Here is a 72,089-nt window from a genome sequence, read left to right as displayed (position 1 = left end):
GCTACTTTCTTCTTCTGAAGTGCTATCGGTCCAACCTTCTTCCGTCTCACTTTGAGATGATTCTTCATGGAGCTCCTCTTGGCGTTGCTCCTTCATGTCAAAGACAACCTTCTTATGATTGTCATTCTTGCAAATTAATTTCCCACTCTCCCAATCCTGCAAAGCTCGCATTTTCATTAGCCATGGTCTTCCTAGGATAAATGGATAACCACTTCCCTTGGTCGACATAACATAAAAATCCACCGCTTTCTTAATGCCAAAGGCCTCTACAAAGACATTTTTACAAATGCCTACGCACCTAGCCTTGCTATTGTTTGCCATCTTGACCTTAATTTCAGGTGTCTCATGGATGTGCATGCCTAGTTTTTGCATGAGTCCCTCTGTCATGATGCAAATTTGTGCACCCCCATCCACTAGACCTTTCCTAACCAATCTTCCTTTGATGTAATAGTCTAGCACCGGTGTAATGTCCTCATTCATTTCAGCTTGTGCAATTTTTACAACAGGCACACTCTCTTTTACCTTTCTCCTAGTGCTAACTGCCCTTGTTAAATCCCTCCTTACTTGTGGACATAATGCAAGAAATTGAGGCCATGAAATATCAGGACCCTTACCTCTCATGTCTTCCAACAAGTTGTACGGAGCTATACCATGTCCAAGAGGGAAGTCTTGGAGGTTGATACGACGTCGAGTCCTCTTGGTTTCCTTGGTCTCCTTTGCTTTTTTGCCTTGTCCATGGTCACTCTGTGATGTGACTCCTTCTTTCTCTTTACCTTTCCCTCGGCCACGCTTAATGCCATTGGCTTCCATGTCAACCTCATTTGAATTTGTCACCTCTACCACATGCACATTTGGATCTGGCAAAGGTGGAACTCCTTCTACCCCTTGTGGAGGTGGTCTTGGTCCATTTGGCCTTTGTAGAAGCCTTGGTTGTTGACCAGCTCCTTCTCCTGCATTCATCACTGGGTAATTCAAGTTAGGTCTCCCTGGCTCTCCACGGGGCCAAGGACAATTATACATCCCATGTCCAGACTCTCCGCAATTCCAACATTGCAAGACTCTCCTAGGTCGTGGATCTCGCTCTTCAGACTTCTTTGCTTGTCCCTTTGGACCTACAGCTTGTGCAAGGTGAATTGACAGGCTGCTTAAAGATTCATTTAACTTCTCAATTACTTCCGCCGTTACCTCAGGAAGCTCCCTCGATGTTGATGCTTGTGACTTACCTTTGGGTCTAAGACCTTCTATTGGAACCTCTCCCCTTAAGCACTTGAGTTTCCTATATTTCTCAGCAGCCCTAGTTTCCGCTGCATCAAAAGTAGTAGGTGCACCCGCCTCAACTTTTACCTTAAGGTCAGGAAAGAGTCCGGCTATGAACCTCTCCTTCTTTAAAAATTCTGCACCATCACCAAGGTTAGCAACATTTCGTATCCATAGAGCCCAAAGACGTAGAAACTCTTGCTTGTACAAGTAGTAGTCATCTAAGTCTTTTTGCTTATGAGAAACAATGTCTTGCCATAGTTTTTGAGTGTTTTGGGGATCAAAGAAGTATTTCTTGAAACGATTCAAAACTTCTGTGTAATTCCCCTTAACTTCCTCAGGCAAAGAGTCAAACCAAGTGCTAGCATCTTTCCTAAGGACCACCTCAAACATTTCTACACGTTCTTGATCAGTTATTATCCTCTTGATACGGCAAGATATCTTGAAATTCGCTAAAAATAATTCTGCATCCTCTCCAGGCTCTCCAAAGAAAAGAGGATACCCAGACATTTGGCGTTGGCTTTCCATTGAATTGATTTCAAAGTGACACCCGTTTTTGTTTTTCTTTCTTAAAAAGATTTACACAATAATGTTTTCTAGCTTGCAATCTATTCTACAACAAAATAAAGATATTCACATCAAACAACCTATGATAATCAATAAGAGGTAGGATGATAGGGTTTGGTGATGCGAGAATTTCTCCTACTCTTTGGGCACCAAACATGAACACCATACGTTGTTGAAAATGGATTTTCCTACTAATTGCAATGTTTATTCTAATGTGTGGAGTGAAATGGAAGGGGAAAACCTCTATTCCTGGGCCATTATCCATGGTCTATGCATGACCTAATGCTTAAAACAAAACAAAAATATAGACGTACAAACTAAGGTCGTACCTAATGAGAGGCAAAATAAAAGCATTTACTGAAGCGTTTATCTCGGCCAACCTAAGAGGACTTAAAATTCTACGAATGACACGTTGAAATTGCAACTTAGTACTAACAATTATGTGTACCTTTTGCCTTGCAATGGGAATGAAGGGATCATACAAATTTTCGTGATTCATGCAAACTACTTGACTATGCTAAAGGTTGATTCTACACAAAAATACACAAGCCATCCTCAGTGGGGGCACCAATTTGAGGCGGTCCGAGGCGGGCAACAAGAAGAGCAACCTCTAGACACCCTTCAAGGCTCCCGTGCTGCTCAATGGGGCTGGGGCACAACACAACACAAACCAAAACAACAAACCCACAGCCAAATCCCAACTACACAAGGGGCACCACCTAGTTTAAGAGCGAACTAGGACGCAAAAGAGGAGAATCGTTAGAGCAACCCACAAACAAGCAAGGAATTTACACTAACCCTAACACCAATGGAACACTCTCACACACTAAAACACGAGAGAGAGAGAGAGACTCTCACACACTAAAACATGAGAGAGAGAGAGAGAGAGAGAGAGAGTGAGAGAGAGAGAGAGATAGTGCTCAGGCTGCTTTGAAACGTATCGGCAATGATCAAGCAAACACAACTATATATTTAAGAAAGAGAGAGAAAGGGGGAGGGGGTGCTTGTTGCATTAATACCTTCTTACCAATCTGTCATGACAAATCAAAGTGAAATTAGTATTTGTTCAACATAGCTTGCGTAAATTTCACCATAACACATCACAAGAAAAGCCACCCCAATCACTGTCTTAAAGCCAGGGGAGTCCTCTCCACCCTGTCGCCCTCTTACAGTATGTGGGATTTATGGCTAGATTGATGACAACACCAGAGACAAGCTATCAAGAACTTAACAAAAAACACCAAGACACTTACGCATCATTGTTGTCCATTACTTCACGTTGGAAGGGAGACAAAATATCCAAGCTTAGTCCAAATCCACCCTCCTTGATTCAGCAAATGTTGGGCTTACACTAGTAGGAGAAATGATAGATTTCCTACTCTCAATTGAATGATCACTCTCTCTCTTACAATGGCATAGAGTTCCCTTGCTAATCCCCTATTACAACAAATGCACATGCATAAGACAATGAGCTTCCACTCAAGAGCTCCTTCTAGAGAGGTTGAGCTTGGCTTCTCAAGCTATAGCATAGTGCTCTTGCTTATGGCTCCCCCTTTTGTGCTAGCCACACCCTCCTTTTATAGCAATTTTGAAGGCTAAGGTTACTCCTCTAACCATGGTTGGGTTAGATTTTCAGCCATTTATCTAATTTCTTTTGCTTGGAATTATCAAGAAGTTGGTGGGGAAAGAGAGAGGAGAGAAATGGAGGTGATAGGACTTTTCATAGTGGGTTAGTGTTAGTAGAGTTAGTATTAATTTACAAATGGAATTGGATATTTACAATGGGAGTATCCATGTAGGATACAAATAAGGAAGAAAAACTCTTAAGAGGTAAGAAAAGGTGGATTTCTTACAAGGTTGATGCTCCAAGTGTCTTGAGTAGGGCCAATTTTGACGCTTGTTGACGTTCCACTAGCTTTGACGGTACATTTTTTTCCACTCTTGACCTTCCTTGAGAGACAAGGTAATTGAAGCTGAGTAATCAACCACCATGATGCTGTCTTTTAAGAGAAGAGGCTGAATTTTGTGGTCTTTTTGATAGATATGGGTAATTTGGAGGAGGAAAAATGAGACTAGGTGGTCAATTTTGGAATGGAATTGTGTGTGGGAGGTATGAGTTCACCATGGTTTCTCTTATTCTTCAAGGTTGAGGAGAAGGTGAGTAGGGTGCAGAGAGGAGTGGTGAGAGAGGTGGGGATGATGAGTGGAGAAGTGTGTGTGAAAGAGGAAAATGATAAAGTGGAAGAGAGAGTGTGGCTGCATAGCATGGGAAAAATGGGGTCCACTAATAAAATCATAGCTCACAGCTCGTAGCTCAAAAAAATATGAAAAAATTTGAGGCAAAAGTTCAGCCCACGAGCTACAACTTTTGTTTGTATCACCTTTTCAAATTCGGAGAGCAAGTGAACTTTAAAAATTAAGCAAAACCGACCGTTTTTTTCCACTGCACAAGGTCCTTGTGGGGTCCTTCTTTGGATGATTCTTTTGAATACCTCCAAGAGTGAGCCCTCCATAGTGCATGTATGCATGCCACCTACCCTTGACCTTATTTGGTAGGTCTATAATTGAAGATATTGTTGAGATCATGATATAAGTGAATAGTACAACTAAGAAAATCAAATATTGAGGGGTCTAAAAAATATGTACATGTCAAATATAAATAATATAAGTGGAAAAAATATAAAGGGGTCAAAAGAAATCTCTCTCATTATGAGGCTACCATAAAAAAATAAATATTTTTGGTGTTCTAATTTTTTAGAAAAAAAAACAAAATAGATGTAGGAAGGGAAAAATCACAATAGTGAAAAAATATACACATAAATAAAACTAGTTTTTTTGGATTTTTGTTGGGGTGGAGTTACACCAAATATAAGAGAAGCTTACATGAAAATATTTCTATATGGAATAAAGAGTATGAAAAATGGTAAGAAAAATTGTGGTAATGGTGAGGCAATGTACAGAGCATAAATAACACACACCTAGGTAGAAATATTTAAATAAATACCAAAATAATTATGAAAAAATCTTTTATTTAGGCCCTATATACAAAGAAATATTTACATACGCATGGGCCATAATATACTTATATTTTTTATATTTTTTATTTTTTTGGCTCATTTAGCCCAATGACTAGCTAATTGAGGGTTTTTTATTTCAGTAAGGAGATATGGGAAAAGTCCCCTAACTCACACGCACCTATATACAGTGAAAGGGTGAGGGTAACCACAGTGTTTGAGTGATTTGATAGGGGGGGGATAACTCACTATGGCAATCACAGAGAGCCGAAAAACGGCTATCATTAGCCCTCCCCCAGGATGATGGTATATTCATGTACCATCATAAAGAATCTTTTCCAAAGAGAGTGCTTCAGAGTCCTTGACAAGATCTTCATTGTTTGGCTCCTTGGAATTTTGGTTTGTGTTACACTCATGCTTCATGGAACAATACTTACATGGGATAGTTGCCTTTTGCTCTGGTAGATCCTTTGGTAGAAGGCGACTCAAGTAAGGCTTCAAGCGATAGCCGTTTACCTTCTTGGAGTGCTCTTTCCCATTCAAGTCCATAAGTTGATAGTAACTTGAATTGAAAGCCTTCTTGACTATGTATGGCCCCTGCCATTTTGTTTCAAATTTGGCATCAAAACGATTATCGAGTCGATTGTCATACCTTAGCACAAGATCTCCTTCATTGATGCCTTTGTCCTTCAGTTTCTTGTCGTGCGTTTCTTTCACTTGTGTGGCTTTCCTCTTGTAGCACTCATATGCTGCTTCTCTTTTCCACTCAAGCTCCACTAACGTAAGAAGTCGATCCATCCATACCTCTTGATCATCTTGTGCTCCTTTGCCATGAAGTCGCATTGTTGGAATGTTGAGCTCGATAGGCTACAAAGCCTCTTGACCATAGACCAAGTGAAATGGTGTGAAGTCCGTGGCTTCCCTATATGTGGTTCGATATGCTGCCCACAAGGCACCATCCAAGAAGTCATCCCATAATTTTGTTTTGTTTTGCACCATCTTTCTAATGATTCCTGCAATGACACCATTAGCCTTCTCCACCAAACCATTTGACTGTGGGTAGTAGGGTGTACTGTGACGATGTAGAATGTGAAGTTCTTCACAGACTTCTGTGAGCAATCCCTTTCTAAACCCTGGACCATTATCAGAAACAATCTCCAAAGGTGTACCAAATCTACAACAAATGTGAGTGTAGACGAATTTGCTCACTGTCCTCTCATTTACCTTTGCCACACTTTGTGCTTCCACCCACCTAGTCATATAGTCTACAGCCACTAGAATGTAGAGTTTACCATTTTTTGTCCTAGGCAGAGGACCCATAGCATCAATGCCCCACTTTTCAAACGGTCCATTTGCAAGCACGATTTGCCTTGGACCATAAACCAATCTTCTATTCCCATTTACCTGACAATTGTGACAACTTTTACACCAATGTTGGACATCCACATGCAGACTTGGCCAAACATACCCCGCAAGCAAAATCTTCTTCACAGTTAATTCTTGGGCAAAATGACCACCACATGCTTCTTCATGCAAACCTTTTAGAATGGCTGGAATTTCCTCAATAGTTGGTACTCTTCTGCATACTTGATCCCTCCCTCTTTGATAGAGGGAGCCTTCTAGGAAGAGATATGCGCTTGCCTTCTTCATGAGTCTCCTCTTCTGAGCCTTCGTGAAGTCTTGTGGAAACTCACCCTCCAAAATGTAGCTAATAATGGGAGTCAATGACTCCAATCCCTGGTATCTCGGTTGCTTGACAGTTGCTGCCACCATGATGACCTGCACTTCTTTCTGAACACATGTAACTACTTGCTGTGCAAGTAAATCGGCATCTTCATTCTGTTTCCTAGGAATATGATATAGTTGCACTTCTTCAAATTGATTAAACAATCTACGAATGGCATGAACTTTTGTCCGTAAGCTTTCATTCTTGCATGCCCAAATGCCTAAAATCTGTTTAACAATGAGAAGTGCATCTCCCTTTACCATGAGGCGTTGTATCCCTTGGCCAATGCACATCTTCAAACTATGAATTAGTGTGTCGTATTCTGCTTCATTGTTGCTAGCTGAACTTGGTAGATTGAACTTCTCTTTCATGACCACCTCTCCACTTGGGTTGAGCAACACTAGCCCTCCCCCTGCTTTCCCTGTGGCTCGTCGAAAAGCTCCATCAAAGAATAAGGTAAAAGCATTGGGAATACTTTTTGGTGGTAACAAGTCAAGATCAAGCCTGGGCCATAATGGCTTGGGATATAACAAACAAAGCAAAGTTCTGCTCCCAAGGGGGGCATGGAAAGGAATAGGCATTCTAAACAAATTACTCGCTCCACTTTGGGCAAATGTGAAGCTTGTTGACAACATAGGCGAACTAGTGCAAAAATCTACCAAAGAATCGAGAATAGGAAGAGGTCAACTAGATACTTCAAGAGCTCCATTACCCACTGGTCCCCATGGTTATCAAAGATCAAAGGAGGCTCTCTTAACCCCTTCTAGAGAGAAGTAGCCAAAAGACTTAATAACAAAGGTTTAACTCATCTAGCTCAATTTTGGGACCAAAGCAACCCGAGCTAGAAGGATGCAGATCAGTTGACTACTCAGTACAACCTGAATGGACACAAAGGCCCTTTGGTCAACGGAGTGGTTAATAGTCTGAGATCTTTCTAGCGCCTATGTGTAAATATATAATTTGAATGGAATGTCTAGCACTAGCCCGTTGACATAAATTTCCTTTTGCCACAAACAAGGGGAATATTATCTCCAAAGCAGATTCGTTCTCCCTATTGAACAAAGAGTGGAGACTACAACGACCTAAGTCTAAATGGGTGGCAATTATGCTAAAAATATATGGGATCCTCCGTGGCCTAGCATAATGAAGTTCTTGCTTTTTCAATGGGAGCTAGCTCAGTTGACTGAAGCAATCAACCTATGTGACCTAGGTCATGGGTTTGATTGCGGTTGAGTGATCCCTGAAGGCACACTTTGTAGCTTACAAGAGGAAATGCTTGTATCCTACAAAAAAAAAAAAGTTCTTGCTTTGGAAGGTACTATAGGAGGCAATACCAATTGGGATCAAGAAAAAAGTTAGAGGGATATGCACGGACCTCTGTTTAGGATGCAAAGTGGCTATTGAAGACCCTTGTCATCTTTTCAACGATCGCCTAGCCACAAGAGGTCGGGTGAGTAAAGTATGAAAATGGGTGCAAAAGACTTGAAAGATTTGCTTCTTCAAGAATTACTTGATTCTAGGAGGAAAGGTGTTCAAAAATCAAACCACTTTGGTTTGCACTCATATTGTCTGCTTTTGCTATCTCGAGCAAACCTAGAAGTCAAGAAACTTTGAGTTTTCAAAAGAAATCTTGTAACGGCTGTGAAGATATCATCTGGAAAGCAAGGAATGGATTTTCTCTGTTGGGAAAAACAAGGATTCAAATGGGTGGAAGCAAACACTCGACCTTAGGCACTTAGAATATGCTCGCTATGGGCTTCTAGCTATGAGTTGAAACACACTTTGAACCATAACTAGGTAAATGTTTATGTAAAGGCTTAGGCATGTGGTATCTTTTGGCTGCTCAATGCACGAATTGTGCTTGAGGCTTCTTGCACATTCATTTTTGAGATAATATAACTCTTCCACTCACAATTGTGACTATGGACAAAAAAAAGGCTTGAGTTTTTATGATTAGGCAAATTTGTCTAACCAAATGAAAATGGAAAACAAATTAACAACTAAGAGATCTCAAAAATTTTCTTGACTAAGGATTAGAGAATTTCTTCTAAAACCATATTCTATTGGTCTCATTAGGTCAAACCAAGAGACAAAAATTCGAAAGATAATGTGAAAATAGTGTCTCTACCACATACGTGGCATATGTGATGTGAATGATTGTATGTACTCCTACAAGTTCATACCCGCCATAAGCGCACATCAATGGGCTAAACACAATTAGATAAGCTTGAATCAATGTCATACACTAGAGAAAGCCATACCTGCTTATGTGTTTCATCAATCAGTGATGTGTTTTTAATCCCCTGAGCATATACATAAAGTAGAGAGAGAAAGAAAGAGATGGATAGGGAGTAGAGATCTTCTCACTGTTGTTTGAAAGTGGATTATGGATGTTGAAAGGTGACTCGCATTGTTACAAGAGAGAAAGAGTGAGAGTCAGGTATAGAGAGAGAGAGAGAGAGAGAGAGAGAGAGAGAGAGAGAGAGAGAGAGAGAGAGAGAGAGAGAGAGAGAGAGAGAGAGAGAATAAGCGTGCTTATTATTTCCCACCCTAAAAGTTCAACTTTTGGACATTTTTTCAAAGGGGATTGGGTCTAGAGTAGTAGTAGAGTACTTGAGAGAAGTTTCAAGTAATTTGGACAACATTTGGCTTGCATAATCACTTAAATTGCACTTAAAATCGCCGGACATAGAAACTGTTGGGAGATTGAATCAAATTGGTCCAAAAAGATTGTAAAACCTTAGTCAGGGCGTATCCACTTAACTAATGAGGATCAACAAAAATGAAAAATGATGATTCTTGAATGCGTAGATTATAAGCGTGTTTATTATCTCCTTATAGCCAGAGAGGTCATTTTTGACATTTTTGGTTCACAAGGTTGATAGACACCTCATACAAGAGAGCCTAGAAAGTTTGAAGTCATTTGGATATTGTTTGCTACTTGAAATTGGGTTTTCTGGATTTGAAGGTTGCAGATTGGTCCCTTGGCTACTTTGGCAGATTGAAGGTAAAAATTTTGACCAAGAGTTCTTGTAAATACTTTTTATTAATAGACTAACTTCATTACAATTGATTGTACATGAGTGATCGGGATCTAGCTTGAGCAATAGCCAAATTGGATTTAAGACAAACTGAACAAGTTGATATTGGTACTAAATGCTAGGTATTCATTTTCATTGAGTATTTTGAGTTTTTATGTACCGTAGGTCCGACTATGTCATAGAAAATCAGGGATATAATCAAGAAAGTGAGAGTAGAGTATATACCCGGGGCGGTCACTTTTTAGAATGTGTATGATATCACGTGAGTTAACCGGAGAGGATTATTAAAAGACCAAAATGTATAAAAATGTATACATACAGAGGGGGGTGGGGGTTTTTTAGATAGGCTCACAGTGTAAGTATAGCATGTATATTGTGGTATTATTAATTACCTCTTGAACGCATGTGATATATGGGTCTTTTGATAAGTGACTGCCCCGGGAGTATATACAAAGGAGAGCGTGATAAACCAAGGGGTACCTTTAGAGATTATAGTTGAGGAAGTACCTGACCCTTACTTTGACTCAAATCTCAGGATGTCTTCCTTTTTGAGTCATTCAAGATTTGGAACCTCTCTTAGGTTCAAACACATTTTGACCTTCTACAAGACCAACAAACATGGAGCTCAACTTTATCTGGATCTCAAGAGTATGTGGTGACGGTCGATGACCACACGATTGAATTTGAAGAGGAGGTTAGAGATAACAAACAAGACACCTCCTATATGGATCAAAACGAAGTGCAATACCTGAAAATTGGGAATATTGACATTGTCGACTGATGGGGATTGGAAGTCGATACATTGATTCCAAACATGATAACTAAGGAGGGACCATCGGTGTTATAGTTATAAGAGTATGACCAAATAGATGTCAAACCTCTGAAATGCATACCTATCAATAACCTAGGACTTGGGGTTTACTGTTGGGGGACAATACTATCACAGATTTGATATGGATAATTCTAAACTAGGGCAATTGCCACCCTTGAAAAGCATGTATTCTTTCAAGATTAGGGAGAAAGGCCTAACGGACCTTCTTATACACCTCTTTAGGGATTTTTATAGCAATGAATTTGTTATGATGACTCTGGAGGAGTTTGAACAGACTAAGTATTAGGGATACTCAATTTAAGAAATGATCATGGGTATGAGACCTGAGATAGAACAAAACATGGGATCGATTGAGAGATTATGAGATTTGTTGCTTGTTAGAAAATGGAAATCAAGCACGATATGGTAGCACAAATCTATAGCTTTAAAAAACAAGGAGAGATTGTAAGAGACTGTGTGAGTCAAATGAGGCAATGCATTGACACATGTGCGAAGTTGGAAAATTCCCCAAAAAGGACTAGTCTCATTATTTCTAAAAGGTTTACTCAATAAAGACTTGCACATGATGAGAAACATGCTAAGGATGCCAATGTGAGGGCCAAGACAGGGTCCACCACAAGGGCAACCTATGGAACAAGCGAGACCATCTAAGTGGTGTGTCATTGAGGATAAATGGACAAACCATGAGACAAATGAGTGCTATTACAAGCCTAACTACAATGTAAATGTCCAATATGTCCCAATGAGACAACAAAGGCAACCTATGTATAGGTATCCACCTAACATGGGGCAAGTTTAGAGACCACTTATGGCTATGGAGAGACCATAGCTAGTACTATGGAGAAAGCATAGCTAGTACTAGGTCAACAACCACCTCTATCAGGATATAATGTTTTTTCATTCAAATACATGCTTCTTGAAGGACAAGTGGAAGATCAGACACTAGTACCAATCACGCCATACAATGAAGCTAGTTCATCAACCATGGTAGTAGACGACAAATTGGTATACTCAGTCAACTCCTACCATGGTAGAACTAGTTTATCAGGCATCTCCAGAGGCAGCAATCGTTTACTTCATGGAAAACCAAGGAGCTAGACCACCCATGGTGAAAGAAATGCCTCAAGAATGGGGAATTTTCATAACTGTGGTTTGGATGATCATTGAAAAAAGGATTGTCCAAAGCCGCACAAGAATGCTAGACCAATTGAGGCTTATTGCATGCAATGCAATAGAAAAGGTTGGAATTTTCCTAAAGATTATCCTAGGAACCCTACAAACAAAGGAAAAATGGCCATAAACATAGAGCAAGTCATGCCAAGTAAATCCTCAGACATTGAACCCACAATTTGAATCAAGGTAGTTACCAGGGCACATGCCAAGAAGAACAAGAAAAACAGTGTGAGCAAGTCTGATACTAGTAAGAAGTCTTTGAAAGACTACAAGAAAGAGGGATGTCGATGTTATGGGTTTAGAAGATGACAACAACAAAGGAAAGTTGAAGAGAAGGCCCAGACAATGGTAGAGGAAATAGCTTAGTCAATACCAAAATTGGAAATCATAAAAAATCCAACAAAAAACAAAACAAAACTAGAACTTGTGGAAATTGGAGATATTAAAGAATCGAAAGGATTAGTTGAAATTGACAAACATGAATTGATAGTTCTAGACGATGAAGACGGGCTAGAAGGAATCCCCTTAGTTGAAGAAGATTGGCCGAATCATTTGTTGGAACGAGTTAGAGAACCAAATGACTGGAGCCTAACTCTAAAGTCTGCTCCAATTGTAGAAGTTTGGCTAGACTAACCACCCATGGAGCTAGATGGACAATCTTGGGGGTCAAATCAGTCAAGAGTTTCAAAAGCCCAAACATTCAAAGCAAACCTTGGATGTGGAGAACCTATAGTCAATCATGTCGAGACATATTCAATATACTATAACATTGGGAGAGTTTTTGAAGATAAAACCGCATCTATTGAAAGATCAAAGAGAACATCAAAGAGTTGCACAAAGTATAATCTTGAGGAAAATTTGTTAAATATGTACCTACAAACAAGGTGGGAGATTACTGCAAAGGGAACAAAGGAAACATAGCTTTTTTGATGTAGTATAACTAACTAAAAACCATGGTTGTTCTCGGGATGGGAATGGAGGGAGCCTTGGAGAGAGCTTTTGGAAAGAGCCTTGGAGGGAGCTTTTTCCAAATTGTGCTCAACTAACCAATTTTGTAAAAAACGCTATCTTCGCTCCAAAAGCAGTTTTTGGAGCGAGCTTTTTAAAAAAACCCTCTCTCTCTACCTATCGTGTTCTCTCTCTTTCATCTATATATATATATATATGTGTGTGTGTGTGTGTGTGTGTGTGTGTGTGTGTTTATATATGAAACTAAAGACTATGCCGAGCTTGATTTCCATCAATTTGAGCAAGTTACGATATGATATTGCAATCTATAGAAACTAACAACTAGGCTGAGCTAGATACAATTTCCCTCGGCATTGTATTTGTTGCATGAGACGACTTCACATGCTCTTGCAACATTAAGTGGTTTTCTGCATCAAGAACGTTTGTAGGGCCATTGTAAGAGGTGCTACTATTAATGTTTAAGCTTTTGTATGCTACATCTACACCACCATCCTAGAACTTCCTCTCACTAGTGTAATTTTGGTGAGAGTGTGTGTATTTCCTTTGGTTTTTCTCACTGTCCTCTTTCCCTACAACTCCCTCTTTGTATTTGAACCATCTCATTTGATCTCTGAGCTTCTCATACCAGCTTTGATTTTATGCTCATTATGACACCATATTTCTCCTTTGCAATTTTTGTAAAAGGGTGGCCAGAAACTTCATGATCAAGCATAGACTTTTCTAATGCTCCATGTGCGAGACTGCCCCCATTGTGCCCATGGTGATCAGCCTGACTTGTTAAGGCTACCACATCCCTTTCTTTGCTTGTGCATTTCTTGGAGCAATCCCACTCTTTATGCATTGACTCAACTTTCACTGTACTATGAACACAAGACAAGTGGCTGTGCTGAGCGTTTCCATCCCACCAAGGCTTTGCAAATCCTTTAATTCCCTCTAATCACTCCTTGAAAAATTTTCACATGTGTACAAAATCCTTCATGCACAAAAATAGTCACTGCTCTCTCTCTCTCTCTCTCTCTCTCTCTCTCTCTCTCTCTCTCTCTCTCTCTCTCTCTCTCAGGGCTTAGAAAAAACCCGAGTCCAGTGTATTTTGATTGGATGAAATTGACAAATCTTGCTTGGATATTTTGAGCTTGCATTTGAGAAAACTGAGAAATTTACACAAGTTTTATTGTAACTACCGACAAAGGCTTCCAATTTTGACCTAAAAACTAAGAGAATTTCAAGTTTTCCCTTATTCTCACGGGTTAGGGAAAATGTGTTTTTCTAGCCCTGCTTAGTAGGTGCCAAGTGCCCACTTGCATGGAGAGGGACGAGGAGAGAGAGAGAGAGAGAGAGAGAGAGAGAGAGAGAGAGAGAGAGAGAGAGAGAGAGAGAGAGAGAGAGAGAGAGAGAGAGAGAGAGAGAGAGAGAGAGAGAGACCATACATGCTTGCATGTTGAGTGGTAATTTTCATGAATATCCATAAAGCAAAAAAGGCTCAAATGTTTTTGAGTGATTGATCCAATAATCATGGGCGAGTTCTTTTCCCCCAAAGCCAAAGAGTGTTTCAAATGCCGAGATAGCCAAGCAGAGGCTTAAAATAATTTTAATTTATGATAGATGCGTAATCAATGAAAAAGCAAAGCAAAGAATTGTGGATAATGTGGCAACACTCACATATTTTGTAGAAATAGAATCGTAGGAGAAAGTCCAAGTGAATGTGTCAGATCTTGAAACTGTCTATTTAGTGAACGTGCGAATGCACCATCATGTAAGGTTGAAAATCAAGCTTATGATCACAATCTAAGAGATATGAAGAGAGAGAGAGAGAGAGAGAGAGAGAGAGAGAGAGAGAGAGGGATTTAAAAAAAAGCTCGCTCCAAAATGCTTGCTCCAAAAACTCATTTTGGAGCAAAGAGAGTTTTTTTTTTTTAATTGGTTAGTTGAGCAAAAAATTGGAAAAAGCTCCCTCCATTGAAACCTCAATTTGGTTGTTCTAGACAATGGGGCACACATCGCCATCGCAACAAAAGTAGTCTGAGAAGCCTGGAAAAATCCTGCAATTAGGCAAACATGGATAAAATTGCAATTTGCAGATGGACACATGAATGACCCATAGGACCGTTAGAAAATGTGATAGTCAACTGATGTGGAATTGACTACCAACACACTTTTGTCATTGTAGATTTTGAGAAAAAATTAAAGTATGAAATCATGTTGGGATGACCTTTTATGAGGAAAAATACAATTGATCCAAGATTGGGAAACGATTTTCTATACTAAAATAGGTTGGATCAAATACACGAGTAAACCTGCAAGACCACTCATACAAGGATGTCCTAAAGACACCAGTCTAAGAGCTAAGTACAAAGACATCGACCAAAACTAGATTGCCATCATGGTTGAACAAAGACACATCGATTTGGATTTGTGGAGCCTCAGAGAATGGTAGTTTATGACAAAAAGATTGCATCTTGGATCATGACGTAAATGACGCTGATTATGTACCAGAATCCTTTCCCAAAAAATTGTTCGAGCCATTTGGGTCGACTCAAATTTTGGCCACTATGGATGCTTGTGTTTGTGTCAATGTGACAAAGAGGGCTATGACATTGTTCCCATCCAAAAGGTGACAACTGAACTTTTGGATGAATAGCAGATTTTCTCAAATCACTATTACCATGCCCTTGATGAGCTAAAGGAGGAAACCCTCCCTCGTGAGGAATTTGACTGTGAAAAAGAGCACATGAGAGCAAAACTATTGTTGCACGGAGGGGAGGAAAACTTTTTTGAATTTTCCAATCAACATCAGAGATGTCAAAATAAAATGAAAAGAAAACAAAATGTGTCAAAAATAGGGGATAAATCTCAATTTTTGATGATGGTTGATGCTGAAGATTGTACCAAGGATAAGATACCCCATCTTAGAAAAGGGAAAGATTATGAAAAGACAACCCAAAACAAAACAAAAACTAGGAAAAGGCAATGAAACCAAGAAAAGAAACCTTCAATGGCGAAATGGAGCGAAAAGCTAAGTACATATACAACTAAAATAGAGTCCAATAGCAACAAACCAGGGGCTATCAATGTTCCATCACATTACAAAAAGTATACTCTCCAAGATCGACAGGTCATAGTGGAGCAACCAATGAGATAGCCTAAGGGACCTAGAAAATCCTATGAAGGCCTGGAGAACACAAAGAAGATTGACCTAGCGAGTCTGGGAGAAGAATCAAAACTAGCCTACATAACTGCAGACTTGTGTCATGAGGAGGAAGAAATCCTCATCAAAACTTTGAAGGAATATAGGGACGTCTTTGCATGGTCATATAATGATCTTAAGGAAGTAGATGCTAAATTTTGTCAGCACACAATTCCTATGAGAGACGGTGCCAAATCAAGTAGACAGAGATCCAATACTTATAATGAGACATTTGCCAAAAAGATAAAGGAAGAGATAAAGAAACTCAAGAAAGCTGAGTTCATCTATGAAATAGAACACACTAACTGGGTGTCACCAATTGTGGTGGTACCAAAGAACAACAAGAAACTCAGAGTATGTGTGAATCTCAAGAAGGTAACGTTGCAACCATAAAAGATAACTATCATCTACCCATCATCGATCATGTTTTAGAGTGAGTAGCTTAAAAAGAAGCTTAATGCTTCTTGGATGGATTATACTTAGTCAAATTTTTGTACAATTCATCTTTTCAGCATACCATTGGAATGTCTCCTTTTAAGCTCTTTATGGTCAAGAGTATGTTACTCCATTAAAGTGGAAAGAACCTCTTATAAGAGTGGAATCTTTGAAATAAATGTTAGAAGCGATGTAGATCAATTAAGACTACTCCGCATAGATAGAAGAGCTACACTAACCCTAAATGATCCATTCAATTATTTGAAGAAGGAGATATAGTATTTTTAAAGTAAAACCTAAATATAATTCACTTTCAATGTGAAAGTGCAAGAAACTTAGTGCAAAGTATTGTGAACCATTTGCTATTATAAAGAAAGTCATGATCATGCCTACAAGTTATAGCTACCACCACACTCAAGGTACCTGATGTTTAGTACAACATCGGCTTTTCTTGTTAGTTCATCAGTGCCAACCCCCACATTGTATGGGTATTCATTGCAATTCCAAAAGCATACTCTCAATTGTAACTTGGCCTAATAGGTCACACATTCCTATCTGCTCGAGGGACTTGCCTCCTCCTTGGGCACATTTTCTTCATGATAGGTCTCCTTGTTTTTCTTATTTCTCTCCTCATATGCCTTGCGACATATATTTTGTTTCTTAATAGTGCAATCTTTACATACAAAACAATTTGTATCCCTCAAATAGATCCACCTATTCTCAAGGATAATCTTTCGTTTGGTCTCATCCGGCATGGTGCATACAATTGACCGTTCTCCCAAGCGAGGAGCTCCTTGCTTGCCCACTCTATGTGCTCCGTAAACCATAACTCATGATATGCCAAAGTGGGTTTTGAAGAAATCTTTAATAACAATGGCAAGAGAAGTAGGTGTCTCCAATTTCTCTTCAGGATCCCACAAATAACAATGTTCTTAGAACATCGCTCTTGTTCCTTCAACCCCTCTACATTCACATTCTCAACATTCTTTGTTTGAGCCATAGCTTGCATGCGGGAGGAATTAGGAACCACATTGCTAACACATACATCAGCCCAAGACTTGTTTGTGCATACATTTTTCATGTTGCATACATCCCGGCTCATGGTGTCAAACTTCTCCTCTTTTAATATACGTTAATGCTCTACTTTGCTGCTCATGCGCTCCTTCAAAGCATTCACGTCCACAAAGAGAGCGTTTACATTCCTTGACTTCCTCTTCAAGTTGCATCAAACATGTTGTTTGCATCCCAAGTTTCCTCTTGAGATTCTCATTATCAACCACAAGAACCCTTGAAGTGCCATTCTCCATTGCAAGTGCGTAAGTCACCTTGTTTGTTTACGGTCTCTTGCAACGATACCAAGTATGCCATGATCATGGTTTCTAATGTCAATGGTTGAGTGGTTGTGTTGCTATCTCCACACTTAGGCGATTTTGGATCATTCTTCACAATGGTTGTGGACCTTGTTGAAGAAAAAGAACCCTTGCGAGTTTCGACAGACATTGTATGTAAAATAAGAGATGAGAGTCAACTTCCCCGAACCTGTTCACTTTAGAAATGAGGTTGAAAGAAAAGCCTTTTGTAACTTTGAAATTTGTTTTTCTACATCAATGCGTAGAGGGATTCATGCTCTCCAATTGAGGCTCTAGATCACCCAAATCAGAGTTTGGATGGAGTTATGATTTAAAAAAAAGGAACCACTGTCTACTAGGTCAAAAATGGCTGTGTGTGTGTGTGTGTGTGAGAGAGAGAGAGAGAGAGAGAGAGAGATAGAGAGAGATAAATTTAGTTATGATTTAAAAAAAAGGAACCATTGTCTACTAGGTCAAAAATGGCTATGTGTGTGTGTGTGTGTGTGTGTGTGTGTGTGTGTGTGTGTGTGTGTGTGTGTGTGTGTGTGTGTGAGAGAGAGAGAGAGAGAGAGAGAGAGAGAGAGAGAGAGAGAGAGAAATTTAGTTATCGTCCTCGAAGATCAAATATGACCGATGGGACCAAAGTTACATGTGATGTAGTATGTGTATGGCTTATGAGTGACTCTTGATGCTTCAAAATTGTGGTGATGAAAGTCACAATGGAGAGCCCACACAGTGGCTAGGAGAAGAACGTGTGTAGGTCTAAGTCATGGCTAAAAATGTGAGAGAAGCAAGTTCGGATGTGACTAAAAGCTGAGCACTCTAGTAGTGTGTGGTACTTAGACTCTCGAACTTGCAATGAGCATAATGTGCCAGTCGATTTGACTCTTCTCCATTGCCCCAACACCATGTCTCGCATCAAAGGAAATGGGAGCTAAGCCGAATGGCTGCGATAGTGCATATCCTCGACAAGGAGATAGGCTCAAGCATGTAAGTGTGAGTATTGATTTCCTCTTTCAGCAAAGAACATGGTTTTGTAGTTGGGGGCAATATGGGTGGTGCAATGTAAGAAGCATGACCCACCGGATTTCTCCCAAGCCATAATACATTGACGTTGTAGAAAAGCTTCATTCACTTGGGAGTCAATGAAGCATCATGTAGCAAGTGTAATGCATCCCATCTCCCAAACCACTTCTTTATGTCTTCCATCCATCCCGTGCTCAAGATCTTGCTTTTATGCATCTTCTGAACTTTTTTGCTTGCTTCCCATGCAATTGTAGGAAGTCGATGGTGAGGGGTTTTGATGCATCTTTATCATGTACTCCATAACCTTTTGCATGCCCATAACCTCAATTGGAAGAGATCCCGACTCATAAGTAGGAGCATATATGGTGTTTGTGTCTTAACTTGGAGAAAGTTTGTAACAAAACGCATTTGGACATTCTCAAACTCTTTCCAAGTAGACTTTGAGATGCTCCCGCCCCACACTTCAACTCCATAAAGAAGAACCGGTGTCACCAATGCATCAAAAAGGTACTTCTTGAGAACGCAACACTTGATGTTTCCCGCATTACACATGTTGTCAAATGCATAATATGCTCTCTTTCCCACTTCCAAACGACGCATAGCACATTCATGCCACTTGTGATTGGACGGAACCTCAAGGCCAAGGTACTTAAAGCTCTCAACAACTTCAAGTGTCTCATTGTTGTACACAATGCATGGCTTCTCCTTATGGTTAGTTTTCACAAGCATAACCTTTGTTTTGGATTCATTCACAATCAGCCCACTATGCAAGCAAAAGTTCTCAAGGATAACCATAAGATTTTGTGCATCTTCTAAAGTGTGTGCTAGAAGCACTACACCATCCGCATATAACAAAAGCATGATACCGCATTGCAAATAGTGACCTCTTCAATGCCTTCTTCTTGCATAAAGTCAAGTACCATTTGTTCCAATTGATCAATGCATAGACCAAAGAGAGTTGGTGACAATGGACATCCTTGTTTAACCCAATAGTGCCTACAATTTTTTTTGAAATTTCTCTTCCCATGCACAATTGACAAATCACCTTCTCATAGATTCGAGAAATCGCAAGCATAAACTCACTTGACACTTGGAGTTCTTCCATCCTTCTCCATAAATTGTTACGTGGAATCATATCAAAGGCTTTCTTAAAGTCCACAAAACAACAATACAATCGCTTGTCTTTCATTCGACTTTCCTCCATGAGAACACGAAGAGTGACAAGATGATCAATGGTGCTATGGCATCGACAAAAATCCGCTTGTCCTTTTACACGCTTGTCATTCTCTTCATACTAATCACTCAGCCATAAGAGACCCAATCATTATAGTCGGGTAGTTGTTTACATTCTTTACTTCCCCTCCTCTATGCAAAGGCTTAACCATTTTAGTACTCCAATCATAAAGCATACCTTGTTGAAGTGCAAGGTTGAACATATCACATATCCACTCATGGGTAAAATCTCTCGTCGATTTGATCATCTCCGGCTTGATACCTTGAAGATCTCCCGCTTTACGAGTGGCCAACTTTTCAAGCCCACCGCATACATCCTTAATAGTAAAAAAAGACGGCATACATGGGAGTGAATCATAAAATGGTTATATTTTTGCATTTGCTTGCTCATATAATTGTCTATAATGTGTGTAAATATCCACAGACTCAAGTTACCAAAACTCTCAACCCGCTTGCTCCTCAAGTTTCTCCAAAATTTTCCACATGCATGTATCTTTTCTTGGATTTGAAAAAGTTGTTGCTTTACTTCCCATCTTCTTCTCTTCTTTTGAATCAATGCCTTGTATGTATGCAAATGACTTTGATAGTTGTCTTTGTCCATAGTTGCATCAAGATTTATCAATGACTTTCGAGTATCTTAACATTCTTTATCAAACCATCTTTTGCGTGATCTATCTTTGTTGATACTGTGGAGATGCTTTATGGCAAAGCATTCTTCGACACAAAAACAAATAACTTTCTTGAAAGCTTCCCATTTAGTTTCCGATGGTGCGTCATATTGAAGCTTTGTCATCCATAACTTTTGCTCAACCATTTCAATATACATTGGTGCCTGTTTTAAATCCATATATAGTGATAACTTCTCTTCCCTTTGGCTGAGATTATCATGCTTAGTTGCTTCTCCACATGAAAGTTCAATACATAAGGTCCAACGGTCAGATTTTGGGGTCCATTGGCCAAACATAAAACTCTTTATGCGATACATGATGGCTTAGTGAGATCACACGATCACCATTATGTTTCCTACATGTAAATCCGTATACACCATTGGCAATGAGTATACTCGTGCTATTACACGTGTAAAAGTAACTTTCCATAGTGATCCAAGTCTTTTTCATCCATTGAAGTACAATCATACAGTGAACTTTCTCCAACTCCCTTGAAATGTATGGTATATCAAGTTGTTGAGTATCATGTTGTAATGTTTTTGTGCGAGCATTCATATCCCCAAATACAATAACATTACCTTTGCCTTTGAAATAAGCAATGTCCCTCTTCTAAATTAAAAAAATGGATGATCTCTATCCATGTAAGCATAATAGGGAGAATCATGATGAGGAATGTAGCAACCAGCTACAAAAATGGGTGCTCTTTTTTATGTCATAATTTTCAGCCACACATAACATTTGTACTTGTCATCTTTCACAATTCATACAAAATCTTCCAATCCTTTCTTAACCATACATGCTACCCCTCCTTGCCCTCTTCGTTGCTTGAGATTCTTTTGACCACATCAATGAATGTACATTGTAATCCTCCAAGCCGTTAATCCTTTGTGTATCATGCTCCCAAGTTTCAACAAGAAGTACAACAATATTGGCTTTGCTTGTTAGTTCATCAATGCCAACCTCTGCATTCCATGGGTATCCATTACAATTCCAAAAGCATGTTTTTAATTGTAACTCGGTCTCATAGGTCACGCATCCCTATTTTCTCGAGGGACTTGCCTCCTCCTTGGGCACATTTTCTTCGTGAAAGATCTCCTTGTTTTTCTTATTCTTTTCCTCATATGCCTTGCGACGCATATTTGGTTGCTTAATAGTACGATCTTCACATACAAAACATTTTGTATCCCTAAAATAGATCCAACTATTATCAAGAATAATCTTTTGTTTGGTCTCATCCGGCATGGTGCATACAATTGGTTGTTCTCCCGAGCAAGGAGCTCCTTGCTTACCCAATCTATGTGCTCCATAGACCATAACTCCGGACATGCCAAAGTGGGTTTTGAAAAAATATTCAATAACAATGGCAAGAGAAGGATGCGTCTCTAACTTCTCTTTGGGAATTCCACGAATAACAATGTTCTTGGAACGTCACTCCCGTTCCTTCAACTCCTCCACATCCACATTCTCAACATTCTTTGTTTGAACCATAGCTTGCATTAGTGAGGAATTAGGAACCACATTGTTACCATATACATCAGTCCAAGACTTGTTTTTGCGTATATTTTTTAGATCATTTTCCACAATGGTTATGGACCTTGTTGAAGAAGAAGAACCCTTGCGAGTGCCGGAAGACATTGTAAGTAAAATAAGAGATGAACGTCAACTTTCCCGAACCTGTTCACTTCAGAAATGCTACTACAAAAATGCCTTCCATAACTCAATAATTTTTTGTCTTTACATCAATGCGTAGAGGGTGTCGTGCTCTTAGATTGAGGCTATAGATCATCTAAATCGGAGTTCAGATGAAGAAGTTATGATCAAAAGAGTGAACTTCTGTCTACTAGGTCAAAAAATGGCTGCATGAGAGAGAGAGAGAGAGAGAGAGAGAGAGAGAGAGAGAGAGAGAGAGAGAGAGAGAGAGAGAGAGAGAGAGAGAGAGGTATATAAAAAAGGGGAGGGGATAGAGGAAGAGAGAGAGAGATAGAGGTAGAGACAGTGAGAGGAGAGATAGAGAGAGGGGTTGAGGTAGACAAAGAAGAGATAGAGAGAGAAGGGAGGGAGGGAGAGAGAGAGAGAAAAGGGAGAGAAAAAAAGATCGCTCTTAAAACTCTTTTTGGAGCGAGCTTTAAAAAAAAGATTTGGTCAGTTGAGAAGAGAGAGAGAGAGAGAGAGAGAGAGAGAGAGAGAGAGAGAGAGAGAGAGAGAGAGAGAGAGAGAGAGAGAGAGAGAGAGAGAGTGAGGCCCGAGATTAAAAAAAGCTCATTCTCTAAACTCTTTTTGGAGCAACCTTTTCAAAGAAAGTTAAAAATAAATAAATTGGTAAGTCCAGTGATACCTAAAAAAAGCTCACTCCATTCCCATCCTTTCCAGGATTGTGCATCATCTTCCACCACAGAGGCAAAGTTTGTGGTAGTTTTTGATGCTAGCAAGGAAGCTATGTGGTTAGCTTCCCTAGTGGGAGATCTTCGTATTACGTAGACTCTAGTGTCACATTGTGATAGTCAGAGTGCGGTCGCACTAGAGAGAGAGAGAGAGAGAGAGAGAGAGAGAGAGAGAGAGAGAGAGAGAGAGAGAGAGATGGGATATTAAAAAAGGAATAGAGGAAGAGAGAGAGATAGAAGTAGAGAGAGTGAGAGGGGTTGAGAGAGAGAGAGAGGAGAGATAGAGAGAGGGTTATAGAGAGAGAGAGAGAAGGGAGAGAAAAAAAAGCTCGCTCTTACAACTCTTTTTGGAGCGAGCGTTTTTTTATATTAAAAACATTTGGTCAGGTGAGAAGAGAGAGAGAGTTTCATAAACTCTAATATCTAATATCTAACCAACCCAAATGATTTTCTCATATTAAATTGATCACTTAATGTGGGAGAATAAACGGGAATAAGTGTTAAGATATAGACATGTGCTTATAGATCTATCTCAACACGGGGCCGATGGTAAAGGGGCCCAAATGAGAGATGGTCTATAAAAGAGCAAGTCTAACAAATGGAGCATAAGACCTTAGGGTTAGCTTCATTGAAGACCTCCAATAATGTGTGTAAAAGGCCTTTGACCTTAGGTAAGCTAGGGCTGAGCTTGAGGCGCGGGAACCCTACCCAGCTCGAGGTGCTTGTCCTGCTTGTCATGCTTGATGACTAAGGTGCTTGAGGTGCTTGATGATTGAGGTGCTTGAGATTCTTGAGGTGCTTAATTATTAAGATGCTTGAGGTGCTTGACATGCTTGAGATGCTAGGGTTGCACTTGAGGTGAGAACCTAGCCCAAGCTTAAAGTGCTTATGAGCCAAGCTTGTGGTGGGAACTGGGCCTATGCATGAGGGGCTTGAGGTGTCAAAAAGTCAAAGATTCAATCCCTACAAGGAGGGGGCGAGCCCTACATGAGGAGGGATGAGAGAGAACACCCACACACTCACACAAGGCATGCATGGTACAAAGAAAGCAAAAGGGACACTTGTCAAGTTCCTCCTCATGTTGCCCTCATGGTGTGCCTGAAGCCTATTGGTTGGCCACCCAAGGGGTCCAATAATAATTTAGGATATTTAATTAAATGATTTAGCATTTATCTAGCCCTCTCTCAAAGGGGAAATGGGGACACTTGTCTCAAGGCTACCCTTGCTGCTTGTAATGCCTCCTGCTTGTGATTGGCTAGGCCTGGAGGGGTCCAATGAGCTTCAAGCATGAGCTACAAGGGGGGGGGGGGGGGGGGGGGGGGGGGGGGGGGGGGTCGACCCAAGCAAGCTAGGGGGTTTCTTAGGGGGTATACTCACCCACACACACTCACAAACACTCTCATTGTGTGCTATGCAAAGTGCAAGAGCTCCATCTCCTTCTCGAAGCAAGTAGAGGTTGAGAGCCTACACCAACACTCTTGGATATGGAGTGCAAATCCAACCAAGAGCCATGCTTCAATGCTTAAGCTTTCCATCTCCTTCTTCTTCATTAATATGCTATTATGTATGCTAGCAACAAGAGTTATGATAAGTGAGGAACTAATTCTTTCTCCTACGAAATGTTTCTTCTTCCTCTTCCCTACCCTCATTCCCTACTAGCTCTCTCCACCTTCGAAGGTGTTTGAGGTCTTGGGACTGAGGCTTGGGATAGTTAAAGCTTTCTTCAAGTTTATGTTATGTTTGTGATGCATGAAGCTTTCCATCTTCATTGCATCACCTAGGTCACAAGGAACACAAAGATTGTATTGTAACAAGTCTCTCTTAATGGGAGAAATCATAATACAAACTAGTATGGCCGGCCGCCTCTGGCGGCCTCTCTCTCTCTCTCTCTCATAGTTGCTGGGTCGCATGAGCCCCCCTCCTCCATGACCAAAAAGGTTGGCAATTTGTAGGAGCTCCCTCCAAGGTGCTGAGAGAAGAGAGAGTAGGCTACATGGGTATGCGGTGCGAAGTCGTGCCCATTTTGCATAGAGAGTCAGTTAAAAATGAGGTGCTACGGTACTCTTCGTGGACAGACGGCGTGACCAAAAAACTCCCACTTCAGCACAACCTTTTGAGAAGGCCTCCATGACTATTGCAACCATAACTATGAGCCTCCGACAACACATACTCCAGCGCATTGTTGAGAGGGACTGCCATGATGCCATTTGAGAGGGGGGAGATCCTTGCCACCATGATCGGATCCTTCCAACTTCCCTGTCTTTCGTTGGATCAGAGAGCCATCTTTTTCTTAATTTTTCACCATATCAATACTACGTAGAGGCACAGTGTCAACTACAACCTACCATACCAACCTGGGCCTTGGACAACTGCTCGCACGGCTGCAAGCTCCCTCACCTCGAGCTTACCACTTGCTGTCATGGTAGCTCACCATCCCTATTGCCTTTTTGGGGGTGCCACTCTTAAATCTACAACCATGGGCGCCCTCAACCTATTTTTCCACTTGGGCAGCCACCCTGCAGGCCATGTTATGCTTTTACAATTCTTTTCTTTCTCTTTTGCTTGCTCTGCTTGTCCTCTTTTTCATGCTGCTACATCTTGCCACTCGATAGCGGCCACCCCACCACATAAACTACTAAACTACTGGTGTTCTACGCTCCCTTCGAGGCTACTAAAAAACATCACATGTGGGATTTACGGCTCCTCTGTACTGTGCTTGTTGGCGATTCTTTTTCCCAGCTCTGCAACTCGTCACCTTGAGTAAACCGTCCCCCCACCTTTTCTCTTGTTGAACTCCTCAAAGGAAACCTTCCATTGTTCAACTCGGTGGCAACCTTGTTGGGTTGTGTGTGTGTGTGTGTGTGTGTGTGAGAGAGAGAGAGAGAGAGAGAGAGAGAGAGAGAGAGAGAGAGAGAGAGAGAGAGAGAGAGAGAGAGAGAGAGAGAGAGAGAGAGAGAGAGAGAGAGAGAGAGAGAGCTTAACAGGTTGCAAGGCGTCTGCGACTATAAGGCTATGAGTGTGAAGGTGCACTACAAATCTCAATATAAGGAATCAGGACTCCACAACCCCCCCCTCTCTCTCTCTCTCATCTCTCATCTCTCTCCCCTCATAGAACAATGCCCAGAGGGCGCCGGACTGAGGCGAAGCCATCAGGTATCGGGGGAGGAGGGCCATATCCATGCAGATGTGCACGTGTTCAGCTTCGTGGCGGCCTGTCCAACGTAGACAACAGGGAATCCGTCGCCCTCACTGTCGCCACTAGGGCGCCCTAGTTTACTACAAGCTTGCGACTGCGCTCCACATAATTCTTCACCCCTTCTGCCTGTCGTACAACCTCATTGCTCCGGCTTCTCTTGGGTACCTTCCGACATTTGTATCCCCCTGCCGCAACCGCCTAGTTTAATGGCCCGTCTCCACCTACACCACCTCCAGCAAGCCGAGCCGCGTGATAGATCGCCAACCATCATTGACAACAACCTCGCCACCCTAGCTAGCCCTCGGCTTTCCTCCTCTCCTATCCCTCTCTTTGTTAGATTTTGGCTTTCATTACAGGGTCATAGACACCAACATAGTCTCCATCCTCGCCAACTGCACTACATTGTGTGAGCTTTCTAGTGAAGGTATAGACATGGCAGGTGTTGGGATAGTGCGGAGAGGAGTTGCCCTTGCTTCATTGTGTGGAGAGAGAGAGAGAGAGAGAGAGAGAGAGAGAGAGAGAGAGAGAGAGAGAGAGAGAGAGAGAGAGAGAGAGAGAGAGAGAGAGAGAGTTGCACACAAGTACTGCAAGGTTGAGACCAGCCCTTGCTTCATTAGAGAGACAAAGAGAGAGAGACTTGCACACAGGTACTGCAAGGTTTCCCAAGAGGATCTTGGAGCAGCAAGAGTTGTAGAAGGGTGGGTAGGTGCGGTTCAAACCCCGGCTTTTGGATAGTTGTGGTCCATTTCAAATCCATTAAAAGGTCGTATAACGGCTGGCCATATTGGGAATTGGGGCCCATTAAAGGGGGAGCAGACCGGGGCCAATGGCACCACAGTGAGCACTGACGCACTCTCTCCCTCTCTCTCTCTCACTCAGTCGGTTAGGTTTACAGACCACACAACCTACACCCACCGGATGAAGAAAATCATGCCATGTGTCAAGGGGAGGGAGCCGGAATCCCTCCCCCTTTTATAATAGTATAGATGCCTATTGGAGGGGGGACCGGCTCCACATAAATCCGGTCCTCAACTGTTGTCATGTTCTCTAAATTCTCTCTCTTGCAAAAGTATTGTTCATGCCAAGTTAGCTAATTGCTATGATTATGTTGCTATCTTCAATTGTGTTCACCCGCTATGCTCACAAAGTCATTTCTCAAAAGTACTCTCATTAATTTCCGCTACTCTCAAATTAAATAGGCCAATTCCATTACATTGGTATCAGAGCATTTGGTTTCTCTTTTCTTGCTTAAGAAGAGAGGTCCTTAAGTAGCCTATAAATGGTTGATGTTGTTAATTATATTAGGGTAAGTGGAACTGGGATCTATTATCGATTTTGTTGAGCCCACTATGTGGGGGATGGTGCACACCTCGGGAGCTTTGGACTTAATAATGGAGTCTTTTTAGACTTGCCTACGGCTTTACCATTATTGAGCCATAAGAAGTCTGAAAGGAGCTAGCCCTTGGCAACTCTGCTATGTTAGACCTACTCCTCTACTCTTTATAATTAACCACTTTGAGCCATGGGTGTAGATACTTAAGAGCCGATTTTCAAAGGCTAAGAGGAGTGGCAACTAAGGTTTTGCATTGCCAAAGCATACACTAAGTACATATAACATAAATTTTGTTAACATGGCTGACAATAATCAAGAGAGTATAATGAACATTGATAGCTTTGATTTTGCACATGAAGGTGCTAATGATGATGCTCCCATGTTTGTGAATTATCTCGTCACTAGGTTGCAGCAAGCTATGGGAAACCCTGCTTTGCAAGCCGAAGTTACTCAACAACTTCGTGCTTATGGAATTTCCCTTCCTCTCCAAGAGGAGAGAGAGCTTAGGAGGCCTATTGAAGAGACCCCCAAAAGAAGACTCTCTCCCATTCGAGAGGAGGAATCCAAAGATCAAGAAAGCAATGAAAGTTTAAGTTCCTCTGAAGATGTGGCTCCACGAAGACGACGGTCTAGACGATCGCCCACTCCTCCCAAGAGGAAAAGATCAACACATAGTCCTTCTCCTCATCACTCTGAAATGCAAGATAGGAAACAAAGGAAGAAAAGGGCTAGGAAGAGGTCACCCTCTTCTCCTTCTTCTTCACCTTCCTCCTCTTCCGACGAAGGTTATGGCTATTCTCCTAGAGAATACAAGAGGGGAGGACATCGCACATCATTTCCTGCATGGCGAAGGTCACCAAAGCTAAAGAAGTTCAAGGAGGGAGGAAAAAGTATCTCTTTTTCTCACCTATGATGGCACCTTTGGTGCTACCGACAAAGTGTTGGCCTTCATCCAACAATTTGATGTGGCCTTTGGAGATGAGGGCTTCACAGAGTCCTCCAAGCTACGCCATGTAGCTATGTACTTCCAGAAATCAGCTCGTCAATGGTGGGCTAGCCTTCGTGGAAATGGTGAATCCCCAAAGACATGGAAAACTCTACGAGTTTCCATCATGAAGCAATTCCTTGCAAGCGATGCAAAGGACAAAGTGCTTACCGAATGGCACGGCTTGAAGCTCCTCTCCCATGAGTCTATCCACAAATATGTAGACAAGTTTTGGGATTTACATCTCAAGGCTACTGTTTTTCAAAAGATAGACTTTGCCGAGCAAAGGCAACAATTCTGTGTGGGATTACCTAAAGAGATGGCCGAATACATAAACTCTCAACGGCCTGGTACTATTAGTGAAGTAATCCATCACACCATGGTTGCTTCACGCATCAATTTCCATCAAGGGGCTAGACGTAATGTCAAGCCCATGGAAAACAAAGACAAAAATGATACAAAGGGGAAAACCAATGTTCAAAATACTTCCCAAATCAATTCCAACAACAACAACAATCGGTCAAAGGAGAAGGGAGTTTACAAAGGTAAAAAAAAACTCTCTCCTGAAGAGCTTGAAGCTTTTCGCAAGGACCATAAGTGCTTCAAGTGTGGGGAGCAAGGACATGGCTATCGTTCTTGCCCCAAGAAGAATACTCGCAATGAGACTCCTAGGGCTTTCACCATCGAAGCTCCAAAAGAGGATGCTCATTGCAAAGGATCATCAATTTCCTATGCTTGGGGAAAGGTAAGAGAGCATGATGACTTCATCTTGTTTGACCCTGGCTCTACTCTCAACTTCATATCAATGGAGTTGGCCACCAAGTTGGGCATTCAAGCTTTTGAGATGGGAGATATAGTAGTGTGGCTAATGCAGCTTTCAAGGGACAACAAGCCTCCGTTACTCCCTTGATTGGGAAGTTGAGGCTTCATGTCCAAAGCTATGTTGACAAAGAAGACTTCTTCATCTCTCCTCTCCAACATGAGGATGTTATCCTAGGGGCACCATGGTTTGATCACATGGCTGCCAACATGAAGTTCCCTGAAAGGAAAATCTACTTCACCTACAGGGGAAAGAACATGTATATAGATGCTAGTGAGCGTGGTCGCACTATTCCACTTGTAAATCCTCTTGCTTTTGATAAGTCAATGAAGAGCTCAATTTCTGCGTACATGATTTTTGTCAAAGAGTCTCTAAAAGATACTAATGTTTCATCAAATGTAAATAGTGGGAATCAAGAAGAGTTAGACTTGTCTAGTTTTCTAAAAGGATTCCAAGATGTGTTCATCGATGATATCCCTATGGACTTACCTCCAAAACGAGGGGATGATGACCATCGCATTTGAGCTCCTTCCTGGAAGCTCACCACCTAACAAGCCTCCTTATCGAGTCTCACAAGTTCAACAAGAGGAGATCATGAGGCAAGTACAAGAGCTGGTAGACAAAGGGATGGTGAGGCCTAGTTCCTCTCCCTTTTGTTCTCCAGTCCTTTTAGTGCAAAAGAAAGATGGTACATATCGTATGTGTGTGGACTATCGAGCACTAATCCATATCACTATCAAAAACAGATTTCCTGTACCTCGGGTAGAAGATCTGTTTGATAAGCTACAAGGCTCTACCTACTTCAGTAGGATTGACCTTAAGAGTGGCTATCATCAAATAAGGATAGTGGATGAAGATATCTTAAAGACCGCGTTTCGCACAACGTTCGGTCTTTATGAATATCTAGTCATGCCTTTTGGCTTGACTAATGCACCAACTACGTTCAATCATTTGATGGAGAAAATTTTTAGACCATACCGCAAATTCACTGGAGTGTTCTTTGATGATATCATCATCTAATCCAAGTCTTTGGAGGAACATAAGCAACATCTCCAAGTGATTTTTCAAGCATTGAGGGAGAACAAGCTTTTTCTCAACCAAAAGAAAAGCGAATTCTTCCTTCAAGAGATTCAATACCTAGGTCATATTATCTCTAAAGATGGTATCCGAATGGATCCATTAAAGTTGGAGGTAATAAAAGCATGGCCTAACCGAAGAAATCTACATGAGCTGAGAAGCTTTGTTGGTATGTGCGCATACTATTGACGCTTCATAGCAAAATTCTCTCAAGTAGCAGGACCACTACACGACTTAACTAAGAAGAACGTTAAGTTTGTATGGATTGCTAAGGAGAAAAATGCTTTTGAAAAGCTCAAAGAGAAGCTTACTTCCCAACCAGTCCTCGTGCTTCCGGATCTCTCAAAGTCATTTGAGGTCCAATGTGATGCTTGTGGTGATTGCCTTGGAGCAGTTTTGCTTCAAGAAGGGCATGCCATAGCATATGACAACCGAAGGCTCAATATTGATGAACGAGTCTTGGGCATTTATGAGAAAGAGCTTTTAACTGTTCTACATGCCCTAGACACATGGAAGCACTACCTATTGGGGACTCCATTTATCCTATGAACCGACCACCAAAGTCAAGTATTTCATGACGCAAACCAAGATTTCCGACAAACAAATGAGGTGGGCAAATTTTCTTTCGCAATTTAATTTCCATATTGCTCACATAGTTGGTAAGCACAATCAAGTGGCTGATGCACTTTCACGATGACCCAAAGTTAATGCGGTGTCTATAGCTACTCACAATGATCTATCCTCTATGATAGATGAGTATGCTACTGACCCTGACTTTAGAGACATAATGTCATCCCTTGCTTTGGGGAAGAAAGAGGAACCATTCACCTTGCAGGATGGTTATCTTCTCCACGGAAATAGGCTATGTGTTACCCATTCCCTTCGTGAGAAAGTTATGCATGAATCCCATGCTCCTCCATATGCGGGGCGTAGAGGTATTCAACCTACTCTCCAAGGAGTAGAGACGTACTTCTATTGGCCTACCATGAAAGTGGACATACAAGAGTATGTTTCAAAATGTGTAGTATGCCAAAAGACCAAGTATGATAGAGGGAAGCAACCTGGATTACTCCAGCCATTGCCTATCCCAAATTCACCATGGGAGAGTATATCCATGGATTTCATCTTTGGATTACCCAAGTCTATCCATGGGAATACAAGAATATGGACAATAGTTGAGAGGTTTAGCAAGCAAGCACATTTTATTCCTGTCAAAAAGACTATTAAGACACATCAAATGGCAACTCTCTTCATATCTCAGATTTTCAAGCACCATGGATTACCCACATCCATCGTGTCAGATAGAGATCCTAGAATGACCAGTAATTTCTGGAAAGGTCTCTTTGAAAATCTAAGAACAAGATTGAATTTCTCTTCGGCCTATCACCCACAAACGGATGGCCAAAGTGAGATAGCCAATCTTACGATACTCGATCTACTCAAGACTTATGTTACCGAAGTAGATCAACGCTCACAATGGGAAAAGTATTTACCTCTTGTAGAGTATGCCTACAATAATACTGTACATACTTCTACAGGAAAAGCACCTTTTGAGATCATTGAGGGAAGACCTAAAAGTCCCTTGCTACTCAAAGTACATGGGAAGATCTTTGCCGCCGATGAGTATAGCCGTGACCTACAAGAATCTTTTCAAAAGATTAAGGAGGCTATATCCATCTCTCAACAAAGGCAAAAAGGTACTGCTGATAAGCACAGAAGAGCCTTAATGTTCAAAGAAAATGATTGGGTCTTACTCAAGTATCCTAAGGCTCGATTAAGGAAAACGACGGGCAAAAATCCTACGGGCCATCAAAAGTATTATGCTAAACTAGCAAAAAGATACTATGGTCCTTTCCAAATCTTGAAGCCCATCAATGAGACGGCTTATCAACTCAAGTTGCCCAACCATTGGCTCATCCACAATGCCTTTCATGTAAGCCTACTTAAGCCCTACAAAGGAGAGCCACCAACTGAACCAATTATTGAAGACCCTCCCGAAGTTGAAAACCAAGAAGAGGTGCTACAACCCAAAGTTGTCCTTCGGCATGAAGACAAGGTACTACGACATGGTAAGATTATCCGACGGTATCTTATTAAGTTCAAAAATTATCCTTTTGAAGATGCTAGATGGATGCAAGGAATACAACTTAAGGATAGTATGAACCTTGTCAATGCTTACAATGCTACATTAGAGTAAGCAAATGTACAAATTTCTTTTAAATGACTCATGTTTTTGTCTTATAAGACTAGTCCTCTTTTTAATTGTGCACAAATTTAACAAGTATGCATGCTTAGAATCATGTTTGTGATGAGGACGTCTCTCAAACACCAAGTAGAATTTGTCACTCTACTTTGGGAGAATGAAATGGACTAAAGAGCAGACATGCTTGCGTCAGCTATGTCTCCCAAGCACCAAATGGATTAGTCATCCATCTTGGAAAGATGTCGTAGGGTAAAAAGGGATCCTCTACCCGCTAAGTAAAATTGACTAATGACTAAGGCTTTATCTCTTCTACCTCATAGTCGAGGACGACTATGATTTCAAGAGAGAGGTAATGTCATAAAATCTAATATCTAATATCTAACCAATCCAAATGATTTTCTCATATTAAATTGATCTCTTAATGTGGGAGAATAAACGGGAATAAGTGTTAAGATATAGACATGTGCTTATAGATCTATCTCAACACGGGGCCAATGGTAAAGGGGCCCAAATGAGAGATGGTCTATCAAAGAGCAAGGCTAACAAATGGAGCATAAGACCTTAGGGTTAGCTTCATTGAAGACCTCCAATAATGTGTGTAAAAGGCCTTTGACCTTAGGTAAGCTAGGGCTGAGCTTGAGGCGCGGGAACCCTACCCAGCTAGAGGTGCTTGTCCTGCTTGTCATGCTTGATGACTAAGGTGCTTGAGGTGCTTGATGATTGAGGTGCTTGAGATTCTTGAGGTGCTTAATTATTAAGATGCTTGAGGTGCCTGACATGCTTGAGATGCTAGGGTTGCACTTGAGGTGAGAACCTAGCACAAGCTTAAAGTGCTTATGAGCCAAGCTTGTGGTGGGAACTGGGCCTATGCATGAGGGGCTTGAGGTGTCAAAAAGTCAAAGATTCAATCCCTACAAGGAGGGGGTGAGCCCTACATGAGGGGGGATGAGAGAGAACACCCACACACTCACACAAGTTATGCATGGTACAAAGAAAGCAAAAGGGACACTTGTCAAGTTCCTCCTCATGTTGCCCTCATGGTGTGCCTGAAGTCTATTGGTTGGCCACCCAAGGGGTCCAATAATAATTTAGGATATTTAATTAAATGATTTAGCATTTATCTAGCCCTCTCTCAAAGGGGAAAGGGGGACACTTGTCTCAAAGCTACCCTTGCTGCTTGTAATGCCTCCTGCTTGTGATTGGCTAGGCCTGGAGGGGTCCAATGAGCTTCAAGCATGAGCTACAAGGGGGGGGTCAACCCAAGCAAGCTAGGGGGTTGCTTAGGGGGTATACTCACCCACACACACTCACAAAAACTCTCATTGTGTGCTATGCAAAGTGCAAGAGCTCCCTCTCCTTCTCCAAGCAAGTAGAGGTTGAGAGCCTACACCAACACTCTTGGATATGGAGTGCAAATCCAACCAAGAGCCATGCTTCAATGCTTAAGCTTGCCATCTCCTTCTTCTTCATTAATATGCTATTATGTATGCTAGCAACAAGATTTATGATAAGTGAGGAACTAATTCTTTCTCCTACGAAATGTTTCTTCTTCCTCTTCCCTACCCTCATTCCCTGCTAGCTCTCTCCACCTTCGAAGGTGTTTGAGGTCTTGGGACTGAGGCTTGGGATAGTTAAAGCTTTCTTCAAGTTTATGTTATGTTTGTGATGCATGAAGCTTTCCATCTTCATTGCATCACCTAGGTCACAAGGAACACAAAGATTGTATTGTAACAAGTCTCTCTTAATGGGAGAAATCATAATACAAATGCCTATTGGAGGGGGGACCGGCTCCACATAAATCCGCTCCTCAACTGTTGTCATGTTCTCTAAATTCTCTCTCTTGCAAAAGTATTGTTCATGCCAAGTTAGCTAATTGCTATGATTATGTTGCTATCTTCAATTGTGTTCACCCGCTATGCTCACAAAGTCATTTCTCAAAAGTACTCTCATTAATTTCCGCTACTCTCAAATTAAATAGGCCAATTCCATTGGAGAGAGAGAGAGAGAGAGAGAGTGGGGGAGAGAAAAGAAAGTTCACTCTTAAAACATGGAAAGTTTGGGGTAGTTTCTGATGCTAGCAAGGAAGCTATGTGGTTAGCTCCCCTAGTGAGAGATCTTCGTATTAATCAGACTCTAGTGTCGCATTGTGATAGTCATAGTGAGATCGCATTAGTGAAGAACCCCGTTTTTCACTCTAAGTCGAAACACATAGAAGTCCGTTATCATGTGATACACAACATATTGGATAGCAAGCGCATTGAGCTAGTCAAGGTTAATGCGGATGACAACCCTGCACATGCTCTCACGAAGAGCCTACCCTCAAAGCGGTTTGCACATTGCATGGAGATGATGGATGTAGATTAAAGCCACTTGAATGCTTCAGGGTTGTGCATGTTGTACATACATAAGCCACTTGGGCCACGGTGGCCTTCAAGTTGGAGATTGTTAGGGTTCAAACTAACTGATCGGACACCCATCACACTGACCGTACTAACCTTATCTATTTTTTTGATCATATAGAATAATAAGGAGCAGTTTCCAATCCTCACTAAAGGCTCCACAAACACTCCGTGTCTGCTCTTATTCTCCCTCACACTCCGCACACATCACACGCTCTTCACCATACCGGGGAAATGGAGCTCCAGGCACTTGAGGAGATCCCGCTCATGGTGCACACAATGTACCATAGACACTATGCCTTCATTTAATGCACTCTTCCCTCCAAGTAGACCGGGGCCATGAAAAGCCTGCAAAAAGAACCCCTTTTCTACCCAGGACAATGTAATTCAACAACTCCCAAGGATTTGCCACCCAACAAACACCCCTCAAAACCTGCTCCACAGTGACTTCCCATGCCAAACCATTTCAAAGCTTTTGTTGCTTAGACCAACACCCTCACATCACCTTCGACGATGTCACACCATGTAGGGCATATGCAATCCTCATCATATACTCGAAAAAAGTGAGGCTCCAGGCACTTGAGGAGAGCCCACTCATTGGCACACTCAATGTACTATAGACATCACACCAAGCAACTCCACCTCCCTTGCTAGCATTTCATCCAAATTGGCCTCCACTTTCATCATGTGTCCGAATTTTCAAAACTTGTTTGAGTTGACTTTTTTCACTAGACGGACTTCCAAGATGCTTTCATACCCATGGCCAAGTTCTCCTTTGTTGATCTAACCCTTGGGCCTTCATTGAATAGCACGTGGGACTTAGTGTTGCGAAAAGACATCCATGATTCACCCAACGCATGCATGCTTTGTCATAATTGTAATTCTTGTTACTTATAGTTAGAAAATAGGTAAAAATACGAAAATACCATTGTAGTTTGTGGAAACTTTCAAAATATCCCTCAATTTCAAAAATCCCAATGTATCCTTGTATTATCTAGAGATGGATCTGCTGCATAGTCTAATCTTTATGAATTTGGATATTTATCTTTTGATGTCTTAGACAAAATTATTCACCAATGAGCTCAAATAGAGGCATCCCTATGCTCAAAAATAGTGAATGATTTCATCTTAAGGGCCCACAATACCATCTAAAATCCTAGTTCTATCTTGAGGAACCTTCCAATGAAGAGTTACTTATGGAGATCTCGGTGGTGGGGATCTTGGCTTGTCGTAGGAGTCACCTTTCTCAGTGGCAACAGTGTGTGTATGCATGGACATGTCTCTCGTTAAAGCCTCGATCGGTTGGTTCTTTGATCTTGTTGAATGAAGAAGGGGGAGGTTTGCGCAGGTGGATCTGGTAGTGATGGCAGCACAAGCTTTGCCCGTGGCAACCTTCAGACTTGTGTGTTAATGGGATCTTGGTGCATTGGGGGCCATGTGAGAAGCGGTTTCGGCTTGCTGTCAATTGATGATATGTTTAATTCGATGGGTTGTTTGGGCACTTATGTCCTTGTGAGAGGGGATGGGTGGTCCTTGTGACTAAGTGACACACAACATTTAATTGGGAGGGGTGAGGGGATCGACGGCTGGGAAGTGGACGACGTAATCCCGAGGTGCACTAAACCCATCCCGAGGCGGACTAAAAACCGACTAGCAGGAAAATTGAGGCGTGCTAAATCTGGGCAACACAAAAATAAAGGCAGCTGAGGGGATCGGCCAACCTGTTTTGAATCCACAACCTCATGTCCCAATCTTTGAGACACATGGGCTAACCACCTTACCTGCGCACACACGATGTAACCCAACCCATTTTTATGATCCTTTATGGTAACTCAAAAGGCTCTGCCCGAGTTTAGGGGCTATAATTTCTGCCCAAGTTTACTTTTGATGTGACGAATTTGGCTGTGATTGCAGTGATTTTCGTGCGTGGACTTGGCAACCATGGATTCCCTCACCACCCGTCATTAAATGTTGTGGAGGCAACTATGCAGGACATGCTCGACTTTATGTACTAATCCTGTTATGGTTCTGTTTGTATGGTGTAACATGCACTCGGATTTGGTGGCAACCGTGCAAACATGCTCGGCTTTATTTAGTAATGGTGTTATGGTTCTGTTTGTATGGTGCAACATGTACCCGGGCTTTGGGGCTCCCTATAAAAGCCCCCTGGACCATGTTCTAGTAGTACTAGCTCGCGCGCCCCGCCTACCGGTGGGCCTCGCTCGCTCTTACCACCTCACTCTGTATGTGTTTGTGTGTGTGTGTGTGCATCTTTACACATTTCTCCATGACACACACACAATCGACTCACACGATCGTCACTTTCTATCTTTGGCCCTTTTAAACTACTCCTGGTACATTTAATTCTTTTGCACAAAGAAAGAGAGAGAGAGAGAGAGAGAGAGAGAGAGAGAGAGAGAGAGAGAGAGAGCACATTACCATTACTCATTCATTGTTGTCTCTCTCTTTATCTCAATCTCTTATAATTTTATTCACTTTGGTCTTTTTCTTCTCTCTCTCTCTCCCTCCCTCTCCCTCCTTCTCTCTCTCTCTCTCTCTCTCTCTCTCTCTCTCTCTCTTTGTTTGTGTGTGGTTGTGTAGCATGCACGTATGTATGTGTGTAAGTACCCTTCAAACTCAGTTCATTTTCAACTCTTTGTCTCTCTATGTGTGTTTGTGTGTGTTTTCTCTCCCTCTCTCTCTCTCTCTCTCTATGCTTAGTTCTCGCCTACCAGTCTAGGATCCCATAGTACTTTTATCTTTTCATTTTATCATTTTGTCATTTCATTTTGTTACTCTGACTTTGTATTAGATTCACCACATTGTATCCCTCTGGTCTCATGGGTCATTTTGGCCTTTTGAAGACATTAATATACCATTTCATTTCATTTTATTTCTCTCTCGATCAAGGACAGGAGCTACGGAGATCCAGACGGCTATGTAGCTATGGGGCCACATAGCAGAGAGTACAACGGAGGATTTGAGCCATACTCTCTCGATATGTAGAGTGCAAATGAGGATACATTCTAGTAGTAGTAGTAGTATTTTTGTTCTAGTCTTTTAGCACCCAGACATGGTATCAGATTCACAGTTTTGTAACATTTGGACTCATAGTTGATTTTGGCTTTTTGAAGACGTTAATATAACATCTCATTTCATTCGACCTCGTTCTCTCTCTCTCTCTCTCTCTCTCTTCACATTTTTTGTAACAGTTTGGTCTCATAGGTTATTTTGGCCTTTTGACCTAATTTACATAAGTTTAGGTCAAAACGTTCACAATTTTGTAACAAATTGGTCTCATAAATCATTTTGGCCTTTTGAAAACATTTGTATAACATTTCATTTCAATTCATTTCTTTCTCTCTATCTTCACAATTATGTAACACTTTTGTCGCATAGGACTTTTAGCCTTTTGAAGACGTTAATATCATTTCATTTCTTTCTCTCTATCTCGTTATTTTTTGGATTATGGATTATTTTAATTTACCATTTCCGATCACTTTTCAACTCTCTCTCTCTCTCTCTCTCTCTCTCTCTCTCTCTCTCTTTGGTCTCATAGATTATTTTGGCCTTTTAAAGACGTTAATACAACATTTTTGAGCCATACTCTCTCGATATCTAGAGTGCAAATAAGGATGGATTCTAGTAGTAGCAATAGTATTTTCTAGTCTTTTAGCACCCAGACATGGTATCAAATTCATTGTTTTGTAACAGTTTGGACTCATAGTTGATTTTGGCCTTTTGAAGACGTTAATATAACATCTCATTTCATTCGGCTTCGTTCTCTCTTTCTCTCTCTGTGTGTGTGTGTGTATCTTCACATTTTTTTGTAACAGTTTGGTCTCATAGGTTATTTTGGCCTTTTGACCTAATTTACATAAGTTTAGGTCAAAACATTCACAATTTTGTAACAAATTGATCTCATTGATCATTTTGGCCTTTTGGAAACATTAGTTTAACATTTCATCTTATTTCATTTCTTTCTCTCTATCTTCACAATTATGTAACAGTTTGGTCTCGAAGGACTTTTAGCCTTTTGAAGACGTCAATATCATTTCATTTCTATCCCTCTATATTTTAATTTACCATTTCATTTCTATCTCTCTATATTTTAATTTACCATTTCCATTACATTAACCTCACTTACTAAGCATCTCTCTCTCTCTCTCTCTCTCTCTCTCTCTCAAATAATCAACAAATCAAATAATTAAATTGAAATTAAAATTAGCCAACCCATTTTACCTGGTTGCTCTACCTGGTTGAACTGCCTCACCACAACACGACTCCACTCTCCTTGGCTTGCACACTTGCTGCCTACAATAAAAATATAGATTTTTAAGTTACATTCGGACGAGGTTTAGGAGGGGAGAGAGAGAGAGAGAGAGAGAGAGAGAGAGAGTTTTGCTGCGGTGTCAAGTGCATGGTAGCGTGAGGAACGGCTCACTGCACCCTAATCCCTTGGCAGGAGCTTCCACCATGCAGCGCACGGGAGGAGATGTCGGCAGTCGTTTCCGGCATGCAGCCTCTCAAGTCCGAGAGAGAGAGAGAGAGAGAGAGAGAGAAGAGAGAGAGATAGCATCTGCATGGCGTGGCCGGAGCAAGACGGAGAGAGACACCGTTGCCGCCAGATGCTGACCCGTCTTGAGAGGTGACATGAAAGCTGCCTACGACGAAGCAGACGAAAGCTGCGTACGACGAAGCTTTGACATGAAAGCTGCCTACCCCTATGAAAGCTGCTGTGTGGAGGGACAGTGGCATGACGTGGGGGGAGGTAGTGAGAGATGCAGACATATGCAAGCTCTCGATCCTCCTCTGCGTCTTCTTCTTCCTCTCTCTCTCTCTCTCTCACAGCAGGGAATGAACTGCGCTAATTCTCTCGTTTGTACTTCACTTAGAGAAGAAATATCTACTAAGAGTCGGAGGATGTATGCAGAGCCGCCCCCCAGCGCAAGGCGCCGCCACTTAAATTTTTTTTTTGTCCTTAGGTGAAGCTTGCAGAAGTCGACATGCAAGCAGGCCGCCATAGTATGTTAGTAGATGGTTGGTAACTTGGTTGTGGTGTTGAGGAGCCATGGCATGGTCTGTGCATGATCTGTATGAGGTCATTTTTGCTTTTCTAATATAAACTAACTCAAATTATGTCAATATTCAAAAAAAAAAAAGTATTTGGAAGGTGAATTAGGAATTTTGGCCACGTATCGGGGAATTTTTGAAATTGAGGGTATTTTAGGGGATTCTTTAGTAGTTTTCCCTAGAAAATAATATGGTTGTACTCACAGTGTAATTAGAGAGTGTCAGTTGTGTCACTCACATGAGGTGAAATCCGTAAGCTTTCGCGGGAAAAGTGTGGGCTTGCAGCAGGTGAGAGAAGGAAGCAGGCGCCTTTTGAATGCGTTCTTGCTTGTGTGTGTGTGTGTGTGTGTGTGTGTGTGTGTGTTTGGAAGATGCGCTTGGACCTTGCGTAGAATCGCAGTTTCCTTGCGGTAAAGCGATTGCGAAGCTCTGCCAAAAGCGAGCTCAGTCCTGGCGGGAGGCGGGAACAGAGCTTGGCATGCCATTTCTTCACCTTTGTAGGCAATGAAAGAGCCATCCTTCTATGTGCGAACCCTTCTAACAGTACAGCCATGAGTGCGAGGCCTCCTTTACATTTATATAGCTTGCAAGTATCGAATTGCCATGTGTGACTCTCTGGCTTGACAGAAGCAGAGGTAAGCTTTGCTCTGGCCCTCCCCCTTCCCTCAATGTCCTTCAGTTGCAGGTTTTCTTCCTCAATTCATGCTTTTCCTTACAATGTACCTTGCATTCACAGCTCTGCCAGCACTCCTTGGCCATGTAGATGACCTCAGGGCTGGTAAATTGTAGGCAGGCCTTGTGCCAGACGATGGGCACATGCAGATTCCCTGCTTGCAAATCCTGGCTTGCAATTGTGGTGGCGATTTCCTGTCTTACCACACTGGTAAGCTTGGTTCCGGGCTCGTGGGCAAGCAGGGATGAGACTAGTGCACTTCTCGAGTTCTTTGAAGGCGTCAGAGGGGCAGAGAAGATAGGCGGTGGGGGTGGTTGCTTAGCTTCGACATGGAGCTTGACCAACGCCGGAGAAGGTTGCCCATCTAGCTTCTGTGGTGTGACTTGTGGGGTGGATGGGAACGTTGTGGGGGTGCAATTGGCAGGGCAGGGACTGAAAGGGAGCGTACGACCCAACACTCTGGCCAACCTCCACCAGCTCGCCATTCTTGACCTTTCCCACAACCAGCTCTCTGGCAGCCTGCCAGATGACCTTGGCACCCTTGAGAGCTTACGCATCCTCGATCTTTCTCACAATTCCTTCAGCGGGGCCATTCCTAGTAGCTTTGAGGGGCTCAGCAATTTACTGAACCTCTCCCTCGCGGCCAATGGGCTGAACCAGAGTATACCCTCCTCCTTGGGTGCTCTGCATCACCTGGTGTACCTCAACTTGTCATACAACTCTCTGCAAGAGGGAATACCCCTAGAGATGGCAGAAATGATGAGCTTAAGAGTGTTGGATTTACACAGCAACCAGCTTAGTGGTGGACTTGACCCTGTCTTGTTGGGCCTCTCGTCTCTGGCTGCCGTGGACCTCAGCGACAACAATCTGTCAGGCTTTCTCCCCTGGCAACCTAATGACACCCTTCCTGTGCTGCGCACACTCCAGTATGTAAACCTCAGTCACAACCAATTTGCAGGTCCCTTGGCTCCCACCAGGTTCGCCTCAATTTTTGCAGAGAAGCTGCAGGTACTTGACATGAGCCACAACCAGCTCAGTGGCAACCTCCCTGACTTCGAATTCGAGATTGGCCTCGTTACTTTACGTTTAAGTCACAACCTCTTTACTGGTGCTGTGCCCTCCACCCTCCTGTCCACCAATTTGGGCCTCCTGGAAGAGCTAGATTTGAGCAGCAACAATCTCACTGGTAAGCTCAATATTTACAGGAACATGCATGCTCGGCGTGGCCTCTCTTCTAAACATGCACCCCATCACATTGGTTAGTCGGAGAGGATTACATATACATATACATGTATATAATAGAGGGTAAGGAGGGTTTTTCAAAGGCACCCATGGTGTAAGCATAGCATGTATATAGGGGTAATATCCATAATGCCTTGAGCAGCTTTTGAAGAGTAACCGCCCTTGTCATACAGTTTACCTTTTGAATTTCCCCATTGCATTTTCTTTACTTGAGAACTGTCTCTGAAACATGGTCATACTTAATGTTTTGCTGCACGTCGACCTCTCAAGATGCTCAAATGTTTATTCTATTAGTCATGTGGAACTGCAGGGGGAATCGTGCGAGTGCTATCGACATCATTGGTAGCTCTCAATGTTTCCTACAACTCTTTGTCAGGAATGATTCCACAGAAGATAGGATCATGTTCCATTGTGGACCTTAGTTACAATAATCTCTCAGGCAACCTATCATACTTGCAGTACTGGAGTGACCGACTAGAGTTTCTTGACCTCAGTTTCAACCACCTCAGTGGTGAATTGATGGATGAGGTTCCGCGGTTTGTTCGGCTTCAAAGTCTTCGCGTATCGCACAATTCACTGGTTGGGGCCATCCCATTGGACTATGGCTTTTTCCCCAAGCTCCTTGATGTGGATCTCAGCTTCAATCATTTAAGTGGGCCAATTCCAGCTTCTTTCTTCAACTCATCGTCTCTTTCATTACTGATTTTGTCCAACAATGAGCTTAGTGGGAGCATTCCATTACCTTCGATGCTTTCACTCAAGAGTGCAATGAGTTATCCCTATGCTAGTTTGGATTTACCCCTGCAACTTGGACGAGCATCTCAAATAGTTTTCATGGATCTTTCAAACAATAAACTTAGTGGTAGTGTTTCCGAAGGCATTGGCAACTTGCAGAACTTGGAGATGCTAAACCTGAGCAATAATGCGATTTCAGGCTCCATGCCGGTCGCTCTTTGTAATCTTACAAATCTTCAAGAGCTTGATTTTTCGGGTAATCTCTTGACAGGATCGATACCAAATGCCCTTCCAAGCTCGTTGTCTGTGCTGGTCTTATCAAACAACAATTTGTCAGGTATTATTCCAGAAAATTTACAAAGGTTTTGGGAGTCTTCATTTTTCCCTGGAAATGGTGGCCTTGTTCCTGGGTGGGCTCTTTCTAGCCCGAAAGGTCCTCTCGGAAGCTCTCAAAGTAGGGGTGGCAAACATGGAGCTGTGAAAGCAGGCTTGATAGGAGGCTGCACAGTAGGACTCCTATTGATTGTTGTGATTGCCCTTTTCATGTACTTTAGAAGCCCAAGCTTGGCTACAGTGTATGGAAATTCTTCTCAAATTGGTTCCAAGGACAATGCTAACGACAGCCAAAACCTGCAAAAATGTGCACCTTGTGGGGCTCTCCTTTCATTCCGTGGGTCGCATACCAGCGATGCACATCCTGGAACCAGCAGTGGGAAGGTTCTACTTGCAGACCAAGTGATCAAACCCTCTACACAAGTGCAGGCCCAAGCCCATCTAGAGGGCAGAAGTTCATGGGAGCAAGGAACAATCAAAGCTGATCCGGATTCTAGGATTATGGCCCTCTCCCCCTCAAGGTCAATACGTGCTTTTTCACCTGAATTTGGGATGGCCGAAGAGCTCCTTCGTGTTGAGACCCCTATCGTCTTGAAGGTGCAGTCACCTGATAGGCTGGCAGGTGACCTCCATTTTCTTGACAAGTCTTTTATACAATGCAGTGCAGAAGAGCTCTCTCGAGCTCCAGCAGAGGTTTTAGGCAGAAGTAGCCATGGCACTACCTACAAAGCAACACTTGATAATGGCCATGTTCTCACAGTAAAATGGTTAAGGGAAGGCCTGGCAAAGAGCAAAAAGGAATTCTCCCGGGAAGCGAAGAAATTCGCAAAAATCCGGCATCCTAATCTGAATCCAATGAGGGGCTACTACTGGGGTCCGCAGGAGCATGAAAAGCTCATCTTGTCGGACTTCGTGAGCAGCGGAAGCCTTGCAGCTCGTTTGGCAGGTAAATGGGGCTCTCTTGTTGTTAATCTGAATGCCTGTTAAAAGGCTTGTGAATGATGCCATGCTTTTTTTATGTGTTGGCAGATAAGACAGGTCTAAGGCATGCACCTCTTTCATGGCAGCAGAGGCTGGTGGTTGCTGTAGATGTTGCTAGAGGACTTTCATATCTGCACGATGACCGACACCTTCCTCATGGAAACTTGAAAGCCACTAATGTGCTGATTGATGGTAGTTCCCATTTGAGTGCACGGCTCACGGATTACAGCTTGCATGTGCTGATGACTCCTCAAGGGACAGCAAACCAAATCTTAAATGCGGGCGCATTGGGATACAGGGCACCAGAGCTTGCAACAGCCAAGAGGCCAAAGCCGACAACAAAGGGGGATGTGTATGCATATGGAGTGCTAATTTTGGAGCTGTTGAGTGGGAGAGGGGCGGGGGACATCGTGTCAGGGCAGTCTGAGGCAGTGGATCTTACAGATTGGGTGAGATTGCAAGCTAATGAGAAGAGGGCTTTTGAATGCTTGGATCCACTGCTGAGGATGGAGAGTGCGCCACACGGAATGGAGCAGGTTGTGGGTCTTGCTCTAAGGTGCATTTCCACACAGGGCTCACAAAGGCCGAGTATGAGTGTCATCTATGAAGAGATTGCGTCCTTATCTGCTACTGTGGCACAAGCTCTTTGAGGGATTGCAAATTTGCATGGTAATCCTTTTGTAAGTTCCTTCCTACTCTCTCATGCAGGGTATACCTCTTGTTTACTCTGCTCTGGGCTCGCTCTAGCCTTGATCATCACCATATCTAGTTCAAGCTGTTGGGTTCTGTTGAAAGAGTTCACATTGGCGTGAATGCTATATATATTAACTCTGTTATTAATAAAGCACACTGCTGTGTATCACAAGAAGTTTTGGACAAATTCTCACAATAATTCCCACATTATGACTTAACTCAACATCATGAGCTTCTGTGAGGGAGGGACGGACGGCATACCTATCTAGGTACGATTAGGGGCAGGGGACAGTTGGCCCGGGGGGGGGGGGGGGGGGGGGGGGGGGGGGGCGGTGGTCCCACCGGGCCAGCGGTCCCCTGCCCCCAATCGTACCTAGCTAGGTATGCGGTGCCTCCCAAGCAGAAGCTCATGATGTTATGCATTGTATGAAAAACACTGGAAAAGGCTCCCTTTTCCTACATGAGAAAATCTCTAAATCTTCTTGTGTATGTGAGAATCCGGAGCTCTTTTGAATCCAAGGGCTAATGGTTCAGTTACGCGGACGATTGTGAGGGCTCAGATGAGAAAAACGCCTTACGCCAACCAAGTAACCATTTGCAGACTCTCGTTTTCTGCTTTGATTGTCCGGGCTCTTATGGCAAAAGCCTAGTTTGATTGAATTGGGTTCGAATTCAAGTTCATATAATCGAGACACCAAAAAGAAAGCCACTGCCCAAGGGGTAGGTAGTCAATGACCAAGGCCTTGGAGAATCGCTACCCCTTGGTCATTGGCTTTCTTTTTTGAGCGGTCATAAGGCAGTAGTCACATGATGTATAGTTATCAGTTACTTTTTAAAATAATTGTGCCTCATGCATGGTCACACATGCACCAGCTATTTGTCTTGTATACAGCTATGCAAGGCCTTCTATAACTATGCCAATTTTAGCATAGTTGCATCAGTAACATCTTATTGATAACCATGCTTCTGGTGACTATGTCCTAATGCCCATAACCACAATGGACATTTACAGTTGATTTGGATGAGGATACAAAGAATTTGGTATTACTTCTCTTGGCCAATAGCGGCAATGACTTGTCAAAAGCTGAGTTGGAGACGACCATGCAGGGATAGATTCAATCCAATATTTTTTCACAAGCACTTACGTTATAGCCAACAAGGGCACTTATACTACATGAAATTTGGACATGTAGGAACAAGTCATCCAAAGCACGAAAGCACCATTGGAGATGTATAAAGGAGAAATCAGCACAAGCTGGTATAAAGCAACTGCCAACCATTTCAGCAAGACTTGAAGCCACAATTGTCCACACACCAATGCCAACAATTCTCATGACGAAAGAGTACAGTTTTGGGAGTCTAATCTCTTGTCAGTATGTTAATTATGGGTATGATGGTACAAGCTTGTTACAGTGTGCTTGCTTTGGTGGTCCGATCGAATATTAAAGGCAGGTTAGTAGACAAGGATGAAGAGGGACACAAGGGCGCGAAAAATGGCCATCCAAAGTTTATAGTTGGGCAAATGATTAGGAAGATAGTTAGGGTTGTGGTAGAATTTATAGTAATCTTCTATCTTTAGTATTTGGAAACCCAAGTTAGGCAGAATATTAGATCCTTGGTCACATGATAATGGTAAGAGCTAGTTTCATATTTGTAAACACATAATGGCTTGTATACAAGGCCCCAAAGCTCTTGGCGAAGTTTCACATTTAGAGGCAATGCTTTAAAAATAGGTTCACCCCCCTTTGCATTGAAGTGCTGGAGCACTCTCTCTCTCTCTCTCTCTCTCTCTCTCTCTCTCTCACACACACACACACACACACACACACACACACACACACACACACACACACACCACCCTCTCTCTCTAGCCACTCGCCCTCGCTCTCTCGTTGCTCGCCATCTCTCTCTCTCTCTCTCTCAGTATTCAAAATTCCTTGCTTCCAATTCCATCCAATATCCAAATTTCAAGGAAAGGAATGAATCAAGACGTTGTGGTCATGTTTGATGGTTTTGAGAGAGTCAAAGGGGAGTCAAAGACATGATGCCTCTATTTTATTTGGCCTTGTGTCATTCCAATGCAATGAGTTCAAGTGTTCATTGAGGTGGAGATCCTTGAATGGGCAATGATCCAATTTTATGCCTTCACCCTTGAGGAGACAGGTGGAAGAGCAATCTTTATTCTCAAACTCAATGAGTGTCAAGTAATCAAAGGGCAAAGAGTCAAGCATGTCTAGGGCATTGAAGGGGAAGGTGCTACATGCAGAGGAAGAAACAGAAAAAATTATTGGAAATCACCAAAAAAAGCAAAGCCAAAATATTATAGGGTGCAGTCAAAGAAGCATATATGGTAGCTAGCAACATGGAACCTCCCCAAGGTTGGACCGTACATACGTACGGACTGCATCCGTACGGTACGTCCTAAAGTACGGATCCGTACCGTACGGATTCGATCCATACTTTTTTTTTTAGGGGGGGGGGGGGGGGGGGGGGGTTCTCCCTCCTCTTAAGTTCCATTGCTATTATTAAAATGTGGTATTGTGTCCCAAGTTCATATCATGGACCATGATAGGTCACTTGATTGATGTTTAATGCCATATAGACATATAGAGTGATATATTTGTAGGCTTCTCTCATGAAATTCCTATTTTCTTCCTGATTTTTAAGGAATTTTTACCAATAGTGCGTATTTTTACGTACCTTAAACCTCAATCCATACAAGATTGTGTACCTTAAATACCGAATACGTACATTATTTTACATTTGGTTCCACCTTGAACCTCCCACACAAGAACCATGACAGCTTGAAAAGGTACTTCACTTGGGCAGGCATCCAAGACATTGTCCACCATGGTTATCATCCTTTGCAAGCCACAATTGTGAAGCTTTCTAAACACTGGACCATTCACCATCTTGCTTCCATCATTGGATTGCTTCAAGTCCACGATGCATCCCTTGCAATAATAACTCTGCAACCCAATGTGCCGATGAGAGATCTTGTGGGCTCCTCTTTTGCATGGTATCAACCACATCCACTTTGCATACATTGTGGTGGTCCAATGGCCATCTTTGCCTTGGCTATGGCCAATGTAGAAGGCCTCAATTCTTGACCAAGGTCTACAGTTCATGCTGGTAGCAAGATGGTGGTTTCTTGGACAATGACAAAGGAGAAGAGAATCCATAGGTGTTTGATGTTTCCCTAAACTATAGTTCTTATGTAGGAGCTTCATAATGAGAGTCTTCTAAGAGAAAGGAAGGTAAGTTGGGAGAAGAGAGGGGTAGGAGGAAAGGGAGCTATGTAAAGATTATGTGGGTGTAGGTGAAGCTCTCCATATCTTGGATTTGGTGCATCATATCAAATCTGAGATCGAAAGAGGAGGGAGAGGGAGGAAGAGATGTGAGAAGGGAAAAAATGCTCTTCCATCTAGAGAGAGAGAGAGAGAGAGAGAGAGAGAGAGAGAGAGAGAGAGAGAGCATTGGGTACAAACATCCCAGAGTGAGCTGGCTTCCTCTAGGCATGCATTTATATTAATTCCAAAAAGGGACAACTCATAAATGAGGCTATTAACATTCCACTTTAGGGATAAAGACTTTATTGAAATAACTAAAAACCCTAATTCTTATTGGCTTATTTCATGTCCTGCTATTTGCTCTCAGCCACCTGTCCATGACTCAACTACCTTGACCTACTACATCACTCACACATGTCCGTAAGCGTTAGTGTCCAACTTCTCAGAATCCATTCCATAATATACCCCGGGGTAACAAAAGCAACTGACCTCAATTGTTCAAAGTAATATGTGGTGGGCCCGTTCCACATGTAAATATAACGGAGAGTCCTGCCTCACTAGGTGTAGGAACTCTAATACACATGTAGATAACAACAATGATTTCCATATCACTTGCATAATAGAGAGACCTGCCTATCAAAGGCGTAGGAACTCTTAAAGGTGTTTTGAATCAATTCCATAAAAACCAACCAACGTACCAATCAAGTCTAGTCATTCTATGTCATTCCATTTAGGGACAATCAAATCATTCCACCAAAGTTGATGCTATGCATTGCCTAAAGGTGCCTCGTCAGGCCTAAATGCGTTACTGTGATTGTGGTATGCAGAAATCAAGTGCTGGTATATGGGATTTAAAGTGGCTGAAAGAAGCCATTGACATTCTTCGACAGAGTGATTCTTATATTTAACAAGATGTCTATGATATTGTGTACCTGTGCGTGTAGTAGTGAAGTCATGATCAACAATTGATTCAGGAAGTAATAATTCTTCATCATCTTTGATTAAGGGTGGGTCGTCAAAAATAGGTGGGGTACCTTTAAATTTGTGCAACAAACTTACATAGTACTATTGGTAGCTTCGGTCTGGCCATTAGATTCAGGGTGGAAAGCAGATGTAAAGTCCATTTTGGAGCCTAGATTAGTGCACTGTGCAGACAAAAAAATATTACAAAATCGACCATCACGATGAGAAATTAATACTTTAGGGAAACCATGGTGAGGAAAAATGAGATCCAAACACATTTTTGCAGCTTGAGGTGTAGTTAGAGTCTTTTTACAGGGAGTAAAATATTCTTGCTTGCTAACGACGGTCCATATCATATCATTGTGCGAAGAGATGGGTGGGAAACCAGTGATAAAATCCATGGAAATCTCTTCCCAAGGGCCCTTTGGAATAGGCAGTGGCATAAGAAGTCCATGATTTTTACCATGGTGTCGCTTGACACGTTGACAAACAATGCAATGTGAGACAAATTGTGCACATTGTGCTTCATGTCAAGCCAAAAGAAGTAGTCAATGCAAGCAGATAGAGTGCTTTGAATACCACAGTGACCCATATACTTTGGTGCATGCATTTCGTGAATAGCAAGTTCTCTAAAGTGTGCAGTGACATAAAGCTTTTGACGATAGAAGACAAACCATTTGCAAAAGAATAGTCACCGACAGGCAAGTAATTATTGGCAACCAAATCACACCAGGCATTTGAAAAATCCATATCTGTTTCATAAGTAGGAATCATAGCATCAAAAGATTGAATTTAAGCAACAGAAAGATAATTAAGATACACCGCTTGAATGTGAGCAAACGTATAAGAGTGAAGGTGTGGGGGTGGCGCATCATCTACTGGCCTACGATTGAGGGCGTTAGCTAATACATTGGATTTGTTAGGTTGGTACTATATCATTAGGTGAAAGTTTTGAATAAACCTGGCCCATTTAATGTGTCTATCGAAGATGGTAGATTCAAAGGTAAGGTGCTTGATAGCCTGTTGGTTAGTTTTAATGAGAACGTTGGAGCCCATAAGATAATGTTCCAGATATCTAATGCATGAACTACTGCGAGGAGTTCCTTATCATAGACACTATAGTTGGATTCACTAGGTTTAAGCTTCCTACTTTCATATGCAATGGCCTGGCCATTTTGCATTAACACAGCACCTATTCCAGATCCACTAGCACAACAAAGAAAGGTTGTGCAAAATCAAGCAATTGCAAAACAGGTGCATGTGTGAGAAAATACTTGAGTGTGTCGAATGATTTTTGTTGACTGTCACGCCAGGAGAAAGGGGTAAGCTTACGTGTGATAAAGGTGAGAGGGAGTGCAATGTGAGAGTAATTCTTTACAAGTTTATGATAAAAGACAGAGAGACCTAGAAATGATCGAACTTCGTGGACAGTCTTGGAGATTGGCCCATTTTGGATGGTCTCTATCTTCTTGGGGTCGGGGTGAATACCGTCAGTAGAGACGATGTGACCTAAGTACTCTATTGCTGTCTGAAAGAAGTGACTTTTATTAGGGTAAGCATAGAGATCATAGTCAGACAAAAGTGCGAAGACAGTTTGCAAATGTTGTTCATGTTCAGTTTGTGACTTATTGAAAATCAAAATATCATCGAAAAAGACAATAACAAAATGATGGTGCTCCAAAAAGATTTTGCTCATCATGCAAGAGAATATGGCTGGTGCATTTGTGAGACCAAAGAGGAGTACAATAAATTCATAGTGCCTGGATTGCATGCGAAATGCGGTTTTAAAAATATCATTTGGGTGCATACAAATTTGATGCTACCCGAACTTGTGGTCTATTTTGCTAAACACAAAGGCACCTTTTAACTTATCAAGGAGGCCATCTATGCGGGGAATAGGGAAGAGATTCTTCACAGTGACCTTATTGAGAGCCATATAGTCTATGCACATTTGAAAGGTCAAAGACTTGTCATTGGATTTCATGTTGGTGCATGGGACTGTGAAAATCTGGTGCACGGTGTGGTGGTTGACTGCCGAAGAGGATTTCTATAGTGTGATCTATGTCGCCTCGAGAGGGAGCGGGAGTGCTTCAAGCAGCACAAGCAGCAAACAGAAGGTGGGAAATGATAGGGTGGTGATTAGCTGAAAGAAGAGAGGGAGATAGAAGCGAATTAGTGGCCACAGAAGGGATGACGAGTGAGGTTGAGAGGGAAAGGGAACACCGAAAAGAGAGACAAGGAATTGTTTACTGGGCGCCGCCATGCAAGAAGGAGTCCGAGAGAGTGGGAGGAGCAGTGAATGGCTCTCGTTTAGAGAGAGAAGTCTTGGGAAGAGTGGGGGAATGGGGCATGACGGTGTAGGGAATGGTCCTTCAGTGACCATTCCCCGAAATAATTGTGACCGCATGGCGAGCGGCAGGGAGGCCGCGAGCCATTATTTCGTGGAATGGTCACTGAAGGACCATTCCCGGCCGTCACAGTCGAGGGGAGGGGGGCCAAGCAAGTGTGAGGTCTGACTGTGTAGATCCGTCAGTTTTCGACACATCAGCAGGCGTAATTCTGGCTGCTGACTTGGAGCGCTCTCATGGCAGCATGGCGCAGATTTTCCAGGTGATGAGGTGGGGACGTTTTACTGGCTGCGTGTAGAAATTCCATTTGCTGAGTTGCGACGATGCTACTGGAGGAGGCTTAGTCCCATGACGACTGCTGACATGTCCAAAATCCGTCGCTGCATCCATAAATTCTGCTGTGGAAGCAGCTGCCAATGGACGGCTCAGATGCCGTGCCCCTTGACCCTGGACTGTGACGGGGTGAGAGCAAACAAGGGCTGGTGCTGCGACAACGAGGTGCCTGCTTGCTGGGAGTTCTAGTAGCACACAGTTAAATTGTGCGTGACAAAGGTGGGAGAGAGAGAGACCCCCTCTCGCTTCTTGAAATGGGACTTCGGACATGAAGCGACTGGATGAAAATCACCTAAGCCCTCTCTCTGCTTGTAGGGCTCTATGGTACACATCATCGGCACATGGATCCCTCCACCAACGCCATTGCTGATTTCCTGAGTTTAAACTATCCATGGGTGTCGCCTTCTCCATGGGCTTCAGCCTCAATTTATATATTAAAATAAATAAAATTTGGGCTCAATCCATATATTAAAATAGATAAACTTTGATTACAAGGGGCGTTTAAAGGACCCTATTCCATAAAATCTCATCGGGGTTAATAGATCACATAAACTTGCTATGTAATTAAACTTCAAAGCTTTCCTTTTATTCACATGCGTAGTATCCTGTGGGTTGCGTGTCTACTCGTCATGTCGCATGTCTCCTTGTTGCCATGCCCAATAAGGCTTCTCGTCTTCATGCTAGTCACGACGTTCGTGATTACCACTGTCATAATCATAATTTGAAAGTCTATTAAAATGATCTCTTGCAAATTAATCACAATTAGTCAAGCTAATTGTAAATGATAATGATGCATAAAATACACTTATCTTTGCATATGTAGACTTCTTGGTGTGAGGTTGATCGGAGCGTAGCCAGGGCTTTGATACCACTTTTGTGTGCGGGACCATCATAATGACAACAACACACCTATTACCTACATACACGTCCCTCTAGACCGAGGATACCATGGAGAGAGAGAGAGAGAGAGAGAGAGAGAGAGAGCGAGAGAGCGACCATTGGATACAATCCTCCCCCCATGCTTAGAGTGAGCTGGCTTCCTCTACGCATGTATTTATATTAATTCCAAAAAAAGACAGCTCATAAATGAGGCTATTTACATTCCACTTTGGGGATCAAGACTTTATTGAAATAACTAAAAACTATAATTCTTATTGGCTTATTCCATGTTCTGCTATCTGCTGTCAGCCACCTGCCCATGACTCAGCTACCTTGACCTTCTCCCTCACGCACACATGACCATAAGTGTTACTGTCCAACTTCTCAGAATCCATTCGATAACAAAAGAAGCCTTCAATGAGAAGTAATGAGGGTAGATTGTTCTTGAGCTTAAGCCACTTTTTGAAGGTGTCTCATTGATGGTTGCAATAGGAGGATTCTAAAAACATGGGGAAAAAATCTAATATATTGAAGGTTTTTTCATTTTTCAACTATTTTAGAAAATAGAAAAGGCCTATTTTTCCTATACTTGTAAGTTTGACCCTATTATTTGAGCCCTTGCAAACTCAACATTTATTGTACATATGCCCCCCCCCCCCCCCCCCCCCCCCCCCCCCCCCCCCAAAAAAAAAAAAAAAAAAACATTTGACTATTTCTTAACCACCTTCATTAAGCTTGGGCATCCTTATCATTTATCATTGCCCTGTAGCTCCTCTAAAGTCCCTCCAAATTCTATGATTTCTTAAAACTTCTAAACTCATTGGAGAAGTACTCTCCCCCTCCATTAGACCTAAAGCAATGTACATACTTTCCTATTTGTTTCTTATTCATACCTACCCTTGAAATTTTGAAAGTAGGTAAACTCCTTACTTTTCTTCTTTATGAATACCCATACCTTTCCTTTATGGTCATTGATGAAGGCAATATAAAACTTGCAATGACCCATAGACACAATCTTTGCAAGGTCCCAAACCTTAGAATGCACTATCTCCAACATATTTTTGCATACATACTTGTCTTGAGAAAATGATGCCTTTGCTTGCATTCCAAATTGACAAGCATCATAAGCTGTATACATTTTAGACATTGGAAAACCTACAAAGGCAGTGCCACATTCCATGTATGTGCAATAGGATTTGATGTATCATCCCCAATCTCTTCATAAGTAGGAATGTCCAAAGTTTGCAGGTCACTTAATTATTCACCATGGTTGGTCATGAGATTGGATGCACCCGATCTCTTTACACCCCCTACCTCAAAAATTTCTTGAACCTATTTAAATCCTCCTACCTCAAAATTTCCTTTTCCACCTATCTTTTTCCTTTGATTGTCAAGCATCTACTAATTTTCATGATTTCGGTTTCCATAACCTCAACCACCTCCTTGACTTGCATCATCTGCCTTTTTGTTATTGTAAAAGACTTTTTCTCACAATTATTTTTTCCTTGTAAAGCCGATTTCACCAACGTTCTTCTCTTCCTCCACACACACACACACACACACACACACACACACACACACACATATGTATGTATGTATGTCTAAATATATGTATATATGTGTGTGTGTATATATATGTATGTATGTATAAATACGTGTACTAATATGTATGTGTATTTTGGTACATTCAGTTGTTAGGTTCTTTTCCTCTTTCATGAACTATGTCAAAAGGGCTCTATCTTTTGTTGTAATCTTAGAAAACTTGCAAATCTACATCATCACCCCCATTGGCATGAAAGTATTCTCCACCTTGACTACATTCACTCCTCCCCACCACTTCTTGGGCATGCACACATTTCAGGCTGCTAATAGGTATCTGTGCTTAAGTGTGTTAAATCATGATCTATGAAAAATGGAATGCTTCTACTAGGAAAGCAACCACATACTTCTCCATCCTTTTTATTTGGCCCTACTCACAATTGCCAGTGGAAGTATTGTTTTAAATTAGAAAAAAATGTACATAAAGACCCACACATAGTTTGTGCCTTGACAAGTCAACAAATACATAGGGGTTCATATAGAGCCTAATCAAGCTATGCTACGATCGGTAGCAAGGAGCCCATAGTTAGCGCTATGAGTATTCGACATCGACTAGTGTTTGCTTCCACTCTTTAGAGGATTTTTATTTTCCTATAGAGAGTATTCACTCACTGCTTTCTTGAATGATTTCTTTAAATTTAGCCGTCGCAAGATTGTCTTATGGAAACCCCATCCTAAAGACATGTATCATACAATGATGCATAAGAAGAATTGATCTAGCCCGCTTAACAAGATATGGAAAAAACAATGGCCGGAGGAAAGGTGGGAGCAAGTAATAGAGAACATCTGGAAGCCTAAGGTTCCGCAGCACATGAAGGTATTTTTATGGAAGGTAATCTGGGGTGCTCTACCGACAGGGGTGAAGATTCACGAGAGAGGGATTGGGTCAGATCGAAGCTTGGGTGCAAGCTCGTGGTGAAGATCTAGCCCACCTCTTTATGGATTGCCCAACTATCAAAGGCCTAGCAGGGAAAATATGCAAGTGGGTCCAAAGAACATGGTTTCTTTAAGACTGATCTATTCCTTGGAGGGAAGAATTCAGGTAGTCCTGCCCTCCTCATCAGCACTTAAATCGTTCGATACTTCTTCGTACATAATGTATGGCAGACAAGGAACCGCCGTGTGTTTGAAGGAGGTTTCGAGGTGGCAAGCTTCGCAGAAATTATACAAGAAAGCAAAGTGCTAATATGGACACTCGGACGCAAGCAACACTCGGAGGATTGGTCTAGGACTACTTGTGCCTTGTTGTCAGCAGTTGGCATGCCTAGGACGAGGAAAAATACTAGCTATCGGTAATTAAAAGATGTCAGAAGAACATGACAATGGACTTTGTGTATCAAGGATAAGGGGGTGGGTTGGTAGGGGTGGCTGCCCTGATAGCCGGTGTGATTTTGGTCCCTGGATGATGTCATGGCTCAACACGAGCATGACAAGACCTTGTAATTTTTCAAGTTGATCAATATAATTCACTCACAATTGTGAGTTTTGTTTTTTTTTATAAAAATACTCAAAAGGTTTCTTGACTTCCAGATTGTTTAAAATAGCAAAGTGGATGATTTGAGTGCGTATTAAAATGGCTTGGTTATTGTGAACCTTTCCTACTTATCCATCTTTTTTTGGTAGCAACATGAACATTCTCGCTTGCATGATACAACAAGCATCTATGAGCGCTACCAAGGTTGTCTCGCCGCATTTGAACCCATGACACGAGCACTACAAGAGGTACTTCACATTAGCGATGCTCGTAGTGCGACGCTCAAAAGTGAAAACCCACGCCGTCGCTATGGACGTCGCTAGTTCACTTGTAACTTAGCGACACCCATAACGACGCCTATAGTGACACCGACAGGGGTAAAAAAATAAACGAGAGCATCGAAAACTCAGATCTCAGATCTGAGTTTTTGGTGCTCAAGCAAGCAAAGATAACCCATGCTCTCTCTCTCTCTCTCTCTCTCTCTCTCTCTCTTTCTTCTCCACACACACACACACACACACACACACACACATGAGGAGAGGAAGGAGAGCCAGGTATGCTCCTTCCCTCTCCTCTCTCTCATGTTCCCTTCCCCTCTTTCTCTCTCCCTCTCTCTGTCTCTCACACACACTTATCCATATGGACACTCGGACGCAAGCACATGTATAAACAAAATACACACACACACACACACACACACACACACACACACACACACACACACACACACACACATGCATAAACAAAGAAGGCATACACACACACATTGAGAGAGAGAGAGAGAGGGAGAGAGAGAGAGAGAGAAGAAGAAGAAGAAGAAGAAGAAGAAGAAGAAGAGAGTTTTAACGTTATAGAAAACTTCCCAAGAGACCTTAAAGATCTAGTCGACAAGGAGTTGAACTCAAGACCTGTTATTCAAGAGGGAAATGGCATAACCAATCTACCACACTTGGGTGATAGAAAGGTTATACCATTTTCCTCTTTGTATTGGCGCGCACACACACCCACACACACACACCCAAGAAGAAGAGAGTTTTAATGTCGTACAAAACTATCTCAAGAGACCTTAAAGATCTAGCCGACGAGGAGTTGAACTCTAGACCTGTTATTCAAGAGGGAAATGGCATAACCAATCTACCACACTTGGGTGATAGAAAGGTTATACCATTTTCCTCTTTTTATTGGCACACACACACACCCACATACACACACACACTCGAGAAGAAGAAAGTTTTAACGTCATAGGAAACTATCCCAAGAGACCTTAAAGATCTAGCCGACGAGGAGTTGAACTCAAGACCTGTTAATCAAGAGGCAAATGGCATAACCAATCTACCACACTTGGGTGATAGAAAGGTTATACCATTTTCCTCTTTTTATTGTTTAAGATTGGGTTAGATTTAGATTTACGTTAGATTAGATTTAGGTTTATTTTGAGTTAGCTTTATGTTAAATTAGTTTATGTTTATTTACGCGCGTTAGATTTAGATTTACGTTAGATTATATTAAATTTAGGTTTATTTGAGTTTAAGATTAAATTAGATTTAGATTTATGTTCGATGGACTATGCGGACAAGCAATTTCACGACAGTCTAGCGGTGATGGTTGTTGTGGCGAGGAGCATGCCGTTTCTGGAGCTCATGGATTGTTGTAGAGTCCCTATGACACACCGAGGAGTGTCCGTGCTTGTGAGACTACTCAGACTACATTGAAGGATTATACTGCCTACGCGTTTGAGAGTGGTGTCCCGACCACTACGTCGGAGATGCTGAGGAGTGACCCGAACACTGCATCGGGGTCGCCTAGAGGCCTGGACGATGAGCATTCACCGGACATGGTTGCTATAGTTCACGGGAGGACATGACAAAGGGATACGCCTACCTCATCAATCGTATGTCCAATGAGATCATTATGATCCCTGAGGGAAAGCAGGTGATGGGCCGCATACGACAGCTGTGTAGATAGGTTTTCTGACACGCTGTAGTTTGTCATGGTCTCTTGGAGGGCTCACGATAAAGCCTCCAAGGATTATCTTATTGCTATAGCTGCATCGGGAGTTTCCAGTTGATGAGGAGACACATGCGCGACTACATGAAGCATCGGAGGTCAAACGCACAGATGCCGGACCTGACTGGATTGAAAGTGAGGAGTGGAAGGGTATCAGGGAGGAGAGGATGACCAATCTAGAAAGGTGGGGGCAGCAGAGGGACGCAGCAAGAGTTTGCATCAAGACGGGATTATCCCATCACCTGGGGAGTGGCAGCTGGGCCAGCTTCGAGGAGGATTTTGTCCCATCACCTGGGTCATGGATCGACGAGGTGGAGAGGTGAGATTATTAAACTCTTGCATTGAAGTATTTGTATATGTGAGGCCCATTCACATCTACGCAGCTAGTAGCCCCATTGGTATGTCTTTTACCCTTCAATGGAGCGAATCACCACGTGTTTAATTAGGTTAGATTTAAGATTAGATTTTGGATTGAGTTTTTATATTAGAGTCTACCTTTGAGATTACGATAAAAAAATTAGAGTTAGACGAACGGTGATCCCTCTCTTCCTCTCTACGGATGCGACCTTAAGCTGGAAAGCTTTCAACGGCATGATACTCAGATTGGAGGCCAACATGTAATGTGTTAAGTAATCCCTCGAACAAAGATCTACTGTGAAAAGATGTTAAGATGCTGTGAAATGCTACAACTAGAGAAGAGGCAAAGGGGTTTTGTCCACTACATGCACTATCATGTAAATGTGGGTGTGTATATTTCTTGTACCCACACATATAGGCATTGACCAATAAAGACGAGATTATAACCCAATGGTTCTGATCTCTGTGCACCTCTAGACCGAGGTGTGTGGAGATTGGACATGACTAGAGAATGTGAGGTAGTTTACAATGTGAACAGAGAGAGAGAGAGAGAGAGAGAGAGAGAGAGAGAGAGAGAGAGAGAGATAAAATGAAGAATGCCAATAGAAGATTAAATTTGTTGTCCAAGTTATAAGGTTTTTACCCTCATTAAGAGTAGTGACAAGGATGTGGGGCCGTCCAACCGAAACACCTATCTCTCAACGAGGATCTTATGTCCTTGTAATCAATGCAAGCATGCTGTGTGACGGACAATACGCATTTCTTTGCAGCACGCTGGAAAATTTGGTGAGTTCGATCCATCTATTATAGATCAAGTTGTTGCCAATTATAACTCGTCGGACTCTGACGCTAGCCAACAGGAAGCAATCTTGCAACCCACGTGTTCGCAGGCGCTTTGGTCAAGCCGCATATGTGAGGCCACAAGATGTAGCCTCTGACAGCTCGTGGGATGATCATGCATACCACATTCCCAACGAGGTAATGTTTGAGCGCGAGATCAATGAAATGATCGAGATGATCATGGATTCAGAAAGGTTTATCTATGATGATATGAAAAGTGAAGCCGATACGCCATTATATGATGGAGCATGTGTGTTTAGATTGAAGGCGCTTCTGGTTCTTCTCAACATGCATAAAAAGTTTGGATGGAGTGACACTAATGTCACAACGATTTTCAGGTGATCTATTACAATGTGTTTACTTTAATAAAAAACTCTAGATGTATAATGATCTGATAGATTTTTACACAATTGTACCGTATTTTTTCCGTTGTGTAGATTGCTCAAAGAGCAGATACTGCCAGCTGATAATGTGATGCTAGATTCCAGAGAGGAAGCAAGAAAGATTTTGCAAAACTTGGGGATGGATTACAGTTTGATCCACGCTTGTCCTACGACTGTATTCTTTTCAGAGGGGAATACATAGACATGGAGAAGTGTCGAAAATGTGATTCCGAGAGATATTGAGTAGATCTCCACGGAACAAAAATTCCACAAAATGTTTTGCGACATTTTCCTCTGCTTCCTCGCATCAAGCATTTCTTTGAATGTAAGTCCATGGCCGCCCTAGCATCATGGCATGAGGAGAATAAATCTTCAGATAGTGTGCTACGGATTCCTACAGATTGCGCAGCTTGGAAACATATAGATGAAGCATGGTTGGATTTTTCCAGGGAAGCATGAAATTTGCGCCTAGGCCTGGCTATGGATGGCGTAAATCCATTTGGTTAAAGATCAACATCTTACAGTGTATGGCCCGTTGTCATCGTCAACTACAACATTCCCCCATGGTTGACTACGAAGAAGGGGCACCTATGGCTAAGCTTGGTTGTGCCAGGGCGGTATAAAGTGAATAATATGGATGTGTATCTTCGTCCACTATTGGAAGAGCTACAACAATTGTGGATTGGCATAGAAGTGGTGGATATGACCTGACACAGAGGTCGAGGAATGCTTTGATAAGAGGCATTCTAATGTGGACCATGCATGACTATCCCTGACTAATAGAATGCTCAGGTGGTTTACACTTAAACTCAAACACTGTAAATCTTGGTTTTTCTCAAGCTTATCTATTATCATGTGTATACATGCAGGGCTTCAAACAAGCAGATACAGAGCATGTTTCACATGTGGACCTAAACTGAATGCACGTCGGGCGCCCTCATTGAAGAAGCAAATATACAAAGGTCATCAAGCGTATCTTCTAGAGAATCATGTGTTACACGATGGCTTTTTGGGAAGAGAGCCACCGAGGATGTCTGCACAAGCATGGTTAGAGCAGAAGGAGATGTGTGATGACAATTTGTCCCCAGGGATGAAGAGACTCTCTCTATGATACGGGTTACCATATTGGCCCCGACTCATGATCAATCACTTGCTCGATCCAATACACATATTCAAAAATGTGGGTAATCTAATATGGGACCATATGACCGGCAAGAAAGATACTTTGGGAGCCAGGGTTGACTTAGAAATGTGGATCGTATGGAGAAATATTGGCCGCAGACAACATCTGATGGATCGATAAAACTCCCTAAAGCGCCATGGATTTTCATAGGAGCCCAAGAACATAAAGTAAAAGAGACCATTCGATCTTTGTGGACCCCCACTGGCTAATGCACTCGCTCTGAACGTGTTTTACTAAAGAAGGAAAGCTTACTAGTTTGAAGTTACACGACTGGCATAAAATGTGTCAGGTATGTTCATAGTGGAATATAGCATAGTGGGAATTGTGTAACAAATTCGTTTGTGGACTTTAATATCATTGCTGCACGTGTTTTGCAGTTTATTTTACCGGTGGCCATTGAGGGATGTTTGTCTCGTGACGTCCGTAACACAATCTACAAACTTGCGAAGTTTGTGCAATGGATCTCACAAAAGGAGATCAACGTAGACTTCATACCATTCGCCAAACTAAATGCTGTGGAGGTTGTGTGCATGTTTGAGAAACACTTTCCTACTACCATGCAAACCATTCAGGTGCATCTTCTTGTTTCTATAGTTGATGAGGTGGAAATAACTGGCACAGTACATTCCAGATGGATGTTCTTTTTAGAGCGTTTCATGAAAACGCTCAAGGGATATGTGCGTCAGAAGGCACGTCCAAAGGGTAGAATAGCAGAAGGTTGGCTGGTATCAGAGTCCCTAGTGTACATTGGAGAGTGGCTAGACGGATTTGATAAAGCCCGAGACACGCTATGGCAAACCATAGATAATTAGCGCATATTTGGGATTGTCATGTGCAATCTCGGTGTTGAGAAGAAGATGATGGAAGATCTAGAGGCTAAAATCAACCGATTTTGCATGCTTCACAATCCAGTGATGCAAAAGTGGATTTCACAATATGAGGATGCAAAGCAAGAGCGACAAAGGGCACAAATCGAGTGGAGACGGGGAAGACGACCACCAATGCACTCTCCGATGGATCTAAAGAGCCTACCAACATTCATGAGCTTAAGATGGTTGCACAACTAATTGAAAAGCACACAACAATGCGGTGAAGAAGTGACTGAGGAGGAGTGGGAGTACTCTCGGGGTTGCGCGACCAAGGTAAGTTTGCAATGTACGACTAATGACTTTCTAGATGTTTGAACGGCCACTCATAATCTTTGTTGGTTGTAGTATGAGTCATGCACAACAACATGGTGTAAAGGTTGACATTTTAGGGTGGAACGGATCGACAAAAAGCGTTTTACTCAAGATTGTGGAATCATGTCAAAATTTGAACAGTGTAGTCGACGAGACGGTCCTCTAATGCAGATCCTGTGGTGGCGGAACTCACTTACTTTGGCACGCTACAAGAGATTTTGAGGATCGATTATAGAGGATTTTTTGCCGACTTGTTCGACGTGCAATGGTTCAAGATAATCATGGAGGGTCGCAACGCTACTGTGCATAGAAGAGAGCCTGGTTTTCTTGAGGTGGATTCAACTAAGAAATGGACTAACCTAAGAGACAGTTTCGTACTACCCGAGCATTGTAAACAAGTAAGTATGTAAATAGTTAACATCCAATTTTAAAAGTTATGTGCTTGGAAGCTCTCATGTAAGTTACGTGGTGCTGGCAGGTGATATTTCATCCTACAAAGTGTGCATCAAACTGGTGGTACGTCATAGAGGTAGCCCCTTGTAGTGCACGGATGTATGAAGGCTACCATGTGCCAATCACAACGGCATCAATAAAGGAGATCGGAGAAGATGCTCAGTCAGAAGCCGCTGAGGTGGTGCCAGACGAGCATCAAGCTGCTACTCTCTATGGGGTGCATGCAGAGGATCTACAAAATGAAACGGAGGACATCTGTTTAAACGGAGAGCTCTATATAGATATAGGAAGCTTTGCGAGGATGAGAGAGAGACCTCTTAAATCCATAAATATTGTATTTGAACAATCTAGCTCCGTTTTATAATGTATATTGTATTCACGTGGCTTTTTGTCCATTTCTATCTATATGCATCATTGCGTCATTGTATTTAATGGTCTTTGCGTCCACTCCAGGTACGTATGCTCTAGGTATGTTCTCACAAGCAGGGACAACGAGAACTGCACTCCGAGTGGGATGGAGATTGAAGCTGCAATCGCGAAGCTGGTCTGCTCAATATAGATGCTGCTCGTTCCACCGCTAGATCTAGTTGATCTGGTGAAAGAGACACTAAGAAGCAATACTACTACTTCTCAGCGTCTCTTTCATCCGATCAACTAGATTTAGTGGTGGGGCAAGCAACTTCTGTGAGCAGACCTTCGTGATGTTGCTTCAGTCTCCATCGCACCCGGAGTGCATCGTTCTGGCGCACCATCGCGCGTTTCTACTCCGGCCGCGTCTCCCTCTGTTTCGGAGCATTCAGCGCGCTCTGAAGCTTCGGTGTCGACGAGACGATCTTCACACTCGTCTAGGCACCGGCGCTCTAGTGGTGGCAACATCGGTTGTTGTGGGGATGTCGCCGCCGATGCCTCGACACCGCCTCGTATTTGATGAGGCTCTTTACCCTCTCCTTCTTTGCCCGCCCCGACACCAGCCACGACATCGCCATCTACACCAGGTTTTGCGCGGCTGACGGCCGTTCTTAGCGGCTACACACCACTAGCTACTCCTCCAGGAGTCACTCCAGTCGATACTCCTCGCTTCAGGGCCCAGACTCCAGTGGAAACACCTGACGTCCGTACCCCCGTCGACACATCGCTAGAGACCCCTGTCGGGACACCCTGGTTCACGCATCACCGGCGAGAGGGCTTGCCTTACTCCGTCAACTTTAGCGTGAGTACGCACACCGTAAGAGCGCGAGTACGCAGACAGGAAGGGCTAAACGCCCTGATGGACATTCTGAGTTCTTGCGACGGAATGGTTAGTATTAGGGTTTACTCTTTTCTATTTGTTGTATTGTTTTTATAAATTATATGTTTATACTTACAGAAAGCTGTCTTATTGTATTTTTTTTGCAGAATCCGACAGATATACTGCTTGGACGCGATGAGACATCTGGTTAGATGACGTCAGTCTAGCCGTAGCTAGATAGCATTAGTTTCCTTTTGTCATAGCATATGTATCATGATATGACGTTTATACGTCTTTTGGAAAACCATGTATATTTTTTCAATGACAATGGTGTTGTAACTATTACATTTGCAAAGTTTAACAATCAAGTGATTTTGCCAATGAAGTGTACAATTGTCATTGATTTACTTTCATCAATTTACTTTTGTTAGTTTTGTATCTTTATTGGGCAAACAATACTATGGATATGGATAATGGAGTTAATGGTTATATTGTCTTGTGGATGACTACTTTGGGTCTATATCTAAGCTTGCACATTCTTTCAAAGGTGAATCAATTATTAAAACATTCAATATGAATATCCTGCCACCAATTTTGTTTTCTCTCGGGCGTTGCTATGACCGTCGCTATATAAGGCTCTGCAACGTCGTTATAAACGTTGCTATAGGTGGCCTATAAACGTCGCTATGATCATCGCTATAAGCGTCGCTATATAGTGACGCTTATAGAGACCGTTATAGCGACGCTCATAGCGACGTTCCCGTATCGATGGTCTTAGCGACGGTCTTAGCGACACCGGGGAGTATAACAATGTATTTCTGTCGCTAACAACATCACAAGTGCACACAACCTCTTGTAGTGGGGTTACAGAGGACGAATGCTCAACCAACTAGCCTAAGTCCTTTGGACACATACTTCTCCATCCTAACTTATATGGACCCCATGTCAAAATCATAGCAACGTTCGGTTGGAATCTACTTTGGATCTATCCACTAATAATTCATTTTTTCTTTTTTTTTGCAAACTCACAATATGTGAGTGTATTGAATAAACATAAAAAATTTACATATATACTTCAAGCTCATGTCGAGCCTTGAGGGACAACATATTCCAACAAAATTGTATCACGCCTCGTACATAGGCACTCCATAACCTACTTCGAGGTCAATGCAAGCCGGATGTGATAGTCCAAGCCCACTCGTTTGAGTCCTTTTCTTTACCAAAGGCTACAATCAAATCTTTACTTTCTTGTATAATCTATGTGAAGCTAGTTATGGGAACATTCTCAAACACTTGACAATTTTTAACCCTCCATATTTGCTTAAAGTAGCAAAATCTAACTATTTGAGTGTAGACCAGAATAGCTTGGCTTTTTTCCACCCTCCCTCCTAGGAACATATCATTCTTGAAGAACCCTATTCCCAAGGTCCTTTGAACCCATTTGCATCTTTTCCCTACAAGGACGCTGATAGCCGGGTACTCCTTGAACATGTGAGAGAGGTCCTCGCTTGCCATTTTGCAGCTCGAGCAGTATCTATGAAAGCCAATCCGTTTGGTAGAGCCCCCCATAAAACCTTCCAAATGAAGATCTTCATTGCAAGCAGCCATTGTAGTGTCCATATGTTGTTCTCGATTGCCAATCATCTTGATTACGGCCATTGTTTCCCCCAATGCTTGTTAAGGGAGCCAATTTGGCGAGGACATAATAGTGAAATATACATCTTTGGTTTTTGGTTTATAGAAGTGTTTGCACTTGGGCCATCTCCACGCTTTCCACTCGAACTTAGACTCACACACCGGCATACAAAAGTTGCCAATACCTTCCAAAATTCTAATGGCAGTAGCCTTTTTGTCCCATAGATCAAATTGAGCCGCCAATTGGTCAATTGTTTTCCATCTCTTGGAATTGCTATCCCAAAACTGGGCCAAATGTCTAAGTTCCCTATTGTTCAACTTTCTGTTCATAGAGATGTTACCTATTTTAAACAACCAAGGGGAAAATTGGTTGATGGAATTTTGGAAATATCTGTTCAGCTCTCCCCACTCCAACACCTCTAAAACTCTATTACATTTCCGTACTAACTCACCTGATGTACCTCCAAGGCTAAGTCTAGACCACCTAGGGGCAAGAAGCTTGTCGTGCACCTTGAGGCATTCCATTTCCCTCCTTGAGAGATCAATTTTGCTTTGCTGACCGTTTCCTTGATCATAATTTCCCATGCCTGGTCTTGCTTTGAAATAGCTGCAAGGAATTTAGTGCACTGGGTCGGTTTAGGGTTTAGGGTTTAGGGAGGCACCCAAGTGCCGAAAGATTGTACCCTCCGTTACTACCTCCCCCGATCACATAGATGGAACAAAAGAGTCATTCTATGACAAGGAAAGTTTTGATTTTTCAATGTTTCAGAGGCTACATTGAACTCTTGCACAATCTCCAAAGACTTTCTAACCACTCAGGGGTAGGCTTTGAGGAATAGAAGGAAGTCATCCACAATAGATTCGCCAACAATTGGTCATTGTTAGGAAGGAAGAGACCTTAGATCTCCCCTCTCGCAGCACTGTCTTCCATCATTGTAGCCAAAGGGTGGGATCCGATGGAAAAAAGCAACAGGACCAGGGGACAACCCTGCTTTGTTGACCTTTTTGCTTCGCATTCTGTTATTAAAAACCTCAGAACGACTTCCATCACTGAGGGAGAGTACTAACTGACACGTTCATGGACCATGTGATTCTATCATAGACTTTGTCGAGATTCAACTGTAGTAATACACAGTATTGTTTGGTGAAAGAGGTGTATTCTATTTTGATCATGACTGGCAGGATGTTAGCGTAAATTGACTTTCCTTTGATGAAGCCCTATTGGTGGGGAGTAACCACTTTATCGAAAATGGGAGAGAGCCTAAGGGCTACTGCCTTGGCTGTAATTTTGTACGCAACTGACATCATAGTTATAGACCGCCAATGTTTTAGTTGAGACTAGCAAATGTGCTTAGGGATGGGTTTAATGAGGCCCTTTTAAAGCCTGAAGTGAGGACTCCATTGACTAATGTTTGGTTAGCCATTCACACGATCAAGAAATTCAAATCCTCCCAAATTTCAATACGAATTACGTGGTCATTCCATCCCATCCAAGATATTCCTCTTTTCCTAAAACATCAATGCAAAGAAGCATTCCTCCTCAGTAAAAGCCTTCTCTAGGAGGTTGGATTTTGACTGCAATATTGTTTTCTTGACGCTCTTCAAGATGTTGATCCTGGCTTCAGCCACCTCAAGAGAGCAAATTTTCGATTGGCTTGTGGTATGGCTCGAGTGGTCAAGCATCAACTTAGCCATGTCTTCTTGATCCTTTGCTTCCTTTTCCTCCCCGTATGTAAGTGAGTGGACTAGGCTTCATGGACTAGGCTTTGACCTCTCTTGACTCTCAAGGCCCTGAAAAAATGAGCTTGATTAGATGCCTCGGTTTCCAGGTATGTTTTCGAGGATAACAATCTGGCCTTTTGAATTTATTCCAGACGGTGTTCGGTCAAGTCTGCTTTGGCTTTAACCCACCTTCTGTGCTCTGCTTCACAGGATGTTCCTTCATGTTTTTTAATGGTCATTCATTCCGCTTCATCTTCCAACTGCTTAAGGCCCTCGTCACACGGTGCCTCTTCAGTCTAGGGACTACAATTTTGATTGCTTTTTGCATGCTCTTGGCAAAGGATACCCAAGCTTTTGGATTTTCCGCATTGACTTCTTTGCCAAGCTTGTCCATTTCTTTTTTGGCCAGGCCTCTGAAAAGGTGCGTTCCTGAAGGAAGCAGCTTCTTAGACCCTTGAGGGTATTGAACTTCCCCTTTGGCTTTTCTAAGCTTGATGGAGATAGGCAAGTGGTCTGCTGACAGATACTATGTGGTTATTACTTTCATCTCTAGCAATGACGGAATCCAATCGGGTTGGTGGGAGCAGTGGCACCTGCCAAGTGGAGAAGCTGTCTACCAATAATTCTTCTCTCCATTTCAAATAAGTTTCCACAATTTTATAGCCTTCTTATGCTATACAATTTGAGGGAAAGATACTCTCCCATTGGGAAGGCCACTAAAGGAAATACTTCGTATGCTCTATAGTGTTGCATTGAGTATGGTTTACTCCAAGGCGTTCATTTACTTCTAACAAGGTCTTATAAGGGCAAACAATGCTTACATATCCCGGCGGATAATAGTATAAAGTCATATCCCGGATACCACTTGTAGCAGGGTTGTATTGATGGGTTGGGTGTTTTCACCATTTTTAATAGGTAAAAAGGTGAGTTACCCTTAAAAAAAAAACACTAAAATTATTCTTTTGTTTTTTTATAGAAGTGCCTCTCAGCCCATTTGGAACTTTAATATTTTCTTTTTCTTTTCTTCAAGTTGTACTACTAAGAATTATTCTAAAATGAGCCTTGCTTGTAGCCCAAGTTTTCTTCTCAGATTTGGAACATCTAACATATTCTTCCTTTTTTCTTTAAATTGTACTACTAAGAATATATATACATATATATATGGATTTGATACCCAAGAATTTCGTGTCCTATTTCTTACACCTTCCCCAAATGAAACCAAACACCACGAGCAAAGTAGGTCAAAGTGCTATCTTTCCCAAGAACGTTAATGATCATGTTCCCCTTTTGGCATGTTGGTCTCTTTCATTGTTTATACCTTGGATTTTGGTACATGGCTACAAGAGAAGACAACACTAGGGCTGGATGATGCTCCTTACATGATTGCCTCAAGAAAGTATTACATCTTTCAGAGACCTCGGAAATGTATCATTCTTCCCTTTAGCTACTTTCAAGGTATTATATATCAAGCTGTGTATAATATGTGTATTTTGAATGTGCCTTCTAATTAGAAACTTCTATCACGATAAATAATATCTATCTAAGTTCAAGGAAGAGATATTGTAAGCCTTGCAATTATCATGTCACTAGCCTCTATGTCCGAGAGCATTTAGTCCTAAAGAAAACAAGTTTTGTCTCTACATGTTCTAGAGGTCCATATTTGCCCTACCGAATGGTGAGTCTTGCTTTGTCTGCATCACAATTCCTCCTCCCATAGGAGGGACCATGCAAGAGTGCACATAATTTAACAAAACTTTATGCTGAAAAATTTCAAACAAAATAAATAATTCATGAGGAATAGAGACCAAATCTATACTATGTTTGGAACAACATGCTTGTGAAATTTGGTGATGAGGATGCTTGTGCAATTGAGATATTAGAGGATTGAAGCTTCCTGACTCAATGAAGAAGCTACAAAGACAAGCTTACTTCATGAAGGTCTACAAGAGCTCTTTCCAAATTCTTTACAAAGAATGGTATTTTGTCATATCATCGTGAACCTTCAAAGGTTTTCTTACTACAAAGCTGCTATCTTTGAGAAATTCCATATTTACACGTTCATAATAACCAATGGGAGAGACTCCCGCCACCTCCAACAGCGATGTTGCCAGTAAAAAGACAAACTCCAAGATAAAAACCTACATTATTAGTGAAATCCATTTTTTTAGTGCAACCTTTCCCTCATGTTGTCTAAGTACATTTAGCCCTTGTGAGATAAATGCTCCACCTAGTGAGTAAGAAAGCCTACCGTAGCTATGGCTCTTCCTATCATAGTCACTTGACATAGAACATGAAAAATTATAAAAGTGTGTTATGTTTCTTTTTGGTTTCAGATTGACATTTATCCAAATATAGGTTGTTGAGCATTTCATGTAGATGCTACATAGCATCCAATCATCCTCCTATTGCCAACAAATTTAAACAAATAGACCCATAAATGTCCTGTATGACATTCCCCATGGACAAACAGATGTATATATATGTGAGTGAATCATGTTTGGGTGAAAGCATGTATAGGTGGCCTGGAAAGTGATGTCAAGGACATTGCTTTTTTGCGCTTAAAAGTGGGTGTTTTAAAAGTGCTTCAAATCTCAAAAAGAATATCACTCTCCTAAGGTACGTCAATTAAGTCTCCTAACGTACCACAATTAATGAGACTAAATGTAATTTAATGTTGAACGTTGCATTATTGTCCGCCGCTTCTTTCCCGCTACAACCTTTCTAAGCTTTCTTTGTCCTTGAGATCTCTCTTGGAACTCTATCTAGCTCCTCTCTGTCTCTCTCTCTCTCACAGAGCTCTTATCGAGCTTTCTGTATCGCTCAACAACCCCCCCCCCTCTCTCTCTCTCTCTCTCTCTCTCTCTCTCTCTCTCTCTCTCTCTAAGCATGGCTCCTCTTGTGTCTGAGCTCGCGCTCATCTCTCTCTCTCTCTCTCTCAGCACTCTCTCTCTCTCTCTCTCTCTCTCTCTCTCTCTCTCTCTCTCTCTCTCACGAACTCTATCTCTATAGGTTCCTCTTCTACTTGATGATTCTTGAGGTATGTAAACACTTATTATGCTTTGTTAGTATCTTGCTAATTAGTGCAAGAAGTGCCATGTATTAATTAAAAATATAGCGTGTAGTTATGATTTGTATTGTATTTCTTGTAAAGCAATCCTTTGAAAGTACTGCAACAATGGAGCACAGTGAAGAACTGTCTATCAGCTGATTGTCATTGAGTAGAGAAGCTCAACTTCAGCGAAGAAATTTAATGAGGGAATATTGGGCTGCTCAGAAACGAAAGCAACGTAAGGCAACGGTCAACTTTGTGACGGAAAGCAATACGGGGGAGATGGATGAAAGAAAGAAACGAAGGATATGTCAATCTATGGTACAACACTTTGATACATTAACCGTGGGAATGGATGCAAGTGGTAGGAAGGAAATCTTTGATAAAATTCTTTAACATCCTTGCTTCCTTACTATGCAGAGTAAATCCAAAGAGTTGGAAGCAATTATGCTGAGAAACATCCGCAACACTTTGAATCATGTGAAGGTCCCAAGATCTTCAGACGAGTCTTTTGTGAAGAAATTAGCAATGATGATGTTGGTGAATGGTGGAAGCAAGGAGCAAAACACTGACATGAGCATACCGCAAGCTGCCAAGCTTATGGGGATCCACAAAAGAAACTTATATTCAGCCAAACATCACTTAATAGTGTCAAGTGAATCCGATGGTTCGTTCCTTGCATCTGCGTGTCATAGAGATGATGCACGGAGAACTCACATCACTCAAATTGTTAAAGACATAGTCTTTCAATTTTGGACGGATGAGACGAGGGTGTCCCCCAACAAGAAAGATGTTTGCAGTAAGAGACTAGCTAGATGTTCATATGTAAAGCATCCAATCCACCTTCTTGAGGAGCCTCAGGTAATTGATATATATTTTTAGCACTTTTTATTGGTGCTACAACTCATATTCCTGCTACAACATTATGTTTCTATACCACTTTTTATTGGTGCTACAACTCATTACTGCCACAACATTATGTTTCTATACTTCTTTTTATTAGTGCTACAGCTTTTTTTGGTGTTTTGCACCACTTTCTAGTGGTGCTGCAACATTAAAAAGTGGTGAAACATTACTATACTAGTCTCTAATTGTATCTGAACCACTTCTAAAATTTGATCAATAGTTCTAAATGTTTTTGAAGCACTTTTACTTGTATTTCCACACCACTTTTTTGTGTGTTTGAACCAGCTTTTAATGTTTTGCAGTAGGTTTTAATGTTTAAGAAACAGTTTTTACTAGAAATGCACCAACGCTTCACCGTAAACCCTACAAAGTGGTGTTCACCCACTAAAAAGTCTTGTTTACCCAATGCTAACAGACGTGTTTTACAAACTCGTAGGGGTGTTACAGGTGCAAACGTTTTTGGTGGTGCAGCTCACTTTTTCCAAGTGATGTAGCAACTTTTAGTCATGGTGCAACAGTTATAGTAGTGCCATAGAATTTTTACTGCTGCTGCACGAATGGATTCCACCACCTTATGATGGTAACCAAAACCATATTAGTGGAGTTTGAACACATTTTGTTAGTAAACACTTACAAGTGCTGTCACACCACAATGAAGCGGTGCACACAACACTTACACGTATAAAAACCACTTTCACGTGGTGTCTGACCGCATTCAAGTGGTGAGAAGCCACTTTCATGTGCTAAGTTACAACGTTAGTCCATCACTCCATGCAAGTGGTGAGGCACCACTCCGAAGTGGTGTGACACCACTTTCAAGTAGTAACTAAAACCTTATCACTGCAATCAAGCGGAAAGTTCCCGCTTTCAAGTGGCCAGACACCGCATTCAAGTGACAAGAAAACGCGTTAAAGTGGTGATTGCCCACTTTGAACTAGTTTCTCACTACTCTCAAGTGGTCATCAAGTGGTGAGACACCATCTTCATGTGCAAAGTACTACGTTAGTCATCACTCCATGCAAGTGGTGAGACACCACTTTCAAGTGGCCAAACACCGCATTCCAATGACTTGAATCCACGTTCAAGTGGTGACTGCCCACTTTGAACTAGTTTCTCACCATTCTCAAGTGGTCATCAAGTGGTGAGATACCACTTTCAAGTGATAGCTTAAACCTGGTCACTGCAATCAAGCGGCAAGCTCCCGCTTTCAAGTGGCCAGACACGGCATTCAAGTGACCAGAATCAGCGTTCAAGTGGTGACTGCCCACTTTGAAGTAGTTGCTCACTAATTTCAAGTGGTCAAAAATTGGTGAGACACCACTTTCATGTGCTAAGTCACTACGTCAATCATCACTCCATGCAAGTGATGAGGCACCACTCCCAAGTGGCAAGACACCACTGTCAAGTGGTAGCTAAAACCTTGTCACTGCAATCAAGCGGCAAGTTCTCGCTTTCAAGTGGCCAGAAACCGCATTCAAGTGACCAGAATCCACGTTCAAGTGGTGACTGTCCACTTTGAAGTAGTTGCTCACCACTCTCAAGTGGTCATGAAGCACTTTTCACAAGAGCTCCTCCACTTCCAAGTTGTGTTGGACCGCTATCTAGTTCTGATGCCGGTCTGTCGCCTAGTATTTTGTCCCTCCCAGCTACTTTTTAAGTGC

General features: G+C 42.1%; 1 protein-coding gene across 1 annotated transcript; it reads left to right on the top strand.

The window, feature by feature from the left end:
• The first annotated feature begins 40,299 nt into the window (after positions 1-40,299).
• On the top strand, positions 40,300-44,773 carry LOC147441430 (putative inactive receptor kinase At5g10020). The gene is made up of 4 exons (XM_086483072.1): positions 40,300-40,576; positions 40,678-41,800; positions 42,167-43,870; positions 43,954-44,773. The coding sequence occupies exons 2-4, from the start codon at positions 40,705-40,707 to the stop codon at positions 44,553-44,555; spliced, it is 3,402 nt and encodes a 1,133-aa protein (XP_086339198.1). The 5' UTR covers positions 40,300-40,576; positions 40,678-40,704; the 3' UTR covers positions 44,556-44,773.
• Positions 44,774-72,089: the final 27,316 nt, after the last annotated feature.

Source organism: Adiantum capillus-veneris, chromosome 15 (assembly GCF_014529385.1).
Source record: "Adiantum capillus-veneris isolate H3 chromosome 15, ASM1452938v2, whole genome shotgun sequence".
NCBI classification, from domain to species: domain Eukaryota; kingdom Viridiplantae; phylum Streptophyta; class Polypodiopsida; order Polypodiales; family Pteridaceae; genus Adiantum; species Adiantum capillus-veneris.
Note: the sequence above shows the minus strand (reverse complement) of the source record. Positions and strands in the feature narration are given on the sequence as shown.

Excerpts from the sequence above, each read along its gene's own strand:
- LOC147441430 (XM_086483072.1), top strand. The coding sequence starts at position 40,705 with ATGACCTCAGGGCTGGTAAATTGTAGGCAGGCCTTGTGCCAGACGATG. Across the intron at positions 41,801-42,166 it reads GAGCAGCAACAATCTCACTG|GGGGAATCGTGCGAGTGCTA; the intron begins GTAAGCTCAATA and ends GTGGAACTGCAG. Across the intron at positions 43,871-43,953 it reads CCTTGCAGCTCGTTTGGCAG|ATAAGACAGGTCTAAGGCAT; the intron begins GTAAATGGGGCT and ends ATGTGTTGGCAG.